Source organism: Nelumbo nucifera, chromosome 3, assembly GCF_055504915.1.
Source record: "Nelumbo nucifera cultivar China Antique chromosome 3, China Antique-T2T, whole genome shotgun sequence".
Taxonomy (NCBI): domain Eukaryota; kingdom Viridiplantae; phylum Streptophyta; class Magnoliopsida; order Proteales; family Nelumbonaceae; genus Nelumbo; species Nelumbo nucifera.
The window spans coordinates 97,589,247-97,661,335 of NC_142651.1; the positions used below are offsets into that span (position 1 = coordinate 97,589,247).

Below are 72,089 nucleotides of genomic sequence, written 5' to 3' on the forward strand. Positions count from 1 at the left end.
TCATAACAAGCAAGGAAGGAATCTGACTATAGATATTTGTAAGTTTATACAAAGGGACCGTTTGGTGGGACACTAAAATTGTAGGTGGAGACATTACTTAAATTTGCGTTTGTTAATTGGATCTATGAACTATGATAGTGAACCTTGCTTAATTATCTGATGAGGCCTTAAATGATGGGAACGGTTAAGGGTGATCTGAATTCCATTTGTTGATAATTCTCCTCAACTTTGTGATATAGTTGCAAGTAGATCCCTTCTGTTAAAATTTTCAAAAAATAAAAGGTATGAAAATGTTCAAAATACCCATTCTGTTACTTTTTACCAAAAAGTTTATTTTTCAAATTTTCTCTTCATATGAATAAATAGCTGCGAACAGTAGACCTCTTTTGTTAAAATCTTCAAATTCTCTCTTTTCTTTTCTTTGTTATTGTTTTTCTGTAGAAACCAGCCTCAATAGTAATTGTATGGGTATTTTTGGACATTTTTGTGCCTCTTATTATCAAATTCTAACAAAGGGGTCTACTTGCAACTATGTCAGAAAGTTCAGGGGAGGATTGCAATTACCAAACTTTATGGGAGGTTTCAACAACAGTCAAAACATCAGGGGAAGTTTCAATAATTTACCCTAAAAGTTATTTCAATTCATTTTGTTCAAATATGTAATATGAAGATCATAGTTATTTTAATTCATTTTACTAAAACACCTCTATAGTTTCATGGATTTACTAAATTTATCCTATAGTTTGCATTTTACTAAAATACCCCTATAGCTTGAAATCGGTTTACTTAATCAACCTTCCATTAGAACACAATTCACAAGCCACACTTTGCCTCTACATCAACATAAAATGTCCAGGTTCGAGCCTTACATATATAATTTATGTATGTTTTTATTATACGTAATAATATCAAGCTGGACTTATTTGAAAAAGTCCAAGCCCAGCCTGAAAAATAGTCAAGCCAAGTATTTAAAGCCTGAGCATGAGCCCATGGGCCTGAAGTTTTGTCCATGCCCGATAATTAACAGGTCGAGCTATCCCATTGGGCTGCCCAGTCAATGAACAGGTCTAGAAGACAATGAAAATGACCATAATGTCCATTTGAATAAATTTTATCAAGAAATAATAAAAATACCATTTATCCCTTAGTAAGATACAAGCAGCCACTCTATTTGGCTCTATTTGGTCAATTTTGTTTTTTGTATAAAAAAGTGTTACGGGTACTCTTGGAATAAACAATTATGAACACCTGCACTTAGAACATTTTCACCGCTCTCTTTAGGTGATCATGTTACTATTTTTAGATGGCAAAACAAACACTTTTATTGAAAGGTCGATTAAGTAAATATGTTGAAACTATAGAGGGTGTTTTAGTAAAATGAAAACTATGGAATAGGTTTAAATAAATCTGTAAAATTATAAGAACTATGTTCTAGTAAATGACCCTTAGGCTGTGTTTGGAAATGATGCAAATAAATGTGAATGCAAATATGTAGTGTAAAACGGTTCATATAAATTGTAAAATTGGGTTAGTTTTGCACTGACAAATTTACCTTCTTACCAAACAGACTTTTAACTGTAATGGATGCAAATGTGAATTCCAATAAAGCATATGCTTTTTTTTATCAAAAGCCTACTTGAATGCAAATTTACTTTTTTTTATTGATGTACTTTTACATCTTATTATCAATGTAAATATGCACTGGTCTATCATTTATCAATGCATAAATGTAATGTTGTCAAACACAGGCAAAAGCGAACCAGAGTGCAATTTTACCCTGAACCGGGATTTACACTCCATTTGCATTGTTTCCAAATGCAGCCTTATTAAATGCTATGTAACATTTTGATTAGCTAAATTTAATATATTAATGGTATTCAATATCCATTATGAATCCAATCTAAATCTATGAGATAATTCAGGTATACCCAAGGTTCTAAATATTGATACAGACTGATAGTCACTTCTTTTTTTAAGGTTTTTGTTCAAACATGTTTATGAGGGTTGATATAAGGGCTGTCTATGATTTACCCTTTGAAACAAGTCAAACCCTGAAACAGTCCCTATAATAACATATCAGTGGGTCACTGATATATGATATGTATCGATTAATATGGACCAATAAGTCGCGAAATTTTGATTTAATGGATTTCAGATCAATGGACCGACCTAACAGCACACTGCCTGCCTGAATCCCCAAGTAATGTGGTTATCTAATATCATATATATCAGAAGAAAAAAAAAATCAATCAATCAATCCATTATTATCACTAAAATTCGAATCTTCCATGTAGATTGAAACATGCACTTCACAAAGTGACAGAGCTACACCTATTGTCCGTTCCGAATAAATAAGTTTCACAAAGTGACAGATTCACATCTGTTGTCCGTTCTGAATAAACAAGTTGATTGTGAATATATATAGAAGATATAAAAATCTCAGTGTAGATTGAACCCCGTTTGGCTGAAGAAACAGACAATCAAGACTTGAAAGGAGATTAAGAAAAAACCTAATAAGTGATTAATCATTCAAGTTGCACAACTTTCTGTGGATGACTCAGCCTTTGTTTGTCTCATTTATGATTTTGGTGGGGAGGTTTTAATAGCAATAGCTTGGACGCCACAGCTTCCATTTTGGATGCATTAGCTGTTTTGAGACATTAACTAATACTTTCGGAACCTGGCTTACAACCATCTCTATCAAGGCATGAATTAGTTTAGTGACTTTGATAAATCCACGGATGGTTTTTGTATCTCCTTGGCTTTTGTGGGTTCAATTATTATATACATTCACTAATATGATTGCACGTTAACTCCAGTGTTTTTATTTTTTAGGGGTTTTTATAGTTCAGTCCACCCCTAGGGTGAGTTAGGATTTTTACAGGTGGATTGAATACTTTTCGTGGATTGATGTCAAATTCATGGGCAGGATGTGGTTTATATGGGGGCTACTAGTACATTAGGAGGGGGCTGCAATTCAGATTTTTGAGGTGGATTGCAGTCTATTTATCTCTTTTTTTTTATTGACATTTCACAAAGGCTCTGTTTGTTTATTGGTAATCAGATAATATATTTATCCAAACAAGTGATTCCCGGGCAAAAGTTGGTCGAATAACTTTTGGTGCCAGTGTTCGGCTGCATTTTCACTTATCCGAATAAAAATGGAAGTGGGAGGGGATTAACATTTTCAGCGGATAGATAAAACAATTTACCCACCCTCTAGGAGAGTAACCGATACTCTTCGAAATATTCATTTTTCATGAAATCCATTATAGCGGTGTGTGGTCAGTTACCCGGTTGACCAATTTACCCAGATACTCACAAATGAACAGGGCCAAAGTTTAATTTTGCATTTAACAATATGTATTACCATTGCATTCAACCAATCACGTGTGATCATAGATTTTGCATAAAATCTAATTTGTTATATATCTAATCAACTCTTCTGCATATTTTTTCAAACAACCAACCATTACCGGGCTATAAGCACTAGTTCAAGGTAGGGTTGGCAATTTTTCACATCCCCGACCGGGACTCGACTTTCCTGGCTCGATGGGGTTGGGGATGGGGATTATTTTGGCGGGGACGGGGGCGGGAACAAAGATTAATAGGAATATATATATATATATATATATATATAATATTGTTTATATTAAATATATATTATTATATTATTTTTATATATCAAAATATATTTAAAGTATTATTTAAAAAAACTGCTATTATCTAAAAATATTTTGAAAATTCAGGTCCCCACGAGGAATCCACTTCCATCGAGAATCAGGAATGGAGAACACATTTTATCCTCGATGGCAATAAAAACAGAGATGGAATTAATTTCAGAATCGAGATCGGGGATCCCCGCCCCGTTGCCGTTCATAGTCCAAGGCTCATGGCTTATCTGTTCGACAATAGCTCATCCGTCAAGAATCCAACCATTACAATATTACACCAATCAAAATGTAAAACAGTCCCCATCATCTGCGTTTGAAGTTGAAGGAATATTTTCGCTCAAGTCAAACAAAAAATTATAACGTCAACAATTTCACAAAATGTAAGACTTTTGTCTTTTCTCGCTCTAGAGCCTTTAATAACCTCCTCATCAAATCAATTGTTGTTTTTCGGTTCGATCTACAATCAACTTCAACGTAAACCATCAAGATTCTCTGAAATTTTCTATTAGAGTTCCAAGTGCGGCTATGTATAAAGTAGATTTGCGATGGAAGGGCTAATGGAATGGAGAGCCGATTAGCTGAACATTGATGATGCCTGTGCGGTTGTGGCATATGACCCATAACTACTTCGAGGTTATTTGGTTCCGTAAGCGTCTATTGAAAAAACTCACCCACATAAGCGTTGGAATTTATTGTGTATGAAAAAAGCGTAGTTGCATAGGTGTTGGTATTTATTATGCATGAAACCAACCACTGTTTGATTTCATAGTTTATTAAATAAATACTGAAAATCATAAATGCTTGAATTTTTATGCAGTATTCATATATGGGGAAATGTCAAATTTAAACAAAATGTTTATGTGACACTTTTATGCGGTGTTAATCTGAGGTAGAAAGTAAAACACGTATAAAGTAATCTCCAACCAAATAACAAAAACAATAAACATTTGAAGTATTTAAAGTTGTACAAATAAACATTTAAAGCAATAAATGATCTATCTGTAAACTCCACGGAACCTATAAGTATATATAATTCACTATTGCGAAAATTATAATAGAAACCATAGATAAGAACTGCATGGAGAAACCCCAAATGTGAAGAATGCTACGATCAAACTAGGCAAGATGATAACAATGCAGGCTCTGTAACAACCTTTGAGGCAATGCAGGTTCACGCACCCACAATGAGCATAAAATGTCATCCAGGGCTTGCAATGTGTATAAAATATCATCCACAACCTACATTGAACACAAGGCATCATCCACAACCTGCGATAAACATAAAGCATCATCCAAACCTGCGATGAGCACAAAACAGCATCATAGATCTATGATGGACATTAAGCATTGTTTAAAACTTGCAATGAACACTTAAATATCTATTCACAGTCGACCTACGCTTCTTGTAGTCACAACAAATTGCGACGAAGCATCTCGAGGATGACCACTAAGATATCCAAACACATCAACCGACCAAATATCTCATCCCTAACGCGTCACCACAGTAAAACCTATGAAGGGATGTAATCGACACATGGTTTAAAAGACTTCATTGGACACGTGGCAAAACCCCATTAAAATTTACTTAATAGTTGACAAGAGAGTCAAGATTCCTTTCCCTAATAGGTAAAGTCCTCTTTTGGACTCTTATCTTTATAGTTTCGGGATCTCCTCTATAAAAATCAGAAGACAGAAGCTGCGAGAGAGATACTAGAACCTCTAGAATTCCCCAACCACAACCTTCTAACCCTTTTCCTCTAGAGAATTAAACCCATCCATAACTCCAACCCGGAACCAACTCCAAATTCGTCTTTCAAGGAGACTATTCTTTGTTGCCTTACCATCCCACATATAGAACCAAATGTATGCTTAATCTCTCACTCGGCATTTATCAACGGAGTGGGGCATTATAATTGGTTCTGCAGTTAAAAAATAAAAAATAAAATCAAGTTCAGCTATTCAGTTAATCCGTTCTCAGTTGAGTGAATTTCCCATTGACAATCAATGACATTGTCATTTGTCACCTCCATCTAGGGTTGTTCACGGGTCGGGTTGGGTCGGTTTATTGACGTTTTTCCAATCGACCCGACCTGGTCGGTTTACCTAGAAATGAAACCAAAACCGACCCAGTACTAAGTAAAACCGACCTGATCAGTTTGAATGAGGTTGGGTCAGTTTTGTGAATGATTCTCTTGGTGTGAACGGTAAAGGATTCAAGTCTAAGAAAGTAAAGGCTGGATGCCTGAAAATTAAAAATGATTTGATGGATTAAAACTGATATTTTATATATCAGAAATTTTATATATAATATGTATATTTCTGAAACAAAGTTGAATATATATCTGAAACAAATTTTAAAACTGAATATATATATATATATATATATATATATATATATATAATCTGAAATATATTATATATAATATATATCTAAGTCGGTTTGGGTCGGTTCGGTTTTGGTTTTCGCACATGAAAACCAAAACCAAACCGAACCATCGGTTTATGTTTTTTTGTAACCTGAAACCGACCGGTGCTGAAAAAAAACCGGCCAACTCGGATTGGATTAGACCGAATTGGTCGGTTTAATCGGTTTGGGTCTTGTTATGAACAACCCTACCTCCATGTTCACTGAAGTTCTACCATGACCAGAACAAGAATGTTGGCTTCCACAGCAGTGGCCAGAAGCCGTACATGTTTGCGTTAGTGGCTGATCCATATTATTCTATTCATGGTTCTTTTGGAAAATGCAGTATTTTGTCATTTTCTCTACTGGTTTACATTTCAGGCATGTTGTTGTATATGGGTTCTTCTAAGTGTTGAGGCTGCAGTTACTCCTATGGTTGTGATTAAACTAGTGCCATCGGACTCTACCTATTGTAGTCATTAGGGTTTTACGAGCTTGTATGCTTTATGCATCAAAATATATTGTGATGCAAAAGACTAAGGTGCCGTTTGGATAAATTTTTACTTTTGGATTTCAGCTTTGAAAAGTCCAAAAAGCTAAAATATGGCTTTTTTATTTAATTTGGCAATGCCTACTTCCAGAATCAAAGTCCATTAAGGGCTGAAACCTGAAATCATCATCATCCATGCCTTATTCCAAAGTTAAAAAAAAAAGAGACAGATTTCGGCTTTTGGCTTTTTGAACAAATCAACTCTCATATCAAGTTGGGCCATTTATTCGTCTCATTGTCGATTGAAGAAACTCAAGCTCCAAAACTCTAGAGTTTGGCTTCAGTCAGCGCAAGTTCATGCTCACACCGTTTCAACAGCCTCTTGTAACCTTGCATTAGGAATATTTACCCATGAAGTAAAGCACATAAGTAGGGAGATATTTCCAATGCAAAGCTGTAAAGGTTGTTCGAACGGGCTTTGCTCTGACTGAAGCCGAACTTAAAACTCTAAACCCCAGCTGATCTCCTCCTCTCCTCCTTTCTTACTCTCTCATTGAATGGTAAGCCCTAATCCCATTTTTTTCTCTTCATTCTCTCCTTTCTTCTCTGTATGCATTAGCCAAACCCTAACCCTTTTTTTTTAATTTACATCATAGAATTATCACTTGTTACAATGCTTATGTAATGAGGAACAGCCATTAGTAGTTGTTTTTCTTGTTATTTGAACTTTGAAGGTCAAATGTTCGTTAAACAAGTTCAATGTGGATCTTTTTTTATGATAATTAATAAGGTTTAATGTGCAAATATATTACGGTCTTATTGTGCTCAAGAGAACGGTGACACGTGTCTATAAAAGCCCCAAAGCAAATTGATATTATCAAACACCCATTTCGTGCTTTTACTTCAAAAAGCATGCATTGAAAGCAATATATACCAAGCGGATTTTGTAGCCAAAGTCTAAAAGTAAACGGCCGAAAATTGGCTTACTTTGAACTATAAAAAGTTCAAAAGCCAAAGTTTATACAAACGGTGCCTAAAATTAGTAGGCCAATAGCTTGACTATGTGCAAATTTGTAGTTCTGAAAGTGAAACATCAATAATAATTAAGAGTACAAGTACAAAATAATATAAAATACAAGTTTGCACTCTACATATTTGTATTTATACTCTTACCGATCCAAGCCTAATATGCTTTCAAAACCAATAGGCAGGGAGAAAAGAACAGAGCATAGTAAAAGACAATACTCTTCTTACACTACTATACAAACACCCTAGATGGACTCAGCGGTAAGGGTGATCATTTTAAAAATGGAGAGTGAATGCTAGGTGAAGTAATGGCATCAACAATTGCAGTAAATGATGAAACAATGGCAATATACTCTATTTTTTTCTTAAACAATGGCAATATACACTTTTATTCATTTAAAATAGAATAGGTTGCCTTTTTTTATATGCGGCCTTTTCAAAACCAATAGGCTGTGAAACCAATGATGATGCCAGTGATAAAATACATGGGGCCAACACTGAAAGGTGGAATGAGTTTAAGCCCATGTATTTTATGATTGAGGTAGAGTGTTATTATTGGTTCCGCAGAAATCCCAACACTTAAGCAATGATCCGGAGTCTAGACCAACTATGGAAACTTGAAAGTACTTCCACCGCGCCACAAATCAATTGTTCTTATAATTACTGAAAGTTTGGCTTGCATGGAGAGGCCAGAGAAACCTTTAGGACCAGTAGGCGGTCAATTAGGGGAATGGTTTGGCCAGACCCTACTTTTCACAAAGGAGCACACCCCTATTCATTTTTTTTTTTTTTTGGATTTCTCATTTCTGTGGCAATTAATTATGCGTCCATTTTATCAAAAGGAAAAAAGCATACTTGCAGACACTAAATGTAGTCAGTAACACTAATCCTTCAAATTATTCTAATCACCAAAAATCTCATTTACATTACATGGCTGAACGCTCTAAGGTATTACTCACCGATAAAATTGGATCAATACCTGCCTCTTGCCTGCTGCCTGCAGAAGTTAACATCTAATTGGATGGAAGAATATAATCCCCTTCCCCACCGTTTGCAACTGTCATTGTGCAGCACAAGATAATCTGTAAGCCAAAAATCGTTGAAAGAGCAGAGCCCCTCTCGTAGTTGCGCCCAATTTGTATAATTTACACTGGCTCTATACATACACATCAACAGAGATCATAGAGACCCTCCAATTCTTAGTCCCTAAGGCCTGGGATGCCCCAAACACACCTACGAATGGTAACAGTAAGTTCCCCAACTTTATGAGGGTGGAAGAGAACTGCACATATTCCAAAACACATAGCAGCAGCAACAACCATGAAAATGAGAGGGCGCGAGTTGATCACCCTGTTGGAGAGAATGTAACCACAGGGCTTCCGCGGGTACTTCACATTCATAACATCTCCTCTATTTATCAGAGCCAAAGTTATACTGCTGTCTTTTAAATTTGTGGTTCCAACTACTCCCATTATTTCCTCTCCTCTGGTTTCAGTATCCTGCAAACACCAAAAAACCGAATTACAGAGACAAAATTTTAACTAGCAGAATAGAAATTCGATTAGGAGACCGACCAATTCCAAAGCAAATCTTAATGGCCAAGAAATGTATATCAATTTTAGGCATATAGCCCCTCTGGTTTCCAACCATGGTTTTCAAACTGCCATTTACCAGGACGGTCAGACCATTCAGCCCAGAAACTGGCCAAGCAACCAGTTCTGTTTCACCCCTCCAACAACCATTGACTTGGTCAGTAACCTGCTGACACAAGCAGTCAAACTGTCAACCCGTCCAACCTGGACAACAGTTTTTATCCGTTTTTAAATTTAATTATTTTTCATTTTTATTTTTGAAAATTACAATGGGCTGGTCTGTTTGGACCATACAGTCAAACCACTGACCCAGAAACTGGTGGCCAAAGCAGTTCTGGTTCCAGGTCAGTTTTTAAAACATGGGTGCCAACTTTTCAATGCATCTTACCAAAAAAAAAATCCAATGCATGCCGTCTCACATGGAAAAGGCACTTTGTCAATCTTGTAGACTTGTAGCAAATGGCTCTGACTACAACTAGACATAGGAAAATATGATATTTGCTTCTTCGGGAAAGATGAAAATTTCATATCTATCTATCTATCTATCTATCTATCTATCTATCTATACACACACACACACATAAATAGATATATAAAACAAACTAGATAAAACCAACGGAAATAAATTTAAACCTTAAAGCCTTAAATAGGAAGAATGAGGGCAGGCCATCAAATACAACACATACACTCGGGGACTGTAAATAAAAAAGTTCACCTGATTGTTACTTTGTATGCTACAGTTCACATCATCTTGGTCATAGCTCTGAGGAAAAGAATCCTTTTCTGGCATAGAGCTTCCTGAAAATGTTCGTAAATCCTTGGCATGCTGAAATCTCCGGTGAACAATTTTACTAGCACTATCCATATATTCCCAAAATAGCCTGACCCTATCATCAGTTGCATTGATAGTGTTGTACTCCGATCCCATCAACACCTTTAGAGATTCTATTACTTTCGTCAAGACAACGGTAGAATTATTCTTTATTAGAAAATCCAGTAAACAATTGAACCTCTGAATCTGGGTACAAGTAGAGAAGCTTTGGACATTTCCCAACTCAGACTCCTTCAACAACCACGCAATATCTAAAAGAAGTTCAGACATTGCTGTTTGTCTTAATAAAAGGACCTTGCTCTCACCAGAAATGGCATCAGCAACTTCTAGATGGTGCCTCTCTGAGCACAAAGATACATCAAACTTCTGTTGCAATGCCTGCATTTCACTACATATTTCTCTGTTCCCAATGAGGACAGGAATGTAATTGGATATCCCAGACTCATTCTCAACCTACAAAAGAAAAACCAAAAAGAATATGCAATTTAACAAATAGCAACACATAGCTGCACATCTTATACAGAAATAATAACTATTTCTACCAATGTATTTCAAGAAAGTGGTATCAACTCAAAAACTCCAACTTAGGCTCAGTTGGATTTTGGAAGGAGTACAAATACAAATATGTACAGTATTCCTCATGTCAGCAGATTCAAGCAGCACAAATCTATAGACGTCACTAAATTCCTAGTCCTGGGCACTTGACTAAGGCAAGCTCTAATATTCTAAACTGACTATGAAGACATTCCTAGCAAGTTTTACAAGACCAAAATACCTTGCCAGCATTCCTAGTTAATCTTATGGCATAATGCCATAACCAGCTCTAATATTCTAGACTTGGTATGAAGACATTGCTAGTAAAGTTTACCGAGATCAAACACCTTCTAGCCAAATAAGCTCATTCAAATATGAAAAACAGAGGATGGCATAATGCCATAATCCAAATTCAAGATACAACAGTGATTTAGCAAAATTACCTGTGACTATTTTTTCTTGTGATCAATTTAGTATATTGTAAGCTTAAAAATTATCCAAAAAATATTGTGCGCTTAAAACTATCAACAAAAATAAAAAATTATTACATCAACTTGCCAACCAGCATTCCTAAGACATCCCCAAGCCTTCTAAGAAACAGAAAGGATCAAGGGATCAAGTCCGATTAACAAAAAGAGAAAAAGAAGAGAAAAAATAAGTATAGTTCAAGTAACAATCTGCTGCATCCTAGAGAATCAACAAATCATAAAAGAGAATGCTTTCGGTCACCCACATAGCAGTGTACCAGACAATTAAAAAACCAATAATTACTACCCAATTGCTGAGGATGTTCAAACTTCAAAATTCTAACAGGTAGCAAGTGTTTTTCAGTAAAAGAGTATCCAAAGTATAGTGGCACAAGGGCAAAATGTTGAAAAGCAAATCTATGGATTTAGCTACCACTTCCAGTTGAAACACATTCATAATTGCACATGCTTATATTCATTACCATCTAGACTGGAAACTACCATACAAAGCATGAAGAACAGATTTACAGACCACCCAGCAGAGGAAAAAACAACAGATTATTCCCCAGAACACACCTCAATGAATGCAGGGCCAAAAAGCGTTGGCTCAGTATGAGGAATATATATCTTGTACATCTGATGGTCACAATTGTGAGCAGCAACACAATCAATCTCCTCATGTTGAAGAGAAATGCAATAATCATATGCAAGATATTTTCCAGCAAAAGACACAAGAAACCTGCCACAGAAGCCATTTGTATATTAGTACCAACTATGAACTACAAGTTTATTAACCACCTTTAAAACATAAAAATCTTGTAACTGTATGATATTCCAGGAAACAATGTTTTGAACAAGAAGGCAGTTTCTTCAAGGTATGCATCATCTAAAAGATTGTATGAACACGATATTTAAGAGTTCACGAACATATTTGGTCATCTACATTTGTGATTGTACAGTATTCTAATGGTTAAGCATTTAACAGAAGACATTTCAGCTTGGTAACAGAAATCCATGTGCAAGAAAAATAGGGACAATCAAGAAATTCAAATCTTTTTTTTTCTCCATTTTAAAACTGACATCACAGTTTTCAAGGCGCCAAGGCAGCTAGGCAACAGGGAGCGGCTTTTGTTGCCTAAATGAAACAAGTATAAACCTCATACCAAAACATGGAAATTCAGCATATTCATGAAAAGAAGAAAAAAAGAAAGAAAAGAAGCCAGAAAATATTCATGAAAATGGAAGTCTTTCCAGACTGTTTGAGAAAGCTGAAGGAGAGGCTAAGATAAAAGGAATTAAAATTGCCAAAAATGTCCCCTTAATTTTTTTATCAATAATGGCCCCTTAATTTCTCATCTTTTGTTTGCTGATGATGTGTTATTGTTTGGTAAGGACTCTAAATCAAGGTTGGAGAAATTTTAGAGGTTATACTCTTTCCAGAAAAATGTCTGGAGAAACTATACATTAGGTAAGTCTCAAATGATATGTTATAAAAATGTCCACCCATTATTTGGCCTTCACCATCTCTGAAGACACCACCTATTCCAGATGGGCCCGGATTACCTATAGAGCTCCCATCAAAGTTCAATTTTTACCCTTTGTTGTGTCAGTGGGGCCATAATTCATGTACCACAGGTTTGGATGAGATTGTACCCCTCAACCAAACTATCTCATCACATGCAATAGACATGGCCTTATATTCAGCTTCAATAAAGGATTTGGACACAGTAACGTAATTCTTACACTTCCATAAAATACCAAGGAAGATGCACTACCCTATCGTAGACCAATGTATATCTGGCACCCTGCCCAATCAGCATCAAAGTATGCATGAAGATGGACCAAATATGAAAGGGAAAAACAATCCACGAACAAGAATCACATGGAGATGAGGCTATCTAGGAGCATATACAAATTGGCCAACCACTTGAACAGCATGAGCAATGTATGGGTGGGTCAAAGTGAGATAAATAAAACTTCCAACCAACTGAAGATACATAGTAGGATCATGATGTAGGTACATGTTCACCACAACTGCGATGGCACAGAAGGTACTAAACCAAAGCTACAAAAACATTTGCGACGAGTTCACAACTCGGCATAGATTTGCAATGAGCTCAAAGCCTGCACAAACTTGTGATGAGCTCAAAGCACGCACAAACTTGCGATGAGCTCAAAGCCTACACGAACGTGCAATGAGCTCAAAGCCACAATACCGATGACGAACTCGAGGTTGCCACGAACCTGCGATGAGTCTAAAGCCATCGCAAGTCGACAACGAACGAAAATACAACAACTAGCTGATATCACTCATGATGGAACACCCAGTAGGATTAAGAAAGACACGTAAGACTAGCACTGACATCATCCACGCCACGTCAGTACAGGAGACCCGCAAAAGAAAGTAGGATGCGTGTATTATGAGAATCCTCAAAAGAAAGAAAACATCGTCCTGGAGAGATCTCATAAGACACGTGGTGAACCCTTAGCAGTGCCCCCCTGACAACTGACACCGAATCAAAGATCCCCTTTCCAAATGGGAATCAAACTCTTTTGGCTCCTTCCTTTCAAGACCTCAGGATCTCTCCCTATAAAAAGAGGCATGAATCACAACGAACATACGACTCTATCAATAGAAGCTCATAGCCTGCCCTTGCTCCCAGCCTTCCTTCGTCCTTCAAGGAGACCACCACACTTAGCCTTACCACACCACTCACACTTGCAAGAGCTCTCCATCATCATGAGATAGTTTCAAATTGAGTTCCATAGAACTGTCAACCTGCTTGGAGTCAATTAGGTGAGCTATCTGAATTAAATCTATAGTATATTTTCTTTAATTCACAAATGACCCTTTTGTAAATGATTGCACCTCCAAACTGAGAAAATAAGTCCTAATATCCAGATCCTTCATTTTGAAGAAACGTTGAAAAATAATTTAAGTTGTTGAATTCCTTCAAGATTGTCACATGTGATAAAAATATCATCCACATAGACAAGCAAAATGATGAGACCACAATCACAGTAAGAAAGGAAGAGAGATGAATCATAGGCACTCTAATGATAACCAACTTCCAAAAGAACATGATGAAAACATTCAAACAAGGCATAAGGACCTTGCTTCAATCTATAGAGAGATTTCTTGAGACAAAACACCAAGTGTTGGTCAATGTAGTATCCAAGTGATAGATTCATGCAAATAATTTCCTTTAAATTAGCATGCAGAAATGCATTGATCACATCCATCTGAAAAAAATCAACCATCCCCGAATGGCAGACAATGCAGGCATTAGACACACAAGCAAAAGCTTCTTCATATATACGCTTGTGAATAACCCTAAATAAACTCTACATGTCTTTGGTTGTGTTTGCTTTGTTCACCCTTCTCCACATGAATGTACTAAGTTATCAACTCAATTTGCTATGTGCGTCTTTTTGGTTATAATCTTAATCACAAGGGTTTCCTTTATTATGACCCAACTCTCCATTGTATGCATATCTCAAGTCTAGCCTTCTAATGCTTCTCTATACCTTTGATACCATGTCACCTTATAGGGTTCAAGTATGTAACATTGAAAAAGAAGAAGAAGATTGGGAGGGTGTATTGAATGAATGCCCTCATTCCCATAGAGCATGTTTTATTGAATAGAGCAAAACTATGTGCAATTACATAAGCACCCCTCATTATGCAAACAAAATACATGATAACCTATGCACACTACTAAAATATAACAAGACCCACCAATACAAGAATAAATAATAAAATAAGAATAAAATACAGCCCTATATACAATATACAACCTCCAAGAGCCCTCTGATCTATCTCTATCCAACATACCAAAATCCAAATGTCTCCTTCAAAGATATGCCTCTTGAAAGCCAAATGTGCCTCACTAAATGTATATTACTACATATTTTTTTCATGAAAAGGTAATGTATTATAAAAACACACCTTAAATGTATATTACTATATACATTTACCGTTTATCTTTTTATTAAAATAACAAGTTCTTCCCTACATTAAAACTTTTCAAACCAGTTGAATATTTAATTCTCATATGAAAGAGATTACATGATGTAGCCTGATATGAAAGCGTGTGCAAGAAGAAACCAACTTGAACAACAAGAATTCTGTCCATTGCAGCCCTAATACTTGATATTCTAATACTCTAAGACAGGTCAATTCCTAAACCTGAATATCTTCACTAATGTCAATAATTGCCTTGAGTTCACGTCCAGCCACCATCTGAAAATTTTAATCTGTTTATTTTCCTCTCTCCACTTTTTCTCAAATTATTTTCCTTGCTCCACAGTCTACTCATCTTTTTCTCCCACTTCCTCTACCTTCTCTTACACATGCATTTGAACATGCCCCTCAACTAGTCTTCAGTTAAAATTGGGAATTCAACTATATTCAAGAAAAAAAATAAAATTTCTACATAGAAATCAGGAAGTAAACTAGCATTAATTAAATCAAAGGGGACCAACTAATATGGATTCAATCAATTATACAAAGTAGCAAAGATATGTTACAAGGTATCAAAAGGCATAACAGTAGTACCATACCGAAATTTAGGTTGGTGTAGATTACTACCACAAGCAACAAACTCCATAGGTTTGCCAGCTTCAAAACAAGTAGGACTAACATAATGAAGTCTTGGTGCTTGCACCTCCATTTTGATGTTGAGAATTGATGTTCCATCTACAAGTGCCCCAATTTATAAGATATGGACACAGTAGGTATCATAAACAAGTTACATTTACCTCACAAGATAACAGCATCATCTCAGAGAGAGATTTCAACAATCAGCTTAACCATCAAAACTTCCACCAAAGTTCAAGTCCAGAAGAAGAACAACTAGATAAAACAATTCTTTTGGATCAATAAGAAGAGACAAATATTTTATGATACGTCCATTCGTGTTTATCTGCAATTATTTAAAGTAGTATTATATACACTTTTATGTAGTACTTCAATGCTAGTTGCTTTAAGCATTTCTACATGATTGGTCCATGGTATATAAATAAGACATGTAATAAAAGAAGATGGTGGAGGAATTCTTCTCTTCCAATCAGTGGTATACTGGTATACAGGTGCCATAAATAACAAGGCAACCAACAGTCAAGATTGCACTCTTTCTTTGAAAAAAAGGCAATAACTCTCTCTCCTTGCAAATCTAGCCTTCCCTTTTTTTTTCTTTTCTAAACTAGATGTTATATATGATTCTCCTATTGCATTTTTGTAGTCTTTATTAACTAATAATGTCTTTATGCAAATCAGTCAATAGAATCCATCCCCAACCAAATTGTGAGGACTGGATGTGGTGGAAGCCCAAGCAGTTTGGTTGCTTGACATGGAAGTGGATTTGGAGCACCAAAGCCCCCTCAGTAACACTTTTCTTTCTTCGGACTGCAATTTCCGACAGGATCTTCACTATTAATCACTTTAATCCAGAGGAATGCTGTTGAACAATCTCTGCTGCCTATGTGATCAAGAGGAGTCTGCATCACATTTGTTAATTCACTGCAGCTTCACATATAACAGTTGGACGCAGTTTGTGCAGCTTTTTGGCAGTCTTGAGTGGTACCAAAGGACCTCTATACTCTCATATTCTCTTGGCCCTCAGAAGGTTTCGGTAAGAGAGGCAACATAATGTGAAGGATGATCCCAATGGCATTGTGCTGGTAGGCCCGGTATGAGTGTAACAGTAGAATTCAATGGAAATAGGTCCACTAAAGAAGCAGTAATTGGTAAGATGGAAAGGTTGATTGTCTTACAAAGAGTTTGAGGGCTTTCAAGTACCAACGTTTCTGTACCTGTAACCAGTGGCAGCAGTTTTTTTTTTATTGCTAGTGGCAGCAGATTATTAAGGACAATGATTTTTGTAATATAAGTGCAGTCTGTTGTATATAACCCAAATATTATGAATACCATCATATGTAAAAGTTTTTGCTTTGAGGAAAGTTCTACCTCCATATGAGCTCTTCCAACTTTTCAAAAATAAAAGAAAACAAAACAAATAAAATAAAATAAGAACATCAGATAAGGTGAAGTTAAGCTATTCATCAAAAAAGGTGAAGTTAAGCTAAAGCCCTTTTTTGATAAGTAAAGCTAAAGCCAATTAGTCACTTACAGCTCAAATAAATGTTATCTAGAAAAGTCTACACTCATTCTCGGTCCAAAACACTTTGATCAAGTTGAGAACACAAATGATACAGCATAAAATGGCTTATCCAAAAGGTTAAATGGTTATATGGCTCATGAGAAATATGACAGTTAGGTTTCAGTGGGTGGGCAGATTGGCATATGCCTTGGCTGATTTTCTTGCTAAACAAGAGGCTACTCGGGTTACTTTGTATTGGGCTTCTCTGTAATTTTCTTTGTTCTTTGTTCTGTGTATTCAACTAAAGGGTAGATGGAATCCTCCATCTCCCCTTCTTAAAGGGGAGGTAGCATCCCGTGCCTCTCCCTGAATTATATTTTCTTTGGCTATGGTTTAATGAATCTTACTATTCAACAATAAAAAAATGACTTATCCAAAAGGATAGTGGTATAAACAGTGTTTGCTTCTATTATTCTTCTGAAAAGGAAAAAGACAAATGATGAAATGATCCATTAACAATTTTTTTGATCGGTAACTGATCCATTAACAATTAAGGCTCATACTCAACAAGGACCAATTGCTGAATGCCAGATTGGCTCATTTTAAACAGACAGACAGACAAACAATTTTATGAGAGAACATATCTCATAAGGAATAAATAGCAGTTAAAAAATACTTAGCACCAGTTTTATGCTAGGTTGCCTCACAAATTAAAATTCTCATTAAACCCCATGATCTGAAAATCAGTATATCCATTAGGCAACTGCACAAAGTGACATGATGATATCCCCCTTGTTCAGTATATTCACCATGCTTGCCCATACCCCCTTGTTCTTTCTAAACCCATAAGTCACCATTCCAGCTTTTATCAATACCTCCAATTGACAGGAGGAACTCACGCCAAGTAACATGATGATATCCATGGGTTGGCATACAGTGCATGACTACATGTTGCTACTTGGAGGTCAGGAATAATGTCCTTATCTATGATGATTAATGACCATGGTCTCCACTTCCACCTGTACTTTGTTAGTAGTATGAGGGATTATTTTGCTGTCATGCTTGAAGACTAAGGCCAAGTTTGGGAGTGTATAAAAATAAGTGCTTATTTGAATAAGGACTAATTTTGGGCCGGTACCACACCATTAAAGACTTATTGGTGTTTGGGAAATAAGCCCAAAATAAGTGCTTATTGAATAAGCCCAAAATTCCATCTTTTTTAAGTGCTTATACAATAAGCACTTATTCAATCTTTTCTCCCAGAATTGTCCCCAGTCAATTTTTAGAATACCAGTTATACCCTTTCAATGTAAAAAATGTTGGGCACGACTAATCGAATCCCCAAAATAAACTCTTCTCCTTAAGCATCCCAGAATCTACCCAACACCCCACTCTATCTCTCATCCTCCTCCAATGCAGACTTATCAGAGAAACCAGAACCTGGGAGATCGACTGCAACAGCATAAATTCCAATGGAACCCAAGGACCAAACCACTTGGCAGAAAGAATATGAGCCACAACCATAAATTCCACTGGGAGATTGAAATGGTTCTTCATTAAGCTCCCCCAGTCGCTTGATCCCAATTACAGAATGACCATTGACGAAGCTTTGCAGACCCTGTATATCAAGGTAAGTAAGCTGCATGCCCTAAAAGATTTCTTTGGTTGGATAAGACAAGGGATGCTTACATTAATCAATTCTTTGTGTGCTTCCTGTAGCTCCTGGTTGCTTTTGTGCTCTCTGACAATAAGAGATCGGTTCAGTATTTCCAGATTCCCCATTTCATCTGCTTTCTCATGCAATTGTTTCCTCAGGGACCCCATCTCCTTTTGAAGTAGACGAATTTCATTACCTTCTGACTTGATCTTCTTTTGAAGCTAACAAATTCCATCTGCTTTCTCTTGCAGTTGCTTACTCAGGGATTCTATCATCTTCTGAAACTCATACATTTCATTACCTTCTTCATATTTCAATTGACACTTTTCTCTCAGTTATTAGGGCTGTTCATAAGAAGACCCAACCCGACCAAACCGACCAACCCGGACCGACCCAACCCGAATTGGCCAGGTTTTCTTCAGCACCGATCGGTTTTGGGTTGTAAAAAATCATAAACCGACCCGAACCGAACCGACTTAGTAGTTAGTAGTTAGTTCCTAATTAGTATTTACAACCTACTTAGTTCCTACTTAACTAAGTTGTCTCTATCCTAGTTACAACCTAACTTAATTTCTAGTCTTCTAGTTAGGAATGACATTAATGGCAACTAGTCAACTAGACAAGGAATTTTTTTGGAAAAGTTTAAAGAAAAGAATCAAAGGATCCTAGTTTTTATGGTCTTTTACACCAAATAGGCAACCAATTACAATTAGAATTAGGTGTCCTTTTTTACTTAGATTAGTAGGTTTCTTGAAATATACAAATTTCAGTCTTCTTTCTCTAATACAGTTTGCCTTTCTATTTTCTTGATAACTTCTATTCTAACTTGGTCCGCCCCCTACCAATTTCAGTCTTCTTTCTCTAATAGAATTAGGTGTCCTTTTTTACATCAAATTTCAGTCTTCTTTCTCCAATCTACCAATTTATTATCATGGTTGAACTTAGAGCCGAAACCGACCCAAACCGACCCAACCCGACTCAAACTGACCAGGTCGGTTTTGCTTAACACAGGGTCGGTTTCGGTTTCAATTTCAGGTAACCTGACCAGGTCGGGTCGGTTGAAAAAATCTCAGTAAACCTACCCAACCCAACCCGTGAACATCAGTTATGTACTGTAAAATCTGTAAAATGAAAGCCTATCCGGGAAAAGTTCTTCAGATTAAAGACTTTTCTCGCGTGTGTTGGAGCCACAGTCTCCACTGGGGTCCACTAACATCAGTGCAAAGTGTGAAGTGTGTAACATTCAGAGAGAGAGAGAGAGAGAGAAAGACCACCCACAGGGTATATTTTCAAAATTTGAAAGAAAATGAAGGATAAAAGAGTCATAAGTGCTTATTGGAGAAAAATACCACCAAACGCCCAATATAAAATAAGTGCATATTTTTTAAAATTAGCACTTGAAAAAGCTGGGTGCCAAATGCAAATAAGTGCTTATTTGAATAAGCACTTATTTTTAACATAAGCACTCCCAAACTTGGCCTAACTGTCAAAGAATAGAATGTGAGTTGTAACAGAACTTGTATGGGCCCATAGTGGTGTTAGGATTTTTGACATTGTAACGAATTAGCATAATCCAATAATGCACACCAATGGTGAGAACTCACTTAATGATATCAAATCTAGTGTCACAGCAACATGTTCCAATTTCTTGAATATTGGGGAACGGATTTGATTTACTGAATAAGTCAGTTATGATGATTGAAAAAATTAACTTAGGTTCCAAAGAAGTTATCCAGTGATACAGTAATACACCACAAATAAATAGCTAAAATAATGAGCAATATGATAATATATTAACTTTATATGATTGTAACTCCCGGTTAAATTAAGTTTATACTTTTAATTTGTAAATAGTTTACTTTATCTTTTAAATAATTGAAAAATATTTTTTCCTAGTCAAAGGTAAATAGGAAGCACATACCTTTCTAAACCTTAAATTTGTTTAACTGGATTTTAACATTGAGGGTTTACTTTTTGCAATTAAGTTATTATGTTGGTTGCATGCTTCACAATGTATACATTATTTCCTAAACCCTTCCTCTCTTTTTTTATTGTATGTTATGCCTCTATTGTTTTGAATAGTTTATACTAATATAAATTATACATTTTGAACTTTGGATTGTGAATTGTGATTATTTATGTATTATTTGATCTGCATTTTTTATATTAATTGGTATGATTTATACAGTGTTTATTTTCTATTTGGGTTCATACAACTGACTCCAAACCAGTGTTTTAAAAGCGCAAGGCGCAAGCACCAATTTGCACCCGAGGTGCAAGGCACAAGGCAAGGTGCACGCCTTTTTGAAGCAAGGCAAAAAAAATACAAAAAAATAAAGCTAAAAATTCAAAAAAAATGCCAAAAAAGTTCAAAAAATGCAAAAAAAAAATTAAACATAATATTAATAAGAAATATAAACTTTTAAAATTAAAGGTTTAAAAAACCTATCATCTAAAACTAAAATACATAAACATAACATGTAAAGCATATTCAAATGAAAAATTAAAAATAAAATCAAACATATAAAACATTTCAAGCATGTGAAGTCCACAATCTCTTTTTTTCGTCAATTGCATTACTTCATGTAGCTAATGTGATGTAAAACATAGTACATTCCTAATTCTACGAGTCGCCTTTGTGCCACACCCCTCGAGACAAGCCCAAACAAGTCCATATTACCCGCCCTATTTGCTAATGTTGTGCATTCATTCATCTTAATAAAATATCTTCTTAAAAGGCAATTAAAATTATAAAATCATTATTTTTGTGCAAGAATAAGAATTTAAGACCCTAACATGGACTTGTATGGGCTTGCCTCGAGGGGCGTGGGCAGAGCCCCCTGCCTAGCCGCTAGGTTCAAAAAAAGCAAAAAATCATACAACTTTCAAAAGGCACACGCCTTGGCCAAGGCACACGGTGCATCAGGCGCACGCCTAGGCAGTGCGTCTTTTGAAAGTGCTAGGCCTAGGACATGGGCGAGGCGCTTACCCTAAAATGTGCCTCACCTGTGTGCCGCAGAATTCAGACGGCTTCAAAGGAATATCCATGAATATGCTTTGGCAGAATGTAGTGGAAGTATATTATATGAGAGATTAAGTCTCCAAGTGATCTAGCTTTATTATTGAAAATGTGATTGTTTCTTTCTTCCCAAACACCCTGCATTACTGCTTGAGCGAATGTATGCCAATATATTCTCCCCCGTTTGCCTAGTCCACTTCCTTGCCATTGTCTTAAGAAATCTTCTATGTGTTCCAGGAAAACCCAGTTGTACCCTACTAGGTTAATTAAGTAAAGCCAAATCTTGCTCGTTACTGAGCAATGTAAGAGGAGATGGTCTGCCGACAAAGGATACAAACATGGGGAGAAATGTATAGCCTTCCGTTGAGCTTTTTCTATAAAAGATCACAGGTGTTTATTTTCCCCAAACAAGCCTCCCACACAAAAAAAAAAAAAGACTCTAGAGGGTACGTGAGCAATCCAAACTCTTCTACAAGGGAACCCATAGTTTGTGTTACCCGATACCAAGGCTCTGAAAAAGGAATTAGTTGTGAACTTACAGGCTGGATGGAGCTTCCAGATTCGTTGGTCTTCGTTTGAAGGGGAAACACATACCTCTCTTGAGGCATGTAGGAGTTCAGCAAGATCCTCAATCTCCACATCCCTTAACTGTCTTCTTAGGTTTAGGTTCCAGTTTGAAGCAGGGGTTGAGTCTGAAATACAGGAGGCTAAAGTAGCTTCTCTGTTTTGGGAGAAATTGAAAAGACGAGGAAATCTATTGGCTAGAGTGTTTTCTCCCCACCAAAGGTCAGTCCAGAATTTGGTTTTGGCCACATCCCCTACTTTATATCTAACAAAAGAAATAAAGACATCATAAAATGGAGCAAATACCTTTCCAAGGGTTAGAGGCTTTTGTTCGATTCAAGGTGACATTGCTGTCCCAACCGTTGACATTCTTTCCGTATTTGTTGATTATGACCGAGGTCCAAAGGGCTTTGATTCTGCAGAAAACCGCCACAGCCACTTCCCCAAAAGTGCTACATTTTTTTCCTTGATCCTTCCTATTCCAAGCCCTCCAGCTTCCTTTGGTTTACATACTAAGTTCCAACTGACTAAGTGGTTTTTTTTTCTCTCCACCCCCATTCCACAAGAAGTCACGCTGCAGCTTTTCAATTTTATTTCTGATCTTGGCTGAGATTTGGAACACTGAGAGATAGTAGCTAGGTAGGTTAGCCAGGGAAGCCTTTATTAAAGTGAGTCTTCCTCCTTTTTCCTTGATCCTTCCTATTCCAAGCCCTCCAGCTTCCTTTGGTTTACATACTAAGTTCCAACTGACTAAGTGGTTTTTTTTTCTCTCCACCCCCATTCCACAAGAAGTCACGCTGCAGCTTTTCAATTTTATTTCTGATCTTGGCTGAGATTTGGAACACTGAGAGATAGTAGCTAGGTAGGTTAGCCAGGGAAGCCTTTATTAAAGTGAGTCTTCCTCCTTTTGAAAGATAGCCTTTCTTCCAAGTTGCCAGTCTTTTTTCACACTTTTCCACTACTGGTTCCCAGAAGCTTTGGCTTCTTGGATTCCCTCCAAGAGGCAACCACAAGTAAGAGATTGGAAAAGTCTCCACTTTACAACCTAGGGTCGCCTTTAAGTTGTTTACCAAACTTTCACTTATGTTTATCCCCACAATGCTGCTCTTGGAAAAATTTACTTGGAGACCTGTAACTTTCTCAAAACACACAAGGACCTTTTTCAAGTTAATGATAGAATCCAGATCGAACTCCAAAAAAACAATGATGTCATCAGCAAAAATCAAATGGGACAAGTGAATTGAGTCTCTTCCAACTTTAAATCCTTTCAACAGGTTCAGGCTTTTTCCTTTCTCAATGAAGTGACTGAGAATGTCTACAACCAGAGTAAAGAGAAAGGGGGAAAGGGGCAGCCTTGCCTAAGACCCCGACTTGCTTGAAAATAACCTTTTGATTCTCCGTTTATCAGCACTGAGAACCAGGCAGGATTGAGTCACCTTTTTATCAACGCACCCATCTTCTTCCAAAACCTCTTAATTCCAACATATTTAGTACACAGTCCCAGTCAACTTTGTCATATGCTTTCTCCAAATCAAGTTTTATAACCACTCCAGACTTGCCTTTTTGTCTTCTATATGCAACACATTCATATTGGTCACTAAAATAATATCAATGATCTTCCTTTTACAGAAGCATATTGACTATTGGAGATTAGATCTCTAAGCACTTCCTTTAATCTGCTTGCCAGCACTTTAGCCACAATTTTATAAATACTGCCCACCAAACTTATTGGCCTAAAGTCCTTTACTTCCAAAACTCCTTTCTTTGGGATTAAGGTGATTAATGTTATATTGCTACCCTTTGTTTATGATGGCTGAATTGAAGAAATCCTTGAACACTTCCATTAAGTCCGACTTCATTGTATCCCAACACAATTGATAGAAGATCAAAGGAAAACCATCCGGACCAGGAGATTTGTCTCCATCCATACCAAAAACCACTTCCTTAGCTTCCCGTTCTTCAAACTCTCTTTCTAGTCAATCTTGTTGTCCCTCTGACAAACAAATTCCTTCCCAATTAGACAAGTAAAAGGATTTGTTGTTACTCTGTGTACAGCTACTTAAAAAAATTCAGAAACTGCTCCACTATCTCCTGTTGTTCTTCCACTTCTCTTTGTGCCACCTTCAGTTCTGAGATGTAATTTTTTCTTCATCTTCCTGTGGCATAGCTATGAAAAAATCTTGAATTTTTATCCCCCTCCTTCAACCATTTTACTCTAGGTTTTTTCCTCCAGTATACTTCTTCTCTCCTAACTACCTTTTCCCACTCTTTCCTTAATTCCTTCCTTCTTCTTCTCCCTTGGCCATCTAAATTCCCATCTTGTTTTTGCAGTCTTACTCATCCAATTCCTGAATTAACTTTTTTTTTTCTCCAGCAGATGCTTTAAACTCTTCCTTTCCCCATGATTTTAACTTCCTCTTTTGGTACTTTAACTTCTGAAGAAAACAAAACCCAGCCCAACCGTCCACCTCACACTCCTCCCACCAAGAGGCCACATTAGATTTGAAATCTTTATGTAGAGTCCAAACCTTCTCTAGTCTAAAGGGGTGTTTTCTCTTTTTAAGACTTCAGTTTGTAACACAATTGGCCAATGATCGGATGTACACCTAGGTCTGATCTCTTGGAATAAGTCGGGGAAGTGTTCCTCCCAATATGTAGTTATCAGGAATCTATCAAGCCTACAACTGATCAGATTCTCCTACATATTCAACCAGGTAAACCTTCCATTGCGAAGGGGGAGATCACGGATGTTGTGTCTTGCTATGAAATCAGAGAACTCTCTCATGCTTCTGGTGATTCTCCTGCTATTAGTGCTTTCGTGGCTGAATCTTGTGACGTTGAAGTCTCCTCCAATACACCATGGGAAGTCTTCAAATTCGTGGAGAGAATCAAGCTCTTCCCAAAATATCGCTCTGTCCCGAGGGGAGTTAGGCCCGTACACTCATGTCAGAATCCGGTTGAAGCCATCTGATACATTTGTAAACAAGACAGAGATGGAGAACTCTCCAGCATCTATTTCTATTCTTGAAACCACCTCCTCCCTCCATGCGATAATGATTCCTCCTGTTGTCCCAATGGCTGGCAAGGTTGCTCATTTCTTCCCTCTTAATCCTCATACAACTTTTATTAATTTCTTATCCACCAAATCCTTTTTAGTTTCCTTTAGGATGACGATATCGGGATTTTCCCTCTAAATGGTTTCTTTCACTAAGCTTCTTTTCATTCCTCCTCCCAAACCCTTATGTTCCAGCTTAGAATCTTCATGGAAGCTCTACCACATTCTTTCCCTTACCAACCCTATTTCCCACACCGGAGGGTGAATTCACCTTCTGACTTGTCAAACCCCATTGGAGTCTTTTCAGCTCCTTGTTTGTCCCTTTCTTCTTCCCCGTTCCTATCTTGGTCAGAATACACATTCTTTTGTTGCTGTTAGTGTCTCCTTCCCGTCTGAATTCCCTTACATTATTCACTTCTGTCGTGCCCAAATTTCTGGTCAACTCCTGTAATCCCACATCTCCAACGTTTGCTCCTTTTTTCTGCACTTGAAGCTTTTCACCGCTCTGGCTATTTGGACCACCTGTCACTGACCCAGAGTGTGAGAAGAACTTTGTCATCGATTGGGAAAGCAACGCACTTGAACCTGAAACACGGACGATAGAGGTTTGAAAGTGAGAACCAGGGAAAGCATGCAAGGAAATTAAAGATTCAGAAGCAATGTTAGAGGGAGAGGGTATGGTAAAGCCTGGGTTGTGGTCAGAGAAAGCCGGTGGCGAACAACTTTGTTCCTTCTGCAGAACACCTGGCTCGGACCCAACTCCATAATATGGGTTCACTAAGTGCATCGGCTGCAAAATCTCGATGCTAACCCAAACTTCTCTCTCTTCAAATAAGAACTTTGACCTTCTACAAGCCACCTCATGGGCATCAGAGACTTCTGAGAAATAAGTAGGGGTGAGCATTCGGTTTATTCGGTTAAAAAACGAACCAAATAAACCGAATTTCTAAAAACTGAACTTATAAAATATAAAACCGAACCAAAACCAAATTATTAAAAAACCAAAACCGAATTTTTCAGCTCGGTTTTTGGTTATTTCAATTAAAACCGAATTTTATTAATATTATACTAATACATATTGTATATTATAATATATATATATATATGTATATGTAAATGTATATTATACATACTAATATTATATATGATATATATTATATACATATTATAATATATTATGTTTTACATATTAATAATATATTATATTATGTATATAATAAATTTCTGTTAATTCGGTTTTTTCGATTAACCAAATTTCTAATCCCGAAAACCGAAACCGAATTAACCAAACCAAAAAAACTGAACCAAACAAACTGAAACTGAAAATTTCAGTCCAGTTTTTCGGTTTTAACCGAACAATGCTCACCCCTGGAAATAAGAGTTTATTTCTGTTTCTGAATCAGATAGCTCGTCTTCTTCTGCAGAAGAATCCAAACAAGGAGTTGGAGGCTTATTTACTTCTCTTCCTATTCCTTTGAGACTGTTGGGAGTGTCAAGAATTTCTTGGTCCTCGAAGGTGGGTGTTTCAAGGATGACTAAATCATCTACTATCTCAGCCAGATAATCCTCGGGGGCTCTGGTCTTAATTCAGTCCTGCTTTCTTGATCGTATAGGAGTCTGATGACCGATCGGGTCGACTCAGTGGGTCGGTTCAAGATTTTGGACTTACCTGAATCCGAACCAACGGGTCCTTCGCTTTTAGCCCCAATCTTCCTTAGAGGTTGAGAGTCTTTCCCTTTTCCTTCTTTACTGTAATTAGAATTTCCGCGCCTATTATCTCTTCTGCGCACAGATTTGTTCTTCGAGCTCCTCCCTTCTTTAGAAGGTTTTTTCGAAAACTTGCATTTGGAGACTTGGACCTCACGCTAACTCCTCTGCACTGCAGCTATTACATCTACCTCCCTTAAACTTCCACATGGCTGAGAGTCGTTTGAGCGAGTCGGCTCAATGATTTGCAGGTGACTTGTTTGTCTTCTCCACTTCGACTACCAAGAAGAACCAAACGTTCCTTTCGAGTAGAGGGATTGAACATGGTACAGAGTGTATCCCCCTACTTCTTACCCTTATTCTTGCGAAACGCATATCCTAGAAGTGCTTCGTTTTTTCATCCACTTCTTCAAGCCCACCACAGAGGCTTCCTATTAAAGTAAACACCTCCTCTTTCCACAGATGAAAGGGTAGACCCCTGATGATTAGCCATCCGTTAAAGCTTAGGGAGTCTGAAATCGCATTCACCATCGGCCACCAGTGGGAGATCAACACCCACTTTCCGAACACAAATATCTTCTCCAACCCTGTCCAAGCCAAGACTACTTCTTCTGGAGCGAAATCCACTGCTCCATTTGACTCAAAGGGGGTTTAGTTGCAACAGAGCGGGGGCATGCAGGTTTGTAGATACCCCTAGCTCTACTTCCCTCCAACTCTGGTCTTCCAGTTTCGTGCACACAAAGGTTTTTTCCAAATACCAAAAGGTTTAGTTTTATGGTCGATAAATGTAAATGCTGATCCCCCTATCTCCACCACTCTACTTCATTTTTCCAGAGTAGGAAAAGACTTCGGTGAGGACGTTGGAAAATTTTGGGTGATCTTACAAGGTAGTAAACACTTTAAGGTTTGTTGAAAGGTCTTCCACCCACTACTATTTTCTTCTTCTGGAATGCATATACTACGCAACTATCTTCTTTCTCCCACTGGCTTAATCAAACATATCTCCCCCATCTATTTTCATTCACTTGAAACAAGAGAACCCTGCCCCTTTCCGCTCGCTTCCTAGGGTCTATAATTCTTCCTTTGTTTCCCACCGCCTTATAAATGCTTTCTGCCAACCAGACTGCTTCTTCTAACCTCAAGATTACTCTCGTCCATGCACCTCTTCCTCGTTCTGTTATTTCTATTTCTTCGAGCTTCCTGCTGGAGATTTGCTCTAAACAACACAGAAACCTTCTCAAAAGAGGGCACTAAGAGCTCTTAAAAAGTCTCATTTCCATAGAAGATAAAAAGTACCAAACATTCAAAGAAACAAATACATTCCACATCAACCAAAACTCATCATACAACCAACAGCAGTGCACATATCAGATAAGATGAAGCCAAAAAACAATATCTTTTCATTCAACCCATCAAAATGCTCAATATCACTCATTTTCTCAATAAAGAAAATATTCTACATTTAACAAACAAGAAATGGGAAATAGAACTATTACCATCGTTAACTTACTTTTTAGAACCTGAAAAATCAAGTTGTTTAAATAAACATGTATTGCACCTTTTCCCAACAAAATGCTTCCAGGTGAACTAACAAAGTCATATATATAGGATGTTGCATCTTCAGTTATCTGCTCAATGCAACAAAATAGGGATTAAATTTTGTTGATTTGAAAGCTTGAGATGAGAACAAACAAAAAACAGCATAAAAGACAATATTAGCATAGAAGGAAATTATAGGCCCTAAAATAAAACACAGGGATGGGAAGGAAGTAGGGGAGGGGTACGATTGTAGTAAAATGATCTTGAAATAGTAATAGGATCCAAATTAAATATAAAACCAAAAAATATATTATAAATGGAAAAAAATTACATAAATTCTAAATCTAAATTAATTCTAAAGACTTATAATACTAAACATAATATTTTGTACATGTATACAAGGTTTAAAATTTCGATATTCGGGGGCGTATCGTATCGTATTTTTGAAAAATGGATATGGGATACGCATGGAAATCAGACGTTTCCCCTTTTTTCATGCGTATCAGACCCATATCAAGGTTGTATCGGGGGTGTATCGGGGCGTATCAGTAGCATATTGACGAAAAAGATACGGCCAAAAACTAAAAAAAAAATAAAGGGGGGAAAGCAAGCTTCTTTTCCCCAAAATAAGCCTTCTTTCACCCCCAAATGACTCTAAAACTCCAAACTTCATTCCTAGAGTGCTAGATTTGCAAAATTTTGCAAGAAATAAGTGTGAATCATTAATTTTTTTAAAGATTTTTCGAATTTTGAAAAAATATGGCAAAAATAGGTAACTTTTGTCAATTTTTTATAATATCTTGTGATTTCTTTTTTTCTTGAATGTTTAAATTTATGTTGATCTACATTTCTTACATTCAAAATCACAATTTTTTTTTGTGTTATCAGTAGATTTATGGAAATTTCATGAAGATATATGGGGAAAATATAAATTAACAAAAAATTTGAAAATGTAATTTTTTCTCTGCAAAGACTAAATAGGTTTTAAATCTATAGATATATCTATCATATCCATATAGCAATTGAAATTTCTTCTTTAATATTTTTTTATTTTTTATATTTTTAGAATTAAAAATAAAAAATAATTAATTATATTTTATCATTTGACCACAGCAATTGAATATATTATAATTCTATGGATGATCTATCATATCCACAAACTAATTGAAATTTCTTCTTTAATAATTATTTTTTTATTTTTGTATTTTTATAATTAAAAATAATAATTAATTATATTTTATTTTATTATTTGATCACAATGATTGAATATATTATAATTCTATGGATGATCTATCATATCCACAAAGCAATTGAAATTTCTTCTTTAATAACTATTTTTTGAATATATTATATAATATTTATTTATTTTTTATAATTTTTGGAAATGAATAATAAATAATTATTAATTATCTTTTCACATAGAAATTGTGTCAATGCATGTTTTATGGTTGGATAGGAGAGTTAGGTTTTTCCCATCCCATAAAACATTAAAACTTAACAATTATAATTTATAAATTATAGTTAAAACATAGGATTTTTAATGAAATCATAATTAGTTACAATATATTTCTTCATAAAACCATTAAAATATATTAATTTAATGTATATACACCTCATTGAGGTCTTATATTTAGTATTGTGGACGTATTTTTATGATTTATTAAAGTATTTATAGTGTTTCCAAGAGTATCTATGTGTATCTTAGTTTTTCTCCAATACGCATGCGTATCCAAGGCGTATCCCGATACATCTCTTAAAATTGCCTTTCCGATACACTTGGCGTTTCTGATACTTTGAACCTTGCATGTATATAATCGGATCGGACCAAGAAATATCCAAATTTGGTCCAATAAATAAACGGATTACATTTTCCGATCCAATTGAACTGATTATGACTAAATAGATATGCAAATCTGACATAAAACAAATTCAGTTAAATCCAAACCATTTGCAGCCCTATAAGAGAAGGGGTTGACATTTAGGTATGTGTAATGATCATGACAGATTCAAATACATCTTCTACTTCAATAGATCCATATTATAGCTTAGAAAAATATCATTTCAGAGAGAGAGAGATTGTCCAAAGTACTGATAAACAAATTACCTTATCCCACATGGCCTGTGGCATTGCAATGAATACAGTCAAGATGGTACATCCAGGACGAATATACCCCTCCAATTCAACTGGCATGCTGGCCAACCACTGGAATATCTGCAAGAATAGATAGCATCACCCATCAATCAAGTTCTAATATATTCTTTCTGAAGCAGATGTATATTCTCCTGTAAATACTAAACTGCAATTATAATTGTTTGGAAATACTTGGTGCCGAAGTCTTCTAGGGAATTCTGCTGGATTCCAGTCATAAAGTTTGAATGATATTCGACCTGTTGGACACTACAAACAAGTAACAAATTAAACAGGTTAAAGATAAGAGTGGGACCTAGAAAAGATACACCTCTTAAAATCTAAAGGGCAATTTGCTAATGGCTTAAGTTGCTGAATGACCTATTGCTTTGTCTTTTAGTGAATAAAATAATTAAATAATAAAGTATTCAAGGGTATACTAATCTACCTAACTTCAGCTTCAACTCTTAAGAAGCTCACAAGCCCCTTAAAAACTTATTCACTAAAAGTCAAAACAATAAGCTTTTCAGTTCAGCACTTAACCCATTTCAGAAACAAAGGCAATATCAGAAAAATGGTAAAATAGGATAAAATTAAGTGCAGACATACCACAGACGAATAAGCATTCTTATTCTCACATAAGGATGATGAAATAGCATATTTAGAGTTCTCTTTTGCTCCATCCACATGGATTTCACCAGAAGCAGCAAACGATGCTACACTATCACTTTGAACATTTTGCAAACTTGGAGCTGAACGAGGTGGAGATACATGTCCGTCCTCAAGCTCCAATGATATTTCACTCTCTGTTACCTTGTTGCTCAAGTATAAAGTATCTAAAAGATGATAAGAGAAGGCAATATGCAATAAATAATGTGACAACATATCTCTGTACAATAGATCTTTTTAAGAGCCTCTTTCTGCTATCTATAGAAGGAAGAACTTGAGGGGCACCTAATACCGAATAAATCATAAGCCAAAATTCAATAACATATCTGAGCAGTCCTTAACTGATAAAAACAGGGAAAGGTAATATAGTTGCATAAGTTCAGAAAAAATGATACCTTTCCCTGCTTCAGTGTCAACAGTAGTATCTTCAGGTGACAGAGACCCAGACCCCTGAGGTTCATTTTCAACTGCACTTCTAAAATCAATAGATTTTCTTCGTCGTCTCTTGTTGTGGCGCTCCAGTTTTCTTCTACAACTCCGTTTACCTTCATCAAAGTCTGACAAGACATGAAACCTGACAACAAAAAAGGAATATTAGGTTGTTTACCCCCAAATGTTGAATGCACCACAATAATTAAAATTTGACAAATGAAAATATAATTCTCCAAAAATATGGCTTGAAATGATCAAGCTACAAGTAGAGTTAGTCTATTATGTCCTAGATTGAACACTTATTTTATTTGTTCTCGTATAGACTAAAGATATAGTAGTAAATATTATGGTCAAAATGATAGAAAAGTCTCCAGACGTTAAATCATGGCATTTCACAGTTCCATCAGCACTCAATTAAGATTCAAGCAAGCATTTATCTACCTATTAAGAACAGTTAGCAGATGTAAAAGGGAAGAACACCAACTATTGAAAAGGCAAAACAAGTCTGCTATCCCATACTTACAAGCAGTAAATCGAAACTCAACCTATATCCTGGGTGTTAATTTCATAAGATGGAGCTGTTTTGATTTTCAGCTACATGTAACAAACTCACCTTGCCTAATCAAGAAAGAACCCAACTCAATGCATGGAATACTACCCGAGGTGAAACCAAAACAGGCATAGGACTTTATTGGTTCATGCCTTTATCCATAATATACAGCACTTCAACTTGGCATTAAATTTTTAGTGTGTATCCAATAAGAAATAACTAAAGGAATCCACTCTGAGTGAGTCTCTTCAAAGGGTTGAAAACATGAAATGCAGAAGCATGCACACACACATCAGAGAGAAGGTTCTTATGAAAGAGCATCTTAGTGAATATGAAGAAGAAGCTGCTGCTGAATATGATGACAAGTTTATGGTTAGAAGACCTGATTTGATGCATAACATCAGTCTGGGCTTCTGGTATGCTGGTTTAGTTCTTCACGGTTAGTTTCAGAGCCTAACCCATATTCCTGGTTTAAATCATACATGGGGCTACATGAGAAAACTAATAATCAACATAGGAAGAGGCCTGATTTGACATGTCTGATCAATCCTGGGGATTTAGATGTATGGTTTGGATTCTCATCAAATGGTTTCATGGAAGGCACCCAACAATAAAGATCAAATGCAAACAGTCTGTATCACAAGGGAAAGTGGCAAAAAAAAGGAATGGTACTCAGTAATAGGGACTAAAGCCTATATTGATAACTATGACTAAAGTTCCATATTCCCACATCAAATTAGCCTGAAAGGGACATTGAAGCTAAGAATGGTTCATCAAATTAGCCTGAAAGGGACTAAAGCCTATGTACCATGACAAAAGTGTTATAGCATATAGACTCTAAACATGTTCTAACTCAGCAGGATCGTTCAACAATTTGACTAAGTCTATTCAAAATAAACAGACTAAGCCAAGCTGATGGACCTCTTGAGACTCCAAGCAATGACAATGCTTGTCTCTGACATTTTCGCGCCATGCAACGGCTATCTGAGTGTTTCTTCGTTCATCTTGATGTGTCAAAACCAAATAAAAACTACAGCAAAGAAAGAGGCCCCGGGGTAACATCCAATTTTTGGTTGCTTGCAAGATTTCCATAATTGTTGTATGGAACGTGGCTCTCAAGAGACAAAAAACGTAGACATTGCAAGAAGTTCGCTGTAACCGTCTTGCTAAGATAAATTATAGGAAATAAATCATAGCTTTTGTTCAATAATTTCCGAGTGTAAAATGGGTTATTTTCCTTATTATCGCTTTATTAGCTACTAAATTGGGGTAACGAAAAGGTCGGTACTCGTACGTAAATCGTAATTGAGGAACAATTACCACTATTGAATGGTTTCCATATTATTCTAGAAGAAAACAAAACAAAAAGGGATAAAGAAAAGAATAATGGTCACTTCTGTGGCTGACAATGTAAAGCTGAAAACTCAAGAAACCAACAGGCAAAATTGACTTACTTGCCACACTGTTGGCAATATCGTTTGGGCTGGCCATCAAGAACAACAGAACTGGCATTGGCACAACGGAGACAAACACGATGCCGCCGATGATAACCCTTGAGCTCACTAATATCAGCCTCGCATCCAGGGACCTGACAGCGGGCTGTGCCCACGGGAGTCGTCCTCGCCCGCTTCTTCCCAACCGCTGCTTCCTCCTCATCCTTCTCATCGATCTCAGGGCAGGCACAAGGAATCCGTCCGGCCAAGAAATTCGAACAGGTCAGCCTCGGGTCCCTCTTCCGCACACGAACGGAACCGTCCGAACCCCGACTTGGAGACGGTTCCGATGCAACTTCCGAAGTAGCAGCAACGGTAGGATTATCGGTTTCCCAAGAAACGATCAATTGATCGTCGTCAACAGTGAAGTCCAAGAGATTCCCCCATTCCCAAGCAGCGGAAGCCTCGTCGAGGAACTGCGGAATCTCCATTTCGGGATTCCTATCTCTGACGGGGGAAACTGGCGGATCTGGTGGTGGAATCTCCATAGTGCGGCAACCCAAACCCTAGAAGAGTGGAGGCATGAGGTAGGAGAGAGGTTAGCGGAGTGGGGACGTCAGCGACGACAGCCTCGGCTTCTGACAGCTGGTGGGGTTGGTGGTGACGCGAAATCGTAAATTCAAAGACAATCAAACCAGGAGTTCAAATCAGGCCCCTCCCTCACCCACAAAACTTTTCCCATAATTTTTCACAGCACATCCCCGCCGTATATTGAGATCATCTCCCAATGATGAAATCATAATGTCGACATTTTTGGAATGAAACTAGGGCTAACTTGTGTTCCGAAATTTCTCCGATTGATGAGGTGACCTCTGAGCTCAGACGGTCATATCATCCGAAGAGCGAGACAAGGAAAAAATGGGAAAAGTGGAATCAATGATATCTGGACAATTGGATCTGACCCCGGTGATTCTGTTTAGCCACAGTTGGAGCCAACATCCACGTGTAAGATATGTAAAAGTCCCCTGGCCCACCACATTAACATGGGGACAGTGTTTATCATATGACACGTGGCAAGTTAGAGTATAACCCATTTTATTCGGTTTCAGGCTTTCGACTTAAAGAGGAAAGAGAATAGGCTTTGACTTGACAAGTTATATTATATGTTCTTGTAGTGAATTTGATTCCTTTTTTGTTTTTTTGATAATGTGAATTTGATTCCTCGCCACTAGGCCATAGGCCATTTCATTAATGTAGTAAGTAGCGTCACTTTTTAGAAGTGTTTATTTATGATTGGGCTATGTAGCCGATTGTGCATACCTTTGTTTGGAGCGGATTCTGAGTAGAATCGTAGAAGAGAAGTAGGGATTATCACGGTATTCGAAAATCTGATTTTAAATTCGATATTAGATATAATTAAATTAAATTTGAATAATTTTTATGTTTAATCGGTCAAATTTGGATATGATCTGATTTAATTTATTAAATATTTAAATTTAACTGATTATTTAATTTGTATATATAATATATAAAATATTTAAATATTTTTATATAAATAAGATATTTTTATACAATTATTAATTACCTAAAATAATTAATTGGACAAATTCAAATTCGAATATTAATTTTCAATGTCCGTTGAATATTGAATCAAATACATGAATCGATTCGAATTCAATCTCATTATATGGAAGTGTGCCAATAATCGTTGCCGAAAATGAAGGGTAAATTAGGGGGATGCTTGTAATAAATAATTGGGAAATCTATGATGCCGAAAAGATACGATATGGAAAGAGTTTTGACCAATCAAAACCCACTCATAAGTTTTGATAGGTTGGCTAGACGTTTATGATACCAGTTGATTGGTCAAATTTTTTTTCGAATATCATATCTTTCCAACATTATAGTCAAAGTGGCAATCACCCTAAATTACAGGGAGTTAGGGACCCTTAGTGATAATTGCTCCCTGAACTTTTATTTTCAACAAATACCCTTGAATATTTACTTTATAATAAATACCCCTTAGCTAAATTACAAAATCCAATTCCATGCTTACACCATTCTCAGAGACTTTTACAGCCATGCATTGGGAATATCTCCATATTTGTATGTCTTTTTCACGTGCAGATATTTTGAAGGCAAGGCTTCAAAGGGAAGGGATTGTACAAACCCTGTGAGCACAAGAGTACCAAATCCAATTTCTTAAGTTACATGATATTGGAATGCACTAAATTACCAAAATACCCTTATGCCCTCATCACCTATCGTTGAAAAAATACTTCCCCTATCTCACTAGCGAAGAAGCTTTGTTACACTTCATTGAAAAAGGGGGGGAAAATCTAGCGAGCTCATACAACAATAAAACTTAACGCACTCGAGTTGGGCTCAGTATGGGACTATGGGTCGAGTTTGACCCCGATGAACCCAATCCAGTTTGGGCTGGTTTTGGTTCTAGTACCTGGTAGCGATGGGTCAATTTCAATTCCGACCCGATTGTTATGAGAATCGATCAATTCAGTTTTAGGTCTAAAATTATAAGCCTTATAAGCTCTGGTTCAGTTTTGGTTAATATTTCTTGTTGAGTTGATTATGGTTTTACCCAAATCTGACCCGTTGATAGCCCTAAGGCTCGAGCCTAAGGCAGGCTCATGTTGGTCAATTAGTCCATACTAAAAACTGATCATTTATGTGTGTGCACATACACACAAAGCCGAGTTTGGACTTCATAAGGGATAGGCTCGAGCCCAATTCGAAAAATTAAAAGACCCAAAATTTTGGACCTGGGTCAATCCAAAGACCAAGAATCTAAACCTAACCCATATAAAATTGCAAATTGGGCCAGTCTAAACTTATGCTGAATACACCCACCTCCATCACTTATCGCTATAAAAAAAAAAAAAAAAAGTAAAAGATATTATAGGTTCTAATATTAGAGAATAAATCAACAAAATAGTTATGATTTATCTTGATATTCCCTAGTTAAGATTGAAGGCTTTAAAGAAGAGAGACAAAAATTACAAATAAAAACATGGATTAAGAGTAAGTTGGCAATTTAAAAACTTTAATAAGACGAATAAAAATCTTTTTCAAAGTTAAGTTGAAGCAACCTACGAAAGGGGTATTTGTCATGGCCCCATATTATGGGGGGGTTCTCAATAAATTACACAAAATGCAAATAAATCCATGTCTAAACACGTCATCAAATTAAGAGTCTAAGTGCATGTTCCCACTAGTCACTAATCATTACATGTCAACATAGTAACAATGTTGGTATCATAGACCTTTATTATATTAAACAATAGGAATTGTGATGAGATGCACATGGTATGGTTGATAAAGCCAACCGCCAACCTCACCCACTATCCAACGCTAATATCTTAATGGTGTACTTGTGGTCACCACACGCCTCTTGTATATTTTTTTCCCAACCTAGTTTTATTGCCACCCACCTTCAATGCTTCTATGCCTCTTGTATATGCCTCTTGTATATTATATGATGCTAATGCTTGTATTGGCTTAATTTGAGACTAACATGTGAATAATAATAATAATAATAATAATAGATAAATATATGACCAATCACACCTTCTTGTGAATTTGATGAAAACCTATTTGATTGGTTAATACTTTCATGTTATTGGTTGACTGGTTGTAAGGGTCTGTTTGGTTTGCAGTCGAAATAGGAGTGAAATCCTTTAGAATCGAAACTGGAATGGTCTATTCGTATGATTTGTTTGGTTCAGATAGGAATGGAAATTGAAATCAATAGGAACGAGATTTCATTCCCAAATGAGGGACAAGGAATGGGCATTCCCTCAAATAGGGGAATAATGTCGTTCCAGCATAAATGGGAATAGGATTTTGATTCCACCCAATCAAATAGTTCAAATAAAAAATAGCTCATTCCAATTTCAATTTCAATTCCAGACCCCTATTCCTGCAAACCAATTTGGGACCTGAGTTCTTTCGATATCATGTCTTTCTGGCATCATAGTTGAACCCATAATAATAATAATAATGTTCCAAAATTATTTTTCACTTTTAGGCTCGGTTTGAAAACAACACAAATGCAAAAATGTGGGGTGCAAAACCTTGTATTTTGTATTATTTCATATGTATTTGCACTTTACATATTTGTATTTATATCCTTTCCGAAGCGAGCCTTACACTCTATTCATTTCTTAGTTGGTTGATTTTGATCCCTCCACCCAGAGAAGGGCCATGTTAATGTCTTACTTTTTCTGTTATTTATTTTGAGGTTTTAAACTTTAGTTGTTGATTAAGTATTACATTTTTTCCAATTCATGGGTTTTTTTAATTTAGCACTCCATACCCCCGACTTTTTTAAGGATGTAAATGAATATCTATTTGGTGATTGAAATGTTAATCAATAAGTGATTATGGCCATAGTTCGCAATATTGATATTGATGTACATATTGCATTTTTGGTATTGTCATTATGATTCAGTTTGGAAGGAGTACAAATACAAATATATATGTACATTGCAAATACATATAAACTAATACGAAATAAAAGGTTCTACATTCTATATATTTGTATTTGATAGGCTCAGTTTAGAAGGATTACAAATGCAAATATATAGAGTTCAAAACATTATAACTTGTATTATTTTGTATGTATTTGTACCATACATATTTGCATTTGTACTCTTTCCAAACTGAGCCTATGGTGCAAATACATATAAAATAATACAAAATACAAGGTTTTACACCCTACATACTTGTATTTGTACTCCTTCCAAGTTGAACCTATATTTCTTGTGTTTTTTGTTTCTTTAATTTCCATTTTGATAGATTGAGAATCCACTTTTGTAGTTGCATTCATTTTTTTTTTTCCATTTGAAATATATTAAGGCCCTGTTTGGTTCGCAGGAATAGGGGTCTGGAATCGGAATCGGAATGGGCTATTCCAATTCCAACTGTTTGGTTGGGCGGAATCAGAATCTCATTCCCATTCCTGCTGGAATGACATTCCCCCATTTAAGAGAATGGCCATTCCCTGGCTCTCCCTTGGGAATGAGATCCCATTCCTGTTGATTTTAATTCCCATTCCCACTCTTGTCCGAACCAAACAAACTATGGGAATGGACCATTCTGATTCCGATTATGGAGGATTTCGATTCCAATTCCAAATCTGATTCTAATTGCAAACCGAACAGATCCTAACTTGCAAATGAAATTATCCAAATAATGAACCAATCACTTAATCATCAAATCCCCATTGTTTCTTTTGTGGAGAAGATTTTTAAGTTTAATAAAATAACAAGAAAAAATAAAATTATTTTAAAAAACAAAAACTGTAGATGTATAACATATTAATTAAATCCAAAATATCAATAACAAATCAATATATATTGGAGATATTATGAACAAAAAAAGGTTCTTAAATAATTTCGTATTGACACTAGAAAAAAAAATTCAAAGAAATTTCACCAAATATCATCAGTATTATGGACCATGAATATAACCAATCAAGAGAGTCATGCGTTCATATCTAATTATGTAATAGTGTTTTGTGTTCAACATAAGTGTTACATTCAACAACTCATGGACATATATTTTGGTTTGGTTGTTGCAAATAAGCTACAACTAGGGTGAGCAAATGGGTGGGTTTTACCCATAATTGAATGGAACTGACCTTGAATTAACCATTGGGTAGGATCCAGTTCCAAATTCTTGGAATCGACCCGCACATAGGCTAGCTCCAAGTACAAGTGGAAACAAAACAAGCTTTTCAAGAACTATTTGAGCTTGGCCCATGAAAAGTTTGATCGACTCGGTTTAAACCAAGCTTCGAGCTGAACTTGAACCCAATATATAGGCTTGTTTGCTAATCGAGTAGTGCTCGAGCCCAATGAAGCTCTGCTCATGAGGCTTATGAGCCTAATACATACCTACATATATAATAAAGATTTTTTTTATTATATGTGTTATTTTTATTTTTTATGTATATAATAAATAATTATTGTAATTCTTAATTTATTGTATGTAAGATAAAAAATTATATGTATAATTTTTATTTTTATAGGAAGCTTGGCTCACAGTCGAGCTCGAAAAAACGAGCTTTTGAACCGAGCTGAATCCAAGCTTAAGTCTCTAGCTCAAATCAGGCTCAAGCTCGAGCCTAACATTATTTTGACAAACTGAGTTCAAATCATCAGATATTCAGCTAGGCTCAACTTGAATCCTCCCCTAGCTCCATGGTCTTGGTTAACCTTAATGGAACTCACTTTGGAACCAAAGTTGCCTTGAAATAAATCACAAAATACTTTGAAGATGTTAAGATTTGAACCCATGCACTCATGGTTACAAAAAGGCCATGGTCTCACTTAACCATTGAATGACTTAAGTGATTCTTCAATTTAATATTTGAATATCTATAATGACCAATCCAATAGGTAATGTTTATGGAATGTAAAATACAAATGATAAGTTTTGAACCATATTGTTCTTGTTGTTGTTATTGTTTAAAATCAAGTTTTTAAAGAACACTAGTAAGTGCACATGTGCTTTGTGCATGACAATTTTTTATGATGATGATGCTAATATTAAAAAATATGTTTCCAATTTATTCTTCATTTTTTTTTATATTTCAATGTCCATTAAAAAATATGTGCTTAAATGTTTTATTCATTTTTCTATTTTTATATCTTTTTTGAATTTTCAGCTTTTTATTTTTTTTATTATTTAATTATGGCATTGATGGTTGACGCATTTGACCAAGAACGTTGAATTGTTAACTTGCCACCAAATAGGAAAACAACTATATTCTTGGGTTGGTTTTAACTTTGTATTTTATTTCTATCATCAATAAAGCAACTATTCTATATCACACATTCTTTAATGTGATTAATTAATGTAAAATACTACAAGTATGTCCAAATGATTTCCATATACTTTATATATTTTTTGTATATTTTATGTGTTTTTTATTTTTAGTATTTAATTATGACTTTACAGGTTGATACATTTGTCTTAGATAATTAAATTGTTGATTTACCACTAAACAAGAAAACAATTTCGTTTTTGTGCTACTTTTAAATTTTATATTTTATTTCTAATATCATCAATAAAAACAACTATGGTTATCACACTTATTTTTTTATTATGATTAGTAAAAAATATTAAATAAGTGCTAAATGTTTTTCGCATTTTTATCAATAAATGTTTTTTTACAAAATGTTTGGATTATTAAATAATATTTTTGTGCTTTTATCTTCTTTTCTTTTATTTGTTTATAATATCAAGGACTGACACGTTTGACTCAAAATATTGAATTGTTGACCCACCACCGCGAAAATAAGTTTTATTTTTTGGATTGGTTTAGATTTATAATTTATTACAACATCAATAAGAATAATTATCATTTGTCATACTTATTTTTATTTAATATGCTTAATATAAAATATAAGAAATGTGCCCAATTTTCTATATTTTTATTTATCTTTATTTAATTACAACATTATGGATTAACCCATTTGACCCAAATGGTTGAGTGGCTTACTCACCACCAAGATGGAAGAATGGTTCCATTTTTTGTTTAATTTTAGAAATCATGTATTTTATACATTTAAAAGTATTGAAAATAAATTTAATTGATATAATTTATTGGTGAACAAAATAACTTAAATATAGGATTCAATGAGAGAATAGAAGTTAATACCCTAAATATAAAGATTTAATGAGAGGGAATTGAATGCTGAGAAAAATGTAGTAGTCCAAATTACATTTTATGCCTCACAAATAAAGTTGGACCAAATTCAAAGAAAGGATTTAATGAGTGCTAATGGGAGTTAATACCTTAGATATAAAACTTATTGAGAGGGAATTAGATGAAGATAAAAGTGGTTTTTCAAATTATACTTTTGTCCTTACAATTAAAGATTGACCAAATTCAAAAAACTGGGGTGTTTTAGTGAAACAAAACTTTTGCATTTTTAATATTAGTAAGGATGTTCTGTTTTTTTAGGGGTGTAAAGAAATAACATGTCCCACATGTAGACCTCGGAACTACTAAGGTCAAAACCGAACCTAAAACCAGTCTTGGCAATTTAGGTTATTATTCCCAAAACCATGGAACCAACCTTTATACGATAGGTTCAGAATTATGCCTTGTAACCAAACAGACCCATTCTCACCTTAACTATTACAGTTGTTGATTACGTATTTCATGTTTGGCATACCACGAATCACATACCTTGGTTTATTTTTATGTCACCATTTTGACATAATTGGTCAACCATCATTCATGCCAAGTGTTGCAATTGTTGGAAATTGTGTCTACTATTCTTCCCAAATAAATCTAGTAAGATCTATCTTATGCTTTTCCAATATCACTTGGTTTAACATAAATCTCTACTAAATGCTTGCTATCTACCCTCTACTACATTGAAGTTGAGTTTTGAGAATAACAATTGTCTATTATACATTGTAGATAGAAAGGGAACAATAAATCATGCTTTCTTTAACCTCTCTTATAACTTCATTCAATTTTCTCTTTTACTAAGTGAAAAACCTTTAGGTTCAATTTGGAAAGAGTACAAATACACAAATATGCAGAGTACAAAACCTTGCATTTTGTATTATTTTGCATGTGTTTGCATTGTGCATATTTGTATTTCTACTATTTCTAGACTAAGCTTTCAGAATAGTACAAATATAGAAAATGTACGGTGAAAAAACTTAAATACAAAATACAAGGTTTTGTTCTCTACACATTTGTATCTATACTCCTTCCAAACTAAGCCTAAATGTTTATTTAAATATTTATCTTTTCGTTTACCTTCACCAATTGTTACACATATAGGTGTCTCTTTGTCTCTTTGGTTGTTGTTGTTATTGGATTTTCTTTGTTGCTTTGAATGAAGTTTTTTCCATTTGTATCAAGCGAAGTCTTATTGCCCAAAAAAATACTATACTTTTAAGATTGCTTACGCTTGATTTTTGTCATTTATAATTGGGCCTTGTCTAAATTAGACCTCAAATAGTCTAGCTAGCTACTACATACTTGTAGGATTTACTCTAAGACTGAGTATGCATATTTTCTTAAAAGCCTAAGAGTGGGTACACCATGTTTCGTATTAGACTTGACCCATTGACAACTCAATACAAACATTGTGAATGGTGTAATCCAATGTTCAAAGTATCAATATGATACATCCAATGTGTGTTGCATTATATCTGCTTTCAAGGTCACTGTTATGATAAATAATTATAGCTAAATGCATTGTAATAGCATTTAATATTAACACCCACCTGTCGTGTTTTGATAGTTCAAATATCAAAATGATAGGATAAAATCATCTTTGAGTATAAATCCATTGAAATACTCAATGGTCAAGTGTATTGAAAACTTTGAACCTTGGTATAACTTGGAATGCCAATTTCCATTAGGGTTGCAAATAGATCGGATCATGATTCAATTTGAATATGAATCCAATCATATTTTTGTCGAATTCAGATAGTTCTCTATCATATTTTTTGATTGGATACTCAGATTCAATTGAAAATCATAACAAATTCAAATCAACGCCCTATATATATATATATATATATATATATATATATATATATATATATATGTATATGTATATGTATGTATGTATATTTATGAGCACATATGCTTATAAAAAAGATATGTATATATTAATATATTTATTTGTAAATATGTTTATATTGCACTTTTTGTATTTTTTTATAAGAAGACATGTATGTGATGAAAAATAATTGAAAATTACTTATATTTTTGTTTTTCTTTATATAAACTTTTATATTTTTTAATAATTTATTAATTTTTTCATAATTCAAAATGGATCATATCAAACTCAAATTCAAATCACCATTTGTGAGATCCAATCAGATCTTGGATTCTGCTATAGGATCATATTCAGATGTACCCTGATTCAAATTTGTTCTATTCGTTTGCATTCCTAATTTCCACACTATCCAGTGGGACCCATCGTGGCAAGTTTTTCTTTATAATAAAAAAATAGATTATGGGATTTTAAAACCTATGAAAGTAGGGTTAGGGTACGATGTTAGGCTGAACCTAACCCACACCAACTCGTATATTGAATTTATTGAAATACTGTAATGCTTATAATTAAAATACCAATATACCAAGGGATGCATACACATTTTAAATTGGAAACCTTAAGCCTTCCTCACCCAATAATCGGCAACCTTCGCTCATCACCCAATATCCCATTTCATGACCTTAGCAATTGGCAGCGTGAACTTATGCATTATATGCCTCGGATTTTATGCAATATGATCTTAAGCATTACTTAGTGGATGTTGACTTTTTTGCCTTCAAACATGTGGACTTATGTATTATGTATTGAATTTAGTATTTTTTTTAATCTTATGTAAAAGATAATTGTTAGTTTATATGCTTTCTATATGTTTCAATCAAATAATTGGAAACTTTGATGTTTTTATGTTATTTTGCATGTCCTTTGATTATATACCATGAAATTAGATATGGATTTTAGACCCAACCAACTCCACCTTTTCAATTGTGGGGAGGGTTTTACAGTTTTCATGTGCATGAAGGGTTTGGTTTGATTCTGAAAACCCAACATACAACATGTTTTAGGGAGGGTATGGGTTGGGAAGTGCATAGGGTTTACAATTTAAAAACCCTCTTTAAACCTACCTCATTGCCATCCCTAAGTATAACTTTATAGGTGTGTCAACTATCAATGAGGTGCAATTACTTCAAATGCACAAAGATAGATGACCTTTAGAGGCAAATCACATTCCAAAATAAATTAAAGCTCATTTGCATAGAAATAATCCATGAAATGAAAAAGAAGGACAAGGTGGTGAAAGAAAAAGTATACACATATAGATTTTGTTGATTCAAATGCATATAGATCCTTAAATTACATGCATAAAAAAGGTACACAATATGCTAATTAGTTATTTTAATTTGTAAAATGGAGCAAAATGAAGCCAGGAATAAAAGGACAAGTATGGAATATAATAACTAGTTAAGTTACAGTATATATGCATGATTTTTTGGTACATTTATATGCATGCAAAAAAATGTATATATATACATGCATTATGAATTAGTGTTTTGCGATGAGGAAAGGTTCTCACCTTTCAAGAGTGCGATCAACCTTTCTCTATCCTCGGCTTCTAGTTTGGTAGATATGTACAATGGCCTCTTTTCTTCTCGCTCCATGGCCATGTTGATCTCTTCCAAAGGTTCTTCCACCATATCGATGGAACCGATCATACACTTGGGAGGTGCTTGGATTTTGTCGCAATATTCTAGGGTTCCCCTCTTTTGTTCCTGTTAGTGGGGGTAGTATTTAGTGTTTTTTTTTTCGGTTTCGTTACCAATTGCGAATACAGTATGCTCATGGTCGTACCTCTAGTGATTGCGATACCTTTCCGGTTTGCAATACATCTTTCTACGATGAGACTACAACAACGTCCTCTCGTGAGAACGACTTAGTAAAATAGTTTTATTTGAAGCATTACTCATAGTTTTATTAGGAGTAATTTTACGATAGTCTTGCTTATAATATCTTCATGGTATACACATATGTTTAAAGAAGAAAAGTATATGCATATTGCATATTTTGGGGATGACAGTGAATGTGATTTACGATGGGGGTTACACTTATCATGCTCAGAATATTGTAAGGCAAACTATAACATAGAATTATCGGAAGCTCATACCTCGGGAATAGATCTTTTGGTTGTCGATGACCCGTTGTCCTCATAATTTGCGACAATAGTGTAGTAGCTTTTTCTATCATCACCGGTCATTCGCACACACCTAGTCCTTTTCTTCTTTTCTGCCACCATTGGAGGCTCTTCTCATGCTAAGTTTGGTAGTTGTAGTCCTTCTACTCTTGCTATCTTCGTTTTTCCTTTATCAGCCAGCTCTGTATAGTAGATCACGTCCTGTAGGTGAGCCTCTAATCTGTCGAAGGGGAGCTTGGTGGAGGGGATCCTTATCACACGTCCTCTGTACTTAGCTTTAATACACTAGTGATACGTCGACGAAACCAAGGCTAGGCTGTGTATCAAAGGTCTCCCCAAAAGGGTATGGTAGGCGGTCTTCCCCGAGATGGCTTGGAACTCTTGTGTGGCAGAGAATGGTCCGATTGCTACCTACAGCTCGATGGAACCCTCTGTGACGGACGTATTCCCAATGAAGTTGATCACCTCCATAAGCAGACCTCTGTCCGTCTCTAATTGTATATCCATTAACCTTAGTGTGTGGATAGAAATCAGGTTGATGGAACTTCTGAGGTCGATCATGGACCTCCTCATTTCGAAGCCCCCCACTCTTGCTATAACATATAAAGGACGAATGTGGTGAGGATCCATGGCTAGCATGTCCCCTGATGTAAATTCCACATTGGTACGATCAAGACGGTAAGGTTCCAAAGGTCTCCTAAACACTTTCTCTAAGGCCCTCATGGCTAGCTTCCTTGTTGACGTGCTTGCCCCTTGCTTGTTGAAGAAGTGTTGGAGTTCTGGGATTTGCTCTAATTTTTCTATCAACATGTCCAGTTGGTACTAGCCCGGTGCTCCCACAATGCTGGTGCTCCCTCCTTGGGCGTGAGCTGGGAGGGGATCAGTCTCCACCTGTGTAGGGTTCGCTTTACAAATTTGTCTAGTTTCACCTCTTGCACGAACAACCTTTTCAACAAGAAGCAATCCATCAGGTTATGGTGTGGGGATTGGTGGTAATTGCACCATCGTCCTCGGCATCTGTCCTTCTCTGGGTCTACCCCAACTGGTGGCGATAGTAAACTGATTACTCTGCCCTCGACTAGTTTATTCATTATTATTATGATTTTCTCCTTGGTTCAAGAAAAAGGAGGAGGGACTCGCAAATCATTTCTTCTGTTCTGGCCATTGTTTTGGTAATAAGGCCTCGGCCTAGACCCTAAGCTGTTATGGGGCCTGCGATCAACTACATAGGCCTTGTTTCTACAAACTGTCCGAGTATCAGTTGGGACTGGGCTGTGGCGCTCCTAACTGTGCATGTTGTCCTTTCCGTGCACCGCCACAGTTGGCTGAACGCCTCCACTTCGACATTCTCGACACCTATTCTATAAGCAGCTTACATTCATTGGATACATTTTTCGACCAACCCTTTTTTCCGTGGCATGTTCGTTGAAAACTGAGTGGGTCAACTTCTGAAACCTCATGACATACACCAAGAGGTCCTTTCTTGGATGTTGTTCTGTGTTCCTTAGGATGGCCATCGTTAGTTTCCTCTCCAGGGTAAACCATTTAGACAAAAACCTTTTGGCCAATTTGGCCCACGAGTCTATGCTTCCGACGGTAAGGTTGACGAACCATGTATATGCTGGCCCCGTTAAAGATTTCGAGAACTGACGAACTTTCAAGTCACCATCAAGGGCAAACAACCACAAAGCATCTTCGAATTTACTAATGTGCTCTTGCGGGCTTCCCCTCTATCCGTTGTATTGGGGCAACTATTGGGGAGGGGTGTATCCAATGGGATAGGGCTTGTATAGGATTCTATCAAAGTAGGGTTTTTGTAGGACGATTGAATCTTGGGCTCAGTTGCGACTCTCCACTACTAGCCCCTAGACATACTCTCTTAGCTCATCCCGATTAAGTGGAGCCTCTGTCACTGGGTCAGTTTGGGGAGAGATTCTGGGTTGGCCAGTGGAGTGTTGCCCTATCTGCGTGGGCGCAGGGTTGGCCTTGCTGGGTTGTTTTGGTGTAGGAGGGATTGGATTGGAGGCATGATGGTTGGCGGGGATGTCGATGGGAGCAGTGGTCAGAGTAAAGGGAGATTGTTCGGCTTAAGATGATCGCTGGAGGAGGATCTGGAGAGCATTCCTTGTTTCTTCTTGCATCCAGTCAAGCTTTTCGAATCAACCTTAGTAAGGGCCTCGAACTCGTATACCTTGCTTGAGAGTATTTCGATATCAACTTTATTGGTTGTCTTTGCTTCGAATTGATTTTCCATCCCTGGGTTGGTATTCTTAGGGATGTTTTCATACTCCTCAGTGATTGGTGTAAGGTTGATCCTACAAGAATGGTTCCATTTTTTGGTTAGTTAGAAAAAAACTATATTTTAAATCTTTAAAGGTATTGTATGTAATATCTAATTGATATAATTTATTGGTGAAAACCATGGCTTAAATATTGAATTCAATGAGAGAATGGGAGTTAATCCACCACTATACTATATTTCCATATGTTGTCTTTGTTGCATATGTTTTGATAAATGAACTAAAATCATCATTATCATCGTCATCTGAAATTGCCGCATGCATGTGCACATTTACTAGTCAAAAAATGCACATTATTCAAATTGTTAAGGTGGTGACTAAGAATTCAATCAATCTTAACCTAAGCCCAATTCATTCACAAGCCAGGGTTGAGCACAGAAAATTAGGTTGGGCTTAGCTCAAATTACAAATATAGGGCTCAATCAATGTTGCAAATGTGCAAATTTGGTGAGCACATTGCTTACTCACCACCACATGCATGTGCACATTCACAAGCCAAGATTCAATCAATGTTGCAAATGTTGGGCTCAACTTCAATTGCAAATATAGGGCTCAAGGAGACCACAACTAATTCATTGATGATAATAAGATTGACATCATTTTAGCATGTTTGTAAGCCTACAACAATTTGATTTTATTATATGAATTTCGATGGTGGGAAAAAGGGTTCTTCCCAAACTCTATATAAAAAATCAAATAATTCCCAAATTAACTGGCAAGGAGCCAACCAAAAAAAAGGCAACATGCAACTTGAATGATTCCAACCCAATCATTGTTGGGGGAACAGCTTTGTAAGCTTGGGCCTATTTAATCAGGATCATACTGCTAGCACCCAATTTTTGCTTGGTCCCTTTACCCTACCTCTTTGTACCCCCCACTTAGACCCCAAAAACTTAGAAACACAATTAGATCAACTTGAAACTTTCCAAAACCCAAAATGCCCTTATTTAACACAATCCACAAGACAAAAACAACATTGAGATTAACATCAACATCTGATCAAACATCATTCCCACACTCAGAAAACTACAACTTAGTTGCACATCAATTTTCATGACTAAACTCCAAAGGTCCACTATTCATCATGCCAACTTCCTTTATAACGGCCCCGATCTATGCGATATTTAAATTCCAACTGCTCCAAAATCAAATCCAACATATCAACCACCCTAAGATCACTAGGAAATAATTAACTTGCAAACCCCACTACAAATCTATGATGATCAACTACAAAAATATAAAGATCACATTGTAATGGCCTTGAATGCTTACCAAGATCGACCATATGTTTCTTAGATCAGAATCATCCACTTGACTCCTCTCCCTAATCCATGTTTACTTGCCAAATTATAACTCAAAATTGCCTCGTTTGACCTCCCATCAAGCCTATATCCTATTTTAACAAATCTCATTAATTAGAGCTTACCATCCATCATCCCAACTTCATATGACCAATCAAAACTCACCACTGTGTTCAGAGACCTAGAAAACCTCAACATGTCAAATTGCACGACCAAACACCTCCATTTGACCGTTAAAAAAGTAAGATTCCATTTTAGGCCCTCTCGTTGATTGAAAAACCATAAGCTAAGACCATGATCTAAACTAAAACACTCAATCTACACCTTTGATCAAAGATTCATTGCTTCCATTAGATTCAGGACGTTCAAAAGTGTCAATCTACCAAAATTCCCCCGTTTGACTTTCATCAAACAAAGATTCAATCTCAGCAAATCTTATTAATCCAAACTTGTCAGCCATGGATCTCAATCATCTCAACCCTATTTGTCTGATCAGACCTCACCATTATGTTTAGAGATCCGGAAAACCCTAGCACGCCAAATTTCATGACCATTAAACTAGAAAGATGTCATTTTGATGCGCCAAATTGAACTACCACATCAGCTGTCCAACCTAGAATCTTAAGAGGGTGGGGAATAACGTCATCTCCTTATTTGATCCCATTAAAACACCTGAACCAATAAATTTAAGCCTAATAGGCTTAAAAAGCTCAAAAATACCAAATAGACCCTACTTAAAGATAAGAAAAGGCACAACCACTTTAAAAAGTTCATCAAATTTATGTTTTTTGTCATTGTCAGCTCCAAATACGTGGCTACAACGTCCGATACGCCCTAAGTTCCCATTGGACGCACAAACCCCATTAAAACCACCCCCAAATCAAAGAAAATGTTTCACTAAACAATAAAGCTTGCTAGGCACCTATTTCTTGGAAAAAATCTTTGTCTATTTGTAGGAAAAATCTCTGTGGAATCTCTGGCACTGTAGTTAAACGAATTCAGACTTCACTCCCCTCCCATTCTCTATAAATAATAAGAGAATGGGGGACTAAAGGGAGGAAACCTGAGAGAGGTCCATAAAGAAAGAAAGAGATAAGGAGGAAGGCATTTTTCCCAACTTCTGTGATACACCCATCTTGCTTGAAATCCTGAAATCTCTAAAACCAAGCTCAAGCCTCATCCCTCGTTTCCCAGACTTAACAGTAGAAACACTCAGCCAACTCCTTTTAGTTGCTGGAAAGTTTTATTTCAAGGTCATAAGAGAGGAAAGCCTTTCATCCCACCATTTATTTGTTTTTAGCTTAGTCTAAGATTGCTTAAAGCCCTAGAATCCTAGGGAACTTGCACTCCCTACTTCCTCCAGATTTAGAAAAAGAGGTAGAGAGAGGAGTGTCTTAGGGAAACCAGTACCTAGGATCCGATAACATCACTTCAAATCAATTTTGGATGAAGTTGAGAACGTTTTTGCCAGATTTCAAGAGCTTTGAGCAATCCCGTTAATTGGTGTTTTTTCCAGAATTTTAGCTTGGACTTCTCCCGTTTTGGGCTGTTATAGCTGGAGAGAGGGGTGCCTAATACCTTCCTTTTTCCAATCATTGAAACCTAAAATCTCTTGATTGTGCCTTTCCCATGGAGTTTTTTTATTCTAAAAATGATGGCCCATCTCCTTTAAAAAATAAGGGGCAACTCCATCTTTTTGAGCTGGCCATGAGCTTCTCGGATCTCAAACATACCCAAACTTAGTTCAAGTTGGACTTATGTTAATTTTTTTAGGTAAGCTAACCCTTGATTAGCCCAAATCTAAACCCATACTAACTTTTTATATATCTACATAATATGTACTAGTTTGGCTTGTTACAAATTTTCTATATTCTATAATTATATATGCATACATGTTTATATGTCATACCAACTAAGGGGGAAGCCCAATTGGTACGTTGAATGAATTGTCCCAGCAGTGGTGCAGTTTTAAGTCCTACTATTATCTTCTTTGTAAGAAAAGAATTGTGTGATTACTCAAGTTATTGCTGTGATGTTGTACTGTTCATTTAAAAATTAACTATCCCTATGGGGGTGTCAAGTGTTTCTTAATACCAAAAAAATGTTTATATGTGATGATATACATACTCTATGTGTGATATTTATCCCTAGCATGTCTACAAGTATATACAATATATATATATATATAAGCATCTAAATGAATTTTCATTTTTATGTTATTTAAATTCAAATTTGATGATTGTGTGGCCTAAAAATAGTAAACCCGATGTGATAATAAAGCACTCAAATTGAATAACTCCAAGCTCAACTTGAGTTATTTTAGAGAACACAATTTACCTCAGACTTGGTTGGTCTTTTTGATGAGACCAAAGTCTTTTGGACTAGGTTTTGTTTATTTCTAAAACCATCAAAGTTGCATTCCTCTAAATAGTAATTTTGTTGCCAAATAAATGTATAAATAATACATTGTAATAGTGTGATAAAAAAAAGGTCACTTAGACCAATAAAACATCCAATGCCCGTTTGAGAGGGCTGAAAATTTTGTTGAGCTATTTTCACTAAGCTGATTAGTAAAAGCTCGTAAAAGAAGTTGTAGTGGAAAGCCATATTTTGCGATTTCTTGGGTTTTCATCAAGCATGGCTTATGGGCTATTAAGATGGAGTCTATCTTGCAAAGCCATGAGCTACTAAATGAAAGCTCTCTAGTCCAAACAAGCACTTGGTGCTTGCTAGTGAGAGTTTTTGAGTCTGGATCACCTTCAACAAAACACATTCCAAGCCTAGCTACCAACATAATCTCACACTTCGCATCTCATACATGAGGGTCCAACTTTTATGGTGGGTTCCAGTCTCATAGTGAGATATGTTGTGTTAGATAAAATTGGTTGAGGGTTGGAACGTGTTTCATTGGTAGAAGACCACAACTCAAAGTTTTAATGTTGCGGCTTTTAGCTTTGGGTGGCAAGTCCTACTTGGAAAGCTTGTAAGTAGGGGTGGATTTGAGTCGAGATGAACTGAATATCTAGCTATTCGAGCTCGACTCGCTTATAAACTATCAAGCTTGGGTTTGAGCTCAACTTAGCTCAAGTCAAAAGCTCAGAAGTTTGAGTTAGGATGCCTTTGATTGTAGGTTTCCTTCAGCAGTTGAGGTGTCAAGTCAAGGCCTCCCTCAATAATTGAGGTGTCGAGTCGAGGCCTCCCTCAATTGCCTAGGTGCCTAGTCGAGGTCTCCCTCACCTGCCAAGGTGCATAGCTGTGGCCTCCCTCAACTGCCTATGTGCTGAGCTGAGCCGAGGTCTCCCTCATATGGTGAGGTATTAAGCTAAGGTCTCCTTCAACAACCAAGGTGACACCCTATGTACATGTATACATTAAGGCTTGTGAGCCTCATGAACCAAGTGTGACTACCTGACCCAGAGGGAGGACGGTTGTGGAGTGGAGAGGATGGAGTTGCCACCTAAATTATTGGGAAATGGGAATTTAAGAAAACTCAGGAATTTTCAAGCAAAACATTTTGATTTCTTAGTGACTCGTTGCTTAATGGGTATGAGTCACTTTCGGTTTAAAAATGAAGGTACGATGCGGGAAGGTGTAAGGCACCCCACACGTGCCTAGTTAAACCATACTCTACTTTACCAATGCTTTAAGAATGATTTTAACAATTTTGGGCTTGAATTATTTACCAAAATTAACACACTCTCACTAAACATGATAGATATAGGGCAAATACAAAATCAAACACAAATGAACAATAATATAACACAAAAAAAAACCTAGAGAATTAATATAATAGCTAAGGGATGAACTGAACTACAACAAAAGGAGTCAAGATTCTAACTATACAAATTAACTACTGAACATCCAACATTTTTTTTTAACGAACTAGATGACTAAAATGAATCATTCCATTAATGCACCAAGAACTCAAAAAACATTAAAACAAAAACTGAAGTAGATATTTATTAAAAAAGTCTAAGTTAATAGAGAATATAAGTTGGATTGATACATCTAAAATAACATGAGAGTGTTAACGGAGGATTTGAGTAGCACCCTAGTTTCTAATGCAAGGAAATGAAGATAAAATACTTATTCGAATGTCTAATGAGAACTTGGAATGAAACTAGTAAAACATATAAAGCAATCCTAATAAAGATAATCGAAATGTTGAGCAATGAAGCACGTTACCCAGAGGCTCGGACTTAGGGGATTTGTAAATCTCATTTCTATTCCTCTTGAATGAAATATGTAATACATGTTTATGTAAATGTAGCATGAATCAAGTGGGAACAGTTTGTCTTATCTAATCAAAGAAAAAAGAAAACAAAAAACGAGGGATTGAATCTGATGATTTAACTAAGGACTGATATGCGATTCATGCTAATACTAAACAAAGGAAATTGGTAAACTACATGAATTAAATCGGATTGAAAGAATGGCATACACTATTCTAAAATTTAAAGCAGGAAGGGTGAAATGGGATTTTGGTTCAGGCATATTCAATGCTACTACAGTAGAAGAGAGTGAATGTAAATGCTGATGCCAAGTGTAGATATGTCAAAATTCTTAATTGGATTAAATGATTAAATAAAATGAATGCATGGACACAAAACCATTGAATTTGAAAATTGATAAATAGCTATAAGACAAAGCATAACCTAAAAGTTGATTCATGGGATTTTAAATTCTTGAAAGAAAAGGAAAAAAAAAAAAGTGAGGGAAATGATCAAATGTGTGCAACAGATGTTCATCTTTGGATGATTAGTAGGCTGATCCTGCTAAACTACTTTTAAAATGAAAATTGAGAAATCATCTAAAAAACAACTAATGTAATAAAGGACAGAGAAAAAGGGAAAAGGAAGAACTCGATGCCCATTGCTTAGTCCAACAGCTTTGATCCTTAACGTGCATTAGCTTATACCTTCAATCAATGAAAGTCTGTGGTGTCTGTTGTAATGTCGTTGTTTCAAACATGCTTCGGCTTCCTTCCTTGATAATTTGTGAGACTTGGGTGTTTTTTGGACTAATTCGAATATAGGTGGAGGTAAGATCAAGATTTCCAAAGATGTTTGCTACAGTATTCTCTACTCAGTCGGCGAAACCAAAAATGGTGTAGTGGAGGCATTTAAACAATCAAAAACGAATGAGTGGCAGAGAGAGAATGAAAGGGAATAATGAGTGAGAGAGAGAGAGAGAGAGAGGAGGGAAGTTAGAGAAAGAGGGGATGCATTCCATTATGCACAGGAGAAGGAGAAAAAGAAAAAGAAGAAAAATGAGGAAGAAGTGGAGGAGGAAAGAGATAACGAGAGAAAGGAGGCTAGAAGAGGGGTCGCACTCTGTTTGGTGTTGCCATGGGAAAGATGATGAACGGTGAAAGCTTGGGGTCCTTTATGTGCTTTTTTACTCTTGATGCATGAACTATAACCCCAAAAATATATCTTTAGATACCTTTTATAACGGGAAAATCGAGTGTTTTAGAGATGAGAAACCTGGCCGTTGAACATTAATCGTGGAGAATAGCGTAAGGCGGATAGATCTGTGTGCAATTACTCGAATTGGGGTCACAGTCCATGCATCTAGGATGAACATCTGGGTCGTGAATTCAACTACATTTTGGGTTTCTATAGTCTACAATCTTTGCTGATGGAGCGCGATATAGATACTCCTAGTTGGACGATGATCCAAAATCCAGTTGTGCGGTGAATTGGACCAATCTGCAAAATAATAGATTAGAGAACCCGGGGGCTAATCCGGTGAGGTCGCTCCAATGGTTAAGTCAGTTCTCTACTATGGATGCGAGTTGAATACTTGAATGCTTGAGTGCTAGTGAGTAAATAATCATGCGTACCTTCGCATTGGGGTTTCATGTCCTTATATAGTGGAGTAGTCGTGGATTGTGTGTCGAGGTGTCTCTACGCCGAGGTGACCAAATACCGGAGCTCTGATTGTTGCGGACTGGGTTCCTTTGGGTGAGTTGTCACCTCTTGAGTAGATCGCGTCTACATGACCCCTTTTAACTAGGTCGTGTCAAATCACCCTTCATCAATTGCCCCCCACTTTTCGTGTCAGGGGTCCTGACCCGGTGCGGGGAGTACCTATCGAGTCTAGGTGGATTTGGCACAAAGTCTAGGCGACTTAGACGGCGAACCGTTGGTCGGACCCGTTCAATCATCTAGCTCGACCATGAAATGACCTAGATCGAGTCTCGGTCATGTGCAGATGTCACAATGTTTATAAATTCCGCAGACGCCAAAGGGCGCACTCAACCGATTTCGTAATCGGGTAACATGCAGCCGATTTTCATGGGAGCCGTCGGATCACACAGATCTCAACCGTCGATTGCTGGATGTGGTGGACTATAAATAGGGGCCGAAGGGCCCATTATCCTCACCATAAATCGTGTAACTGAGCTTTCTTGAGATCGCATTGGAGTTCTTCAACTCACCATTCTCTCCCAAGTGTCCGAGGTCGTCATCGCCTTCTTTGGTGAGTTCATCTTCTTTCACTAGTTGTTCCCTTTTCTTTTTCCTGTCCAATATGTCTAGTGCTAGCATAGATAGGTTACTTAGTAATTCTAGCGAGCCCGGGGTGCCAAGGTGCGGTCCTCAGCTCCCGTCGGTGAGGCAAATACTTCGCTAGAGAGCTCATCTTTAAACCTTTTAGGAGAAATGCTTGACGTCAGGCCATCTCGGCTTGAGGGACCCGAACCTCAGGTAGAGCGGCCGACCTCCGGAGAGGGGGTCTCGTCTTCTACTCGAGGTCGGGATTTAGAAACTTTGGCCCTTCCACGATGACCTCGGACAGGTTGTTGTCGTTGATAGCTCGTTACCACCTCCCCGACACTCTTGTCTTCAACATTACTTTAGGTCAGTACCCTTGGGTCCACAACCATTTCGAGCTCGCGGTCTTTGAGGAGCAGCTCGTAGCTAGGCTATGCTTCCCGCTCCATGCCTTCATCATAGAAATCATTAAGTTTTTTAACGTCACTATTGATCAGCTACACCCGAACTCCATCTATACTATTGTTGGTACGATCTCACTCTTCCATGATTATAACCGACCTCTCACCATAGACAACTTTAGCTCAAGTTGTTCCATTAAGAAAAATTCTTCTTGCCTGCACGGGGGCACCCGGTAGAGCTACTATATCTCACATTGTCTCGGGTTCAAGGTCCTCTTCGGTAACCCGAACAAGGTATCGACTTGGAAGAGAAGATACTTCTTTGTCCGAAACCCTGAAGGATGGCCATTCCCGACTCACTGATGAGTGGCCATTAAGGACCCCGGGGTGAGGTTAGATGCAGAGACCAGGGCGGTCATCCATTCTTGGAGGGACCTCGGCCTTGAGATGTAAGATTTCCTGGCCGAAGAGAAGCTTGTATGAGCTGGGCTGAGTTCTCCTGGTAGGCCTCTACCTCGAGACACACATTACTTCTTTTTTCTTCTTGCACTTACTTCAGTTCGCAACTAACTCTTTTTTCTTTTCTTTTGCAGAAGCTATGACGGGTGTCGACACCGCTAACCTCTTAAAGAGTGTCCAGAAGGGGAAGAAGAGAAAGGCCTTGAAGAGGTCCCGTCGAGAGGAGGCCACCTCTTCGGTTCCTTCCGAACCTGAGGTCACAATGCTAGAGCCACCCTCTGCCGAGCTCCCAGGGGAGGAGGTTCGCCCCCAACCTCCGGTTGTTGACCTGGATGAGGATTAGGATGAGGAGACCCCACCTCGCAAGCCCGAAGGTACTTCGGTGCCCGAGCCTCAGCCCCCCCTCAGCGAAGGAGAGCACAATGACTCCGAGGCTCGGGCTTCTTAAGAGCAAAGATGTCATGTTTCTTGCAGAAGTCAGGGAGTGGGCTGACATGCCAACAAGTCAGCTCGGAGTGAGAGCAACTAGCTACTGTATGGTGGTAAGTAACTTGTCCCTTCGTTTACTTTTCTTATTCTTCTGTCAATGATACTTACACTTCTTTTTGTTTTTAGATGAACTCCACTATCCACTCGTTTGTCTATCAATCTGAGATCTGCTTGAAGAGAGCTCAGAAGGCCGAAGAAAATGTTTGGAAGCTTTACTACTAGTTGGACTTAGCTCGAGGTGAAGTTCCTAGAGCCAAGAAGGGAGCTCGAAGCCAGGAGGAGTTGATCCTAGTGTTGATGGAGGAAAAGAAGAAGCTCAAGGGAGAATGAAGCTTTCCTCCAGAAGAATGAAAACCTTGAGGCGATGATCAAGGAGCGCACCGAAATCTTTAACACCGCCATACAGGAGGCGAGGATTCAAGAGAGAGATCATGCCATCAAGGAGTTCAAAGAGTCCTGGAGTTTCATGACCTCTAGGTCGAGTATGGTTCTAGTTTGTACCGATCGGGTTTCAAGCTCTGAACAGAATATCCATCCGCACATAGTTTTGAAACAGAAATCAAATTTCTTCTCAAATTCTGTACATAAAGACAATCATTTACTACAATAGTTCATTCTCTGAAAATTAACTCTGCAGTTCCTATAGATGTAACTGCAACACTTGCAGAAACCCCAAATAAAGAGTTACTTCTCCATCACTCAGTCTTCTGCTTATCCTGAACCCCTGCAGTGAGTTACACGCATGAGTCGAAGCCCCGGAGTCAATACACCAGGAAGTAGAAGTTACCAACAAATTGGTTTCTATGACACAGGATTCAAAATTACCTTGTTTCTTGGATTCCAAGTACTGAGGACAGTTCCTCTTCCAGTGATCAGCCTGCTTGCAGAAGTGACAAACATCCGATGCTCTGTCTTTCTTCAACCTTTTAGACTTGATAGATTTTTTCTGAGGCTTTCTCTTTGCCTTCCTCTTCTTCTTGCCCGATTTGCCAGTTTCAACAAGCATAGCAATGGGCTTATCTTTCTTTATTAGTTCTTTGGCCCTCTACAACATATTGCTGAGTTCCTGAATGCTAACATTTAGCTTGTTCATGTTGTAGCTCATGATGAATTGATTGAAGGAACGACGCAAAGAATTTAGAATGGCATCCACCTTCGTGACATGGCCAAGCCCCCGGATCCAAGAGCCTCAAGTTCATTAATATAACCCATCATCCGAAAACAATGGTCATGAACCTGTTGGTTCTTGGACATCTGCGCGGTCATGAACTGTTTCAAGACCATCTGTCGAGTAGAACGATTATGCTCTTCATACATCGTCCTTAGACTATCCAATATATCATTGGACAATTCGATCTGATCGAACTGTCGCAGTATCGGATTATCCAAGGAGGCTATGATGTAGCAGTGGGCTAGGGAATTTTTCTCTTCCCATTCCTAGTAGTCCCTCCTACGGGCCTTAGAAACCCTATCACCCGGACGCTCCGGGGCAGGATTCTTAGCTACTTTGTCCAACTTCTCAGAAGTGAGGACCAGCACAAGGTTACTGAAAGGATGAGAGATCCATCCCATGGACGCCCAAAGATTGCGGAATAAGGGGCGAATTTCAAAAATTTTTCTTTCCCTTCAACTGGGAATCGCATTCCCTATTTAGAAAATCATATTTTCAAGGACCATTCTTGAACCTTAAACTGAATCAGATCTGAACCAAAAGGAGTAGGAGGAAATTATACCTGATACAAAGAAGTATCTCCCAGCGAAGGTGTTCACGCCCAATGAAGGATCCAAAAACTGCTCCCACTGAAGATGGCGCAGTGCAGGATGGAGCAGAATCAACAGTGTTCTTCTCCAAGAACTCTGTCATTCGCAAGAATCAGTAGGATGGTACGTGAGCACAGCTTCTTTCCAATCTTGACTTCTCCCACAATAGGAGATCGAACTGACAAGCAGGGCAGCAAGAGCAGGGAGGCGGCAAGAGAGTACTCGCAGGGTGCAGAATTCTCTCTTCTTGATTTCAGCACTCAAGAAAAACTGATGTGTTGTGTGTCTTCTAAAGGCTGTCGCCCCCTTCCTTTTGTTAACCTAAAAGATCAGCTCCTAATCCAATTAGGAGCAGCTTATCCAAATCATATTTGGATAAGACTTCTCTTTAGGTGATAGGGATAAACCCTTATCTTATCTGCAGATCAGATTAGCTTTCTCCTAATCTCATTAGGAGGTTTCTAGATCTGAATCATATTCAGATCTAAACTCTCTGAGTAGATAGGATTAAGACCCTATCCTATCTGCTAATCCATCTCAGAATTCGCCCCTTTATTACCTAAATAAATAGCCCAGTTCGAAATGGGCTTTATGCCCATTAAGCTTATGTACTCACTTAACCTTCCTAACTACTGCCCAGTTGGGCTTCCTTGTATGGCGTGGGACCCAAGCATTGATCTACACATCAGCCACATGGGTTCGGCCCAACCTTTGTTACAAGGCCTGGCGAATACACTGTGAAAGACAGTGCACCCCCTGAAACCCATCGAATGGGCTCTATGAACCCAACACTTACCCTAAGTGGTCCCTGGGCCAAGCCACCTTGTAACACACAGGGACTGTGGGCAGATGCAAGGTTAGCCCATCAGATATTATCCTCAATGGTCTTCCACCTAACCTCTCAGCCCATAATGATCACACACTGCCCGACAAGAGAGGACCTCTCCCTCGGCTGCAAGGAACAGTGTCCTACAGCAATGAAGGTTCATTGTATGAGGGTCGATCCAGTGAGTGGGTGGGTCGATCCAGCTCGATTCTGCTTGCGGCATGGGATAGACCTCTTCTTCTCCCCCCCAAGAATGTTGGGCCGAGGTAAGTCCTCTATGTACATAGTTCGCTTAGTGTTGTTGCTCGTGCTCGCTAAACGTGACAAGGCATCGGCCTCAGCGTTCTCGGGCCTAAAAATTTGCCTGACAAAGCAGGAGGTGAAGCTATGCAGGATATCCTTGACTTTGGCCAAGTAAGCCGCCATGATTAGGTCATGGGCTTCGTACTCGCCAGTAACTTGGATGACCACAAATTGTGAGTCACTGCATACGATGAGGTGCTTTGCTTTCATTTCCCTTGCTAAGGTTCGCCCGACGATCAGCACTTCATTTCCCTTGCTTTCATACTACTGTGTATGCTAGTTTCTCAATCTCCGAATACCTAGTCTTTGCGTCCTACAAAACTTTACTAACATAGTGGATGGGTCGTTGAACCCGATCTGCTTCTTTGATCAGTACCAAACTAACCACTTCGTCGCTTGCAAAGAGGTATAGCTTTAACACGTCTCCTTCTTTAAGCCGAGTTAAAACTGGGGTGGTACTTAAGTACCTTTTCAGCTCCTCGAAAGCGAGTTGGCACTCTTCAGTCCATTCGAAGTTCTTACTCTTTTTTACAGTTTTAAAAAAGGGTAGGCACCGGTTTGACGATTTAGACATGAAACGGCTCAGGGCGGCTATCCCGGCCAGTTAGCCTGTGGACTCTTTTATTTTTCGGGGTGGTCTCATATCTAGGATCGCCTTTATTTTGTCTGGGTTGGCCTCGATGCCACGTCGGTTGACTATATAGCCTAGGAATTTACCCGAAGTGACTCCAAATACGCATTTTTTCGGATTTAATTTCTTGTTATATCTTCTTAAAATTTGAAAAACGTCTTTTAAATCATCCAAAAAAGAAATTTGAAAATTGGGTCTTCACGACCATGTAATCAACGTAACTTTCTACTTTATTGTCGAACAATGGCTCAAAATCTTTGTTTACAAGGCGCTGGAATGTTGCCCTAACATTTTTCAATCCGAAGGGCATGACCTTGTAACAATATAACCCGAGCTCAGTTATGAAAGTGGTATTGTCTTCATCAGCGGGATCCATCCTAATTTGGTTGTAACCGGAATAGGTGTCCAGGAAGCTCAGCAACTCATGCCCTGAGGTCGCATCCACTAAGCGGTTGATCTTGGGCAACGGGAAGCAGTTTTTCGGGCAGGCTCTGTTCAGGTTGGTGTAGTCAATGCACATGCGCCACTTGCCATTGTCCTTCTTCACCAGAACCGGGTTGGCCACCCATCTCGGGTAAAGGACTTCCCTGATGAATTCTGTCGCGAGGAGCTTCCTGACCTCCTCATCGACTACCCTCCAACGTTCCGGGGCAAGGTTGTGTTTCTTTTGTCTTACTGGCCTGATTAAAGGGTCGGTATTAAGTTTGTGAGTTATAATTTTTTGATCAATCCCGGGCATCCCTGCCGCAGACCAAGCAAAAATACCTAAATTTTCAAGTAAGAAACTTACTAGCTAAGTTCGAAGTGGTTCGCTAATCGAGGCACCGATCTGAAGATTTTTGGTTGGTTTGATGACAGAGACTGGTATGTGAACCGTTTCCTCTTTTGAGGTAGCTCGCTCGTCGATATACTCCACTGGTTGCTTAAGTTCGACGTCCTCTACCAGTTTTGCTTTTCCTTTTAAGGCAACCGCGTAGCACTTGTGGGATTCGAGTTGGTCACCTCGCACAACTCCCATCTTGTAGTTAGTTGGGAATTTCATTGATAAGTAGTAAGTAAACACTATCGCATGTAAAAGTGTGTGATAGGCCGACCTAGTATCATGTTGTAGGGGGAGGGAGTCATGACTACCAAGAACGTATGCTCAAATCGCACAATGTTTGGCCACATGTCGTCTTCCACGGCTACTGTGATTCGACCAAGAGGTCTGATTTCATCACCGCTGAACCCTATCAAAGGCATATCTACCGGTTTTAGGTCACTCTGCTGTAGTTGTAATTTATCAAAGGTCTCCTTGAAGAGTATCTCTGTTGAGCTGCTTAAGTCTACTAAGATGCGTTTCACCTCGAAGTTGTTGATCATTAACTTCACTACTAAAGCATCATCGTGCGGGTACTGGATCCCACGCACATCGCTTTGTCAGGTTTTCCCCTTCGTTCTCCAATTCATGGACCGAGGCCCTCCCATCTTCTGATGTACATTCGGTAATGATGGACCTGCCGGTAATCATATTGATCACCCTACAGACTGGTTTTTCTTCCGGTAGCTATTGAGGTGGTTGCTCATTCTGCCTGCTGGCCTCGGGGCCATTCCTCCTCTGGTCCCCCTGTCGATTTGCTTGTCCCCTCTTTTCTCGTAATATATAATTCTTTAGGTGCCCATGGCGGATAAGTTCCTCAATCTTGTCGCAGAGATTCCTGCAATTTTTCATGTTGTGTCCTTGATCTCAGTGGGAATAGCAATAGACCTTCAGGTTTCTTGTTGTCGGGTCTCCCCTTAACCTGGGAGGCCATTTGGCGAAGGAGGGGTCCTTAATAACCATTAAGATTTCTCCTTGTTTTTCATTCAAAGGCGTATAGCTTGTTCTCTCCATGGGCGGGGTCCTGGAGTGCCGACCTGGCTTGTGCTCGTGCGAAGGGGACCAACTTCTCGACTTGCTTCTTCCCCTGCTTGGGGACTTGCTCTTCTTTCTTTTCTACCCACCATTGCCCGTCCCTTTATTCTCTCTCTTCCTCTTTTCCAGTGGTGGATTGTCAATCTTTTGGTTGATTTCCTCCTCGGCATTGGTGAACTGATATGCCAACTTGAGGAACTTGGTGACATCTTTTGGTTTGTTAGCTACCACGTGCCACTTGAACTCTTTATGGGTGATTCATTTCTTTGCCGCAGTGAGTCACATCACTGGATCGAGGTTCAGTATCTACAGGCAAGTATCGTTGAAGCGCTTTATGTTGCTTCTGATTGATTCTCCTTCCCTTTAAACCACGTTCATAAGGCTTTCTTGCGACTTCGGGCACTTTTTGCTAGTAATGAAATGCGTAGTAAATAGGTCAGAAAATTGGGACCATCTTTTGATGGAGCCCAGCGCGAGGTTCCAATACCAAGTTCGGACCCCCCAGCTAGGTGCATATAAGACTAGAAGGAATCTACATGATCGTTGGGGTCAAACGACCCATCATACTTATCTAATGGGGGCACCTTGAAGTCTTTCGGCATCGGAGTTGCTTGGAGCTCGGGAGAGAGGATATGACCGGCAAAGCAATGGAAGTGCAGTCTTCGTCGCCACCGAGCTCACTTCTTCCTTTTCTTTAGCTTGCACTCCTTGCTGGCTTAGCTTCGCTAGTGGACTATTTCTGGCCAAGGAGCGATGTGTCTTGCAACGTCGCTACTGCTGCTTCGTCACCGGATCGACGTTGGTGTTGCTGATTTCGGCCTGATCTAGTATCTCAGCATCACTACAGACATTATTGTGAGGTGGATCCTGGTTCCTTCTTGCTGGGTTCTCTTGGTTGTGGAGTTCGCACCGGTTATCACGAGGGACAGAGGGGTCTTGCCTCAAGTTCGCACCTCGGACTCTGGGCTGGTTGTTATCTCCTCGCGAGCCATTATTTTCCTGCTGGGAGTACCAAGCCGGATTGGCCGAGTTGAGCTGACTATCCCTGGGACTGTTTCTAAAATTTCCTTGCGAGACTAGAGGAGTGTGCTGACTGTCTTTCCTCCCACGGGGCAAAACTTGACCCTTGGGAGGAACTGACACCTGCGAGGTCCCCTTACCCTAATGGGGGGATCAGTTGACATTCTGGCTAGTTCCAGGCCGATTCGGGTTCTGGTCCTGACGTAACCCTGGGTGCTAGGGTGGAATTGGATGTTGGTTCGACTGCAATGGTGGGAATTGCTGTTGATATTGCTGGTACAGATAGTACTACTGATACTGTTGGAACTGTTGGACCTGCTGCATCTGGATCTATATTGTCTGGATGCACTGTACGAGGTGATGAAATTGGGAGTGCCCGATTCCAGGAGGGACCATAGATGGCTCGGAGAAAGTTACGCCCACTAGGGGAAGCAGGACTCACTTGCATAGTGCCCTACGGTACGGACTATGACGGGACCCTTGAAGCTGTAAGGGGAATAGTAAACTGGTCGATACATACCGTGGGACCTTAGGGGAAGGTTGATTGCTGATCTTGCCCCCTAGTGACGTTCATCTCGATGCTTTTCCCGGTGTTGTTAGAAGAATCTATTGGGATAAATTGAAAGCTAAAACTACAACTAAAATTGGGATGACCTTTCGATCGTGTTCCCACAGCCGGCACCAATTGATGGAGGGCGATCTAGATACTCCCTGCTGGAAGATGACCTAAACTCCAGTTGCACGGCGAGCTGGACCAAGTTGCAAAATAATATATCAGAGAACCTGGGGGGGCTAACCCGGTGAGGTTGCTCCGATGCTTAAGTTAGTTCTCTACTATGGATGCGAGTCAAATACTTGAATGATTGAGTGCTAGTGAGTAAATAATCACGCGTACCTTTGCCTTGGGGTTTGATGTCCTTATATAGTGGAGTAGTCGTGGACCTTACGAAAGAGCTCTGGGGTCTCTGGGCTGTGCGGATAAGATCTGTTCCGATTTTGAAGGAGAGCAATGCGTTAGTTGATAAGGTTTATCATTTTCCTTCGATATAGGCGGAGCTAGGATGAATCTCGTCGTGATCCCCATAAATTCGTGGTCTGTTAGGGTGGCTTTTGGAGTTGATTACATGGCGTTTCGGCTATTTAGCTCCGAACTGGAATTTCGGTTCTTTAGTCCCGAATTGGATTGGGTGTCGAGACGTCTCTACGCCGAGGTGGTTTTGGGGCCAAAGTGATCGAATACGCGAGCTTTGATTGTTGCGAACTTGGTTCCTTTGGGTGAGTTGTCACCTCTCAAGCAGATTGCGTCTACGTGACCCCTTCTTACTAGGTCGTGCCAAATTACCCTTCATCATTTTCCATAGGGGATGATTTAGGGATGAAAATTGGGTTAGTTGTGATATTCTAGAATGGGAAAGTATTATCACAGATGTAGCGATGGGTACAATGGAACTAGACAAAATCACTACCTATGTCCATGATAAAGGGGATTGCCTGAGGGGGACTAGCAAAGCTAAGGGGATTGGAGTAGCTTCCATAACTACCGGGGGGAATAGGGGTTTTGGTGGGATGGCTTTTCGGGGGATTTTTTATATGTTTAGCTATGGTTAAAGAGGTGGAAATGGGATGGATGAGCTCGTGCAATGGATTTGGAGATGGCTTGTTCTTGAATTGTGAGAGATGGAAGGAAACGAGAGGATGGGGAGAATGCACAATATGTTTTTTGACTTATGTTAAATGAGGAAGAGACAAGGGCAAAATGGACATTTCATCTTTCCGTTATGAATTATCGATGATGACAATTGTCAGAAGCAATAGGGGTGGTTTAGGATAATAGTTAAACAATGAGGGTACAATTTTTTGATTAACTAAATAATAGGAATAGTTTGAGAAATTTATGTATGTATGCAATAAGATCATTTGCACAAAAATAATCTTTTGGCTGGCATAATCAATGTTTGAGAGGGTGTTGAAATTTGTTGCTTTCCCATTTTTTTCATATCATTGTGTTTCAATATTTTGCCACATCATCATTTCAACATAGATGTAGGAATAGCAATGGGCTAGGGACTATATTCCCCATCCTTAACCTTAACTTTTAAATTAATCCATGTCCCTAATAGAGACATGTGGATCGGAATCCCTAATTTCTTTAATTAAAACTTTATTTTTGAATGAAGACATTTAAAATGGAGGGGTGGTGCAGGGGTTTCACTCCCCATCCTTGCCGTCATTCACAATCGAGTATTCTTATTAATCCCCATTCCCATCACTTCCAAGACAATATCCATCCATGTCTCCCTTGGTCTTGGAAGGCCAAATACCTAGTAGAGACATGGGAAATTGCCATCATTACATTAGTGAAATGAATCATTTGATCAAAATAGGGTTAATTAAACACAATAGTTGTTTATCAAGTTGTGGAACCAATGATAAATCGCCACACCAGTCTAGAAATACATATGACCCACAATCATTCATGATTCAACTTCTCACTATGTACCCTTGTATTTCTTAACTAACATGTGATATTATCATTGATTCTGCAAGATACTACACAACCATTGGTTCAACTCATCCTAATTGCAACAAAAATTATACCAACATGGTTTCAAATTCAACTCGACATGTGTCCGCATATCTCACCATGAGACTGCGGCCCATCTTACCTATGATGTGAGGACACATATCATGTTGGAACTGTGTTGGTACTTTTTTTTTGTGGCTAAATTGGGCCTAAACGAAATTAATTAATTTGTTGATGCTCCTTTATAAAAAAGTAGGTCGTTTACTAAAACACCCCCTATTGTTTTATGAAATTAATAAAATCTACCCCATAGTTTGTGTTTTACTAAAACATCCCCTATAGTTTGTAATCAATTTTACTTAATTAACCTTCCATTTGATGAAAATGGAAACTGAAAGTTTTAACACTAAGATCCATTCAAATATAAAACACAAAGAACATCTTTATTTTTTTTCTTTATTTGGTCAATTTTGTTTTCAATAGAAGTGTTAGGGGTACTTTTGGAATATATAATCATTGATCAATACCCTTAACATTTTCCACTTAGTTTAGGCCTTTAGGGGCACCTTTGCAATAAACAACTGTGGGTCCATGCCCTTAAACATTTTTCACTTAGTTTAGGTGACCATGTTACTATTTTCATATGGCAAAACAAATAGCTCTTAATGAAAGGTCAATTAAGTAAATAGATTGTAAACTATGGCAATGTTTGGCATAAATGTTGTTTTCTGAGAAAACAACACCACATAGGCACCACATAAGAGAAACCGATGCTTCAAACAACACCCTTTTATTTGGCACAATTATTTTTAGAGAAAACATTGCTCCATATCACACTTTGGAAATTGGAAAAGTGTGCTATTGAGCAACACCAAATTCAATGTCTTATGGGAAAATAATGTATTACTGCCAACGATGCAATGATGTGGCATCATTTTGGGCGTTGAATAATATAGATCAATGTAAAAAATGTTGCTGTCAGCACTAATACCAAACCAAACCAGTGTCGTTTTTTCAAAAATCAAACATGTGGCAGTACCCAAATAAAAAATAAGCACCGATTTCTCACTCCACATACATAACAACGTTTTTCTCAAAAAAACATGTGATGTTCCTAGCACCGATACCAAAAACCTACTATGATGTTTCAATAAAATGCAAATTAGAGGGTAGCTTTAAGTACATGGGTTCGAGTAAATGTAAAAAGAATCCGGCCTAGAGGTTAATGAATAATGAAATGGGAGTCTTCAAAGGGAACACGAGTAGTCAGCAGAGGCACTCACGTGGGTGTTTTCGTCGATGTAAAATAATATCGGGACACTTTCGTAATTTGATATTGTTCTTTCGTACTTTCCTTCCAGCTACACGAATTCCGTATCATCCCCAAAATTTCAAAACAAACAACCGCGAAAGTGACTAAAAATCGAATATTTTGCTTTTCTTCGCGCGACCCCAAAGTGCATTGCCACGTTGGCGATCCGCGTGAAGCCGAATCGACCACTCAACAACGAGAACCTTCTAGACAACGCACTATATAAACCTAGGCCCCTTCCAAAACAAGTCTGAAAGAGTTTCTCGGTCGTTAGGGCTAGGCTGACGGTGACGGACGTAGTACCGTAAATCCATCGATCCGAACTGAATTCTAGAGAGATGAGTTCCTCAGCTTCAACTAAGGGCGGCAGGGGAAAGCCAAAGGCTTCCAAATCGGTTTCTAGGTCTCAGAAGGCCGGTCTGCAGTTCCCCGTGGGGAGGATCGCCAGGTTTCTCAAAGCCGGCAAGTATGCCGAGCGTGTCGGTGCCGGTGCTCCGGTCTATCTATCTGCCGTTCTGGAGTACCTCGCCGCTGAGGTTTGTGATCATTTTGATTTGTCTCACATGTCTGGTATTTTATGTGTTTTGATTTCGATTCCCGAAACTTGATGTTCTGATGGTTCTGTGTTGTTTTCAGGTTCTTGAATTGGCTGGAAATGCTGCAAGGGACAACAAGAAGAATCGTATTGTGCCGAGGCACATACAGCTTGCGGTGAGGAATGACGAGGAATTGAGCAAGCTATTGGGATCCGTTACGATCGCCAACGGTGGGGTTTTGCCCAATATTCATCAGACTCTCTTGCCGAAGAAGATTGGGAAAGGGAAGGGCGAGATCGGATCTGCCTCACAGGAGTTCTAGATTCTTTTATGTCATTCTCGCCCCTTTGTTTTTGGATCCTGGATGTATATTATTTAGTTATTAGCCCTTTTTGTTACTATCCCTTTCTTCTAAATCAATCGAAAGTGCTTGTTTTTAGAAACAATCAGGCTAATTTCTATCAATAGTTTATTTTTTCTTTCAATATTATAAAAGTCGCAGATTTAAAAATAAGCATCAATTTTTCTTCGTTAATATAACCGGCAAAATTCTAGTAAGCACATCTGATGTCGTTGGGAATCGGAAGGATAGCGAAAGGAATCCCTGTTCTCGTTTTTAACTACCAATCCGTCAAATAGTTCCTGCCGTTGTAAATTTAATTCTATGAAGGCGTTCTGAATTCGTCTTCCTTGTCCAGAAGAAGATTGAGATAAAAATGATAGTGATTGTAGTGTCTGCATGCAATGTGAATATATTGACTGAGTACCCCTAAATGGTCTGCATTCCACACATCATAATGGGCAAGCTGCTGTGCCGGTTCTTTGATCTAATATTGAGTGCAATGGTCTGTTTGTATTGCTTTCCCAGTCGCACCATCGTATCCAGACTTTGAGATAACCCAAGCCAGAGATGTTTACCGCATGACAGACGGTTGCAGGATCATTCGACATGCGTTCTGCTGCGGCTTGTGATCCAGATGAACGAGTCTTTGTTATTTTGGGCTGAGTTAGGAAGGAGTACATATGCAAATATGTAGGGTGTAGAACCTTATATTTTGTATGTATTTACGCTGGACACATTTGCATTTGTACTCTTTCCAAACTGAGCTTGGCTGCAAATGACATTTGTTTTAGGCAATATTGCTGAATTTGTGAAAATGTATTATATCTTTACCAATCAACACGACCCCACCAGCTTCTACATATCTATTAATCATTCAAGTGTGGGTATTTCTGCAAAAAATTGACTGTTTTGATGGAAGGCTTTTACATATCTATTAGTAGGGTTCGCGTGAATTATATGAACCATTAACTTTACATTGGGAAAGGTTGGAAGGCTTGTGGCGCAAGCGCAATGGCACGTTTGTGTCAACAAAATGCAGGGAACTGCCAACAATTTTGGGTACCAGAAATCCTTACTTTGCCTCTAAATGCATCCTCCGTTTATAGAGTTTTCTATTGTATTGATGCAGAAGCCTACGGATTTTCCCAGCCCCATGGCTTCTGCAAGTTTTGATCTAGCTTCACGGTGACGATGTAGAAGTATTACAGTGTTCAGTAGTGCCCATTTCACCTGAGAATCTGCTTCATTCTCTGTAAAGCCCAAGCATTTGAATATTCTGTTCAACTGTTCCACCATAAGAAAGCAGTTAGTAATGGTGTACCATAATAGAAAATTGTTTGTTATTGAAGACATTATCCAACCTTTTCAATGTCAGAGTAGCTTCCTTCAGAGAACCCAAACACAAGATATTCTGATACTAGACCTGCTAATGTTATGCAGGAGAATCTGTTCAAATTCTGCCAGAAAAACATAATCATCAATATAATTTAACATACACCAAGTACAGAACAATTTTTAAGAAGATCTGCAATAAAGAATGGGTAAATTATATCATAAGGCAGCTGAGAGTCTGAGACCATAAAATTTTTCCCTTCCTATGCCTTACGCATCTAACAACTCAACTAATTGATTTAACTGATCCACCTCTTATGGATCCCGAAAGCACCTCCAAGTAGGCCCCAAATTCCCCAAAGATCAACCGTCAAACATAAGTTCGATTACTTCTTGAGAGGGAGAGACCAGGGTTGAGGGCTGATGACATTGGAAACTGAACCCATAAAACCATCTTTACATCATTTGTAGATAAGTCTCTGATCTCTCTTGCCTGTACACAATGTGCCAACCACTCAATGTGAGTGGAAAAGAATATGGCACAAGGTGGTTCATGACTGCTATTCATGTACAATTTCCTTCTTCCTTGATTGAAATGTTAGATTTGTATTGATCAACAACAGTTAAAACAATGGGATGCTGGCCAATATCATGTTGACGTTGGGATGTTCTAATTAGTAATTACCTTAAACTGTGTTGTAAGATTATTTCCCTTTGATGAGAAATAATACGCAAATAGATGCCATGGCATTTCGGAGTTAGTATAGGCATTCTTATCAACAAATCACTTTAGTTATAGTACTTAGATGTTTTGAATACACATTAAATGGAATATATTTCACTTGAATTTTGCTTAATATTTGCATGCATGGGTCAATAATCTAAGATTAGCTCTGTACTTAATCATGATGTCAATAGAACTTAGCAATCAATCTTCCAAAAAGGGGACTTATTTGGGCACATCCCTGTTTATATTTATGTTGAGAAACTTCATCAGGTATTTCTGTCTTTCAAAACATGTAGTTTTCATTAATGATTCAGAGCTTGTCGTTGCATAAAAAATAGGATGTGCCAAATCACTCCTAAAAATTTTTCACTTGCCAAAAAGAGAACAATTTTAGAATGTCTATCAACCATTCAGTAAAAAAATTTGGACAATTATTTGGAAATTGCACAGTAAGGCACTTCAATTGAGTGAAATCCATAGAAACATTTAAAAATGGAATGCCTAACAATGAGTCAGAAAATAGACACATCTGTTTGGAAATTGAACAATAACAGTAAGGCACTTAAAGTAACTGAAATCAATAGATGCACATTCCTTCCAGGATTAGATTGTATGTGAAATTACCAGATTCTCTTTGAAGTACATAACTGACTATTTGCACTCTATCATTCTTTCCAATAGTAGGAGTGCCAATCCTGTAGGTGTCATAAAAAATTTGGTTCTATATTGTAGGTGGAGTACCCAAGCTTGTATGCTGGTAAAGTTTGGGGGAGGGCTACCCCCTGTTGTGTAGCCCATTACCAAAAAGCATTAGCAAAATAAAAAAAAAAAAGTACCCAAGCTAGTTGGTGTAAGGTGGTAAAAAGGCATGCAACTATTGCATGGTGAAGAGGATTATTTGTCATTGACCTTGAAGGTTAAACCATCAGATTAGAGAGACAAGATCTTTCAAGTTCTGATTAATTCCCTATTTGTTTGGGTTTTTCAATCTCTTAATTCCTTAGTCAATTTGTTGTCTAGCTGAGTGGTTGTGATTGGTTGATGTGGCAGAATATCCAAAGGCAGTACAAGCATCAAATTTCCAGCTTGTCTTAATGGTTCTTGGACAGAAAGTTAAGAGAACAAAGAAGAAAAAAGAAAGACAGAAGAGTGAAGGGTATAGTTGCACTGCCTAACTTACTTGGGGAATGGCATCTCACTAACCAAGCTAAGGGTGAGTCTCACCACCAACAAGATAATCTGTCAGATTATCAGTGGGGCCACAGCTTTACACCTAGATAGGACCAATGGACTTGGATCAACAGGTATGGTGCTTTTCTTAACATTAAAAGAAAATATTAGAATAAAGAGAGAAATTACAAGAGATGTGAGTACCAAGGGAACATGAGAAGTGTGTTGCAAAAAGTTCCTTCACTTCAAAGATATATTCTGCTTTGGGACCTTTTTTCTTGCTCTTTTTTTGGTTGAGTTACCTTTTCTTTTTCTTGCTGGGAAAGAGTTCATTTAGGTATATTTTGTACAGGGGTAGCACCTTTCAATGGACGTGGATTTTCATGGCTGCCTCTTACTCAACATGTACAGTCTGTTTTGACAATTAACAAAATTTGACCTTACCAAAAAAGTAAATTAGTAGTCTGCTACTCTTTTCAATTTGTAGTGCACAATTGCAGACTAGTTAAATTTACAAGTTTATTTTGACAGGAAGAAGATATCAAGCAAGGAATGAATAAACAAAAGTATGCCAGGGAATGGAAGTTTATTAATTATTATGTATAGATTTTGCCTGCTTACCACATCAGTCAATTGGCACTTTAGATG

General features: G+C 37.7%; 3 protein-coding genes across 4 annotated transcripts in view; 1 reads left to right on the forward strand and 2 right to left on the reverse strand.

Moving 5' to 3' along the window:
* Positions 1–8,465: 8,465 nt before the first annotated feature.
* On the reverse strand, positions 8,466–35,047 carry LOC104588401 (squamosa promoter-binding-like protein 7). 2 transcript variants are annotated; one of them, XM_010246308.3, is made up of 10 exons: positions 33,895–35,047; positions 31,854–32,032; positions 31,399–31,625; positions 30,985–31,059; positions 30,766–30,873; positions 28,681–28,750; positions 15,583–15,718; positions 11,596–11,758; positions 9,902–10,471; positions 8,466–9,093 (listed from the first exon to the last, which is right to left on the reverse strand). In XM_010246308.3, exons 1-10 carry the CDS (start codon positions 34,419–34,421, stop codon positions 8,794–8,796), a joined length of 2,355 nt encoding a protein of 784 aa, XP_010244610.1. In that variant the 5' UTR covers positions 34,422–35,047; the 3' UTR covers positions 8,466–8,793. The 2 variants fall into 2 exon arrangements, with proteins under 2 accessions (XP_010244610.1, XP_010244609.1); XM_010246307.3 differs by having other exon boundaries at positions 28,633–28,750; positions 33,895–35,040.
* Positions 35,048–67,582: 32,535 nt separating this feature from the next.
* Positions 67,583–68,315, forward strand: LOC104588402 (histone H2AX). Its single transcript, XM_010246309.3, has 2 exons — positions 67,583–67,869; positions 67,970–68,315. The coding sequence occupies exons 1-2, from the start codon at positions 67,672–67,674 to the stop codon at positions 68,189–68,191; spliced, it is 420 nt and encodes a 139-aa protein (XP_010244611.1). The 5' UTR covers positions 67,583–67,671; the 3' UTR covers positions 68,192–68,315.
* Positions 68,316–69,099: 784 nt separating this feature from the next.
* The window catches only part of LOC104588403 (uncharacterized), an 11,597-nt gene continuing 8,607 nt past the window's right edge, over positions 69,100–72,089 (reverse strand). The window contains exons 6-7 of the mRNA XM_010246310.3: positions 69,574–69,669; positions 69,100–69,496 (exon numbers count right to left, since the gene is read on the reverse strand). Of these exons, the coding sequence (XP_010244612.1) occupies positions 69,296–69,496; positions 69,574–69,669 (297 nt within the window). The 3' untranslated portion in view covers positions 69,100–69,295. The remainder of the gene's footprint in view (positions 69,497–69,573; positions 69,670–72,089) is intronic.

What these genes read in the sequence shown, in the direction of transcription:
- LOC104588401 (XM_010246307.3), bottom strand. Translation starts at nt 34,421, where the DNA reads ATGGAGATTCCACCACCAGATCCGCCAGTTTCCCCCGTCAGAGATAGG. An exon ending in TGACACTGAAGCAGGGAAAG is followed by an intron (nt 31,626 to 31,853) that starts GTATCATTTTTT and finishes ATCATCTTTTAG; the next exon opens with ATACTTTATACTTGAGCAAC. An exon ending in GATTTTTCAGGTTCTAAAAA is followed by an intron (nt 15,719 to 28,632) that starts GTAAGTTAACGA and finishes GGGCACTTGTAG; the next exon opens with ATGGAACATCAATTCTCAAC.
- LOC104588402 (XM_010246309.3), top strand. Translation starts at nt 67,672, where the DNA reads ATGAGTTCCTCAGCTTCAACTAAGGGCGGCAGGGGAAAGCCAAAGGCT. An exon ending in TGGAGTACCTCGCCGCTGAG is followed by an intron (nt 67,870 to 67,969) that starts GTTTGTGATCAT and finishes TGTTGTTTTCAG; the next exon opens with GTTCTTGAATTGGCTGGAAA.